At 42.3% G+C, this 71537-nt stretch overlaps 3 protein-coding genes across 7 annotated transcripts in view; 1 reads left to right on the plus strand and 2 right to left on the minus strand.

Annotated features, from left to right (window-relative positions):
• Positions 1–3430, minus strand: part of SAT1 (spermidine/spermine N1-acetyltransferase 1) — a 3638-nt gene extending 208 nt beyond the window's left edge. Inside the window, exons 1-6 of the mRNA XM_034755177.1 lie at positions 3178–3430; positions 2495–2546; positions 2323–2406; positions 901–1002; positions 773–813; positions 1–346 (exon numbers count right to left, since the gene is read on the minus strand). The exon at positions 1–346 is cut by the window's left edge and continues 208 nt beyond it. Of these exons, the coding sequence (XP_034611068.1) occupies positions 176–346; positions 773–813; positions 901–1002; positions 2323–2406; positions 2495–2546; positions 3178–3243 (516 nt within the window). The 5' untranslated portion in view covers positions 3244–3430 and the 3' untranslated portion in view covers positions 1–175. The remainder of the gene's footprint in view (positions 347–772; positions 814–900; positions 1003–2322; positions 2407–2494; positions 2547–3177) is intronic.
• A 12130-nt stretch (positions 3431–15560) lies between these two features.
• On the plus strand, positions 15561–53458 carry ACOT9 (acyl-CoA thioesterase 9). 4 transcript variants are annotated; one of them, XM_034755191.1, is made up of 16 exons: positions 15563–15851; positions 18925–19013; positions 24334–24360; positions 28887–28932; positions 32315–32485; positions 32578–32615; positions 38688–38771; positions 39891–40000; positions 42710–42783; positions 44845–44912; positions 46697–46808; positions 48640–48730; positions 49875–49960; positions 51637–51724; positions 51899–52049; positions 52355–53457. In XM_034755191.1, exons 1-16 carry the CDS (start codon positions 15838–15840, stop codon positions 52441–52443), a joined length of 1338 nt encoding a protein of 445 aa, XP_034611082.1. In that variant the 5' UTR covers positions 15563–15837; the 3' UTR covers positions 52444–53457. The 4 variants fall into 4 exon arrangements, with proteins under 4 accessions (XP_034611100.1, XP_034611092.1, XP_034611082.1 ...); XM_034755209.1 differs by lacking the exon at positions 38688–38771 and having other exon boundaries at positions 15561–15851; positions 52355–53458; XM_034755201.1 differs by lacking the exon at positions 24334–24360 and having other exon boundaries at positions 15562–15851.
• Positions 53459–66850: 13392 nt separating this feature from the next.
• Positions 66851–71537, minus strand: part of PRDX4 (peroxiredoxin 4) — a gene marked incomplete at its 5' end in the record, with an annotated part of 12132 nt that continues 7445 nt past the window's right edge. Inside the window, 3 exon segments of one of the 2 annotated variants that reach the window (XM_034755239.1) lie at positions 66851–66978; positions 67300–67346; positions 69529–69563. In XM_034755239.1, the coding sequence (XP_034611130.1) occupies positions 66975–66978; positions 67300–67346; positions 69529–69563 (86 nt within the window). 2 annotated transcript variants of the gene reach the window in all.

The raw sequence follows: 71537 nt of genomic DNA on the forward strand, positions 1-71537 counted from the left end.
GATGTTTCAAGTCCAGATGACAACAGCAACAATTATACTACAATAGCACTGGTAATGGAGCTTTGGAATTAGTGTCCATGCTATTTATTCCACTACAAACTGTACAAAAAGCAAGGCAAGACTTTATTCAGAGTATGATTCAGGGATAAGATTTGTCATTTGCTGGAATAATTCCTCACTCTTCAGTTGCCATTTTCAACAGATGCTCTTTGTCGATTTTGAAGAGCCTCCATCCTTCCTCAGTGGACAGATCAGAAGCACCTCTTCTCTTGTAGAACCTGATAGAAGGTTCATTCCATTCTGCGACTACAAAGTGCATGCTGCTACAGCGGCATTTGAGAGCAACCTACAAACATATAACCAGTATATTTATTAGGTATATAGCAATCTTATTTGTTATGTACACAAATCTATCCTTCCACTCACTGTTGATAGGCAAGAGTCCCCAGCAATATGATTTATTTTGAAGTGGACACCACTACTAAAATGTCTGCAACTGTTTTAAATATAGTTTCCCCTCCTTTGTCCCTCATCTCCTTTGTGTCTATCACAATTCTGCATCTATGAAGAATCAGACAGATACTAAGCCACTAGTTAACGGAATCTGATAAGCCTGCCGCTATATGTCCATTTATCCACTTTACTACGGCCACTGAATCACTCACTTTCAAGTTCTGTTAAAGGGTAATATTAATTCAGACAACTGACAGACAGACTTGCTTCTCTGCTGTCTTGTGCTAAAAATCTAATGGCGAAAGAAAAAACTACTTACCTGACTCAGATTCTTCAGAATTTCTGATCCAATGCCAAGTCCTAAAAAGTCAAGAAATGTTAGTTGTAATTTTTAAAAAAAGCAAATACAATAAACAATACTTTTAAAAGCTATTCATTAAAACATACCTCTGAACTCAGGCATTACAAAGAAATCTTCAAGGTACAGCAGTTTTCCAATCCATGGGTCATAAGTGAAGTAGTACATGGCAAAACCCACAATAAGATGTCCTGTAACAAAGGATTATATTACATCAGCAAAAAAACCCTTATTTTTGAAAGGCAACAAGATTAGTACATTTCAGCTTACATGCATGTAACCTAAATACCTAGGTGTTCTTTCTGTACATGCAACTATTATTTATTAACTGTTATAAGCCTGATTTAAGAATGGAAGTTTGCAATAAGCATATTGAGGTGTAGGTAAAATAGAATTCTGATAGCTTGAGATCTGTGTTGTGGAATGAAGATTATCCTTCTGGTTCCTCAAAGGCAGTGTTTACAGTTATAGCGAACAATGAACAACTAAGGCTTTCTGCTACAGACACATTATACATACCCTACTGATTTATCAGTATGTCCACTTTGGATTATAAATTGGTTTACATTTTACACGGCAGTTCAGAATATGGTGGCAGTTAACTCAATTCTGCTTTCTTAAAAATCAGAACACAACACTAATAGTAGAATCTAAAACCACACACCTTTAAAGTCTGTCTTCCAATTAATATTTCTCAAAAATTGCTCAGTGGGAAAACCAGGAGTGCTCACAGGCAGCCATTAGTTAACATAATGGCATCTCCAGCACTGCCTCAACTGTGTTCCCACTGATAAAGTAGTAGTCTGTCTCCTTTATCCTGGGCACCATAAAGATATCTACTTTGGCCAACAGCTTTCCTTGTTTGCTTGAAACAACTCTATGGCTCACCCTGTAAGAGGAGCCAACCAGTCAGTGCAGAACTGGTACCCTCTTCCAACATCATCCCACTCAGTCCTAAAACTTGAGAATTCAAATCATGTTGTTAGCCATAATGCTTTGCACATACTCATACGAAGAGAGTGCATTCAGAATTTCTGATCTACCGTGTGTTTTTGGGTAAATGCTTGGGAATAGTACTTGTCCCTGTTAGACCTTACCTCATGTATCATGATCATCTACTTTATTGTGTAACGGATCTTTTAGTTACCTCCCCGCCCATCCATGTACACGGAAGGGCCATGTACATGGCGAAGCTAGAGACTGTAACCTGAAGATTGGGGACAAATTAAAGAAAAAATGTGATTCAACAGGATTACATTAAGGTAAATTAGGGTCAAACAAGAACAACCATTTAATGAAATGGAATTACAGTACATCATATATATTATACCTGGTCTCCAGGGTCTTCAGGATGGTTGATCACTTTAGAAAAACATAATGGTTCTTCTGTTTCAAACACTTTCTTCTTACCCAAATTCACAGCTGGAGCTTTATGTATAATCAGTAGCTTTAAATAATGTTACATACACCCTGCGCATTTCTGATTTTAAAAAAGCAGCAGGATGTCTTACCTTCAGCTGTCCACTGTTCTTCTGGCACTTCTGCAACAAGACAGTGGTAGAAAGGATGCTCACCAAAGCCATCTTCAAGCAGATCTATAAGATGACAATAAGCTGATATACATTATATATTAACTATAGTAGGACTATCATCAAAACAAACTCACAGCTGCTAATTCGTTACCTTTTTCAGTCAGGACTACTTGATCCTCCATATCCTCATATTTAGCTAATTCCTGAAAAAAAAATATAGGTAAACAAATATATTTCCATGTGTAGAGAAGACATTTCTTACCCAAGTGCTGTTTATACAAAGCAGCGCTGAGAGGAAACCACTTTCCCTCTGCAGAGAGTGAAGAGCAAGCAACCCATTGCAGGTGAAGTGAACACAAACAACTTGTTTTTGCCAAGTCAGGAGGGCAAAGGTGTCCTCCACACTCCAGCAAAGAAGGGCTGGGTGCTGGGCACACAAAACCACAGGAACAGGGAGTGGGGGGGGGGGGGGAAGAGAATTTCTATCCCCTGTGGCGCAACAGGTGCAAAGGTTCTGATTACAAGAACAACAGATTCTACTCCTCCTTCCTCCCCTCCCCCAAGTCTCCCCCACCCTCCTCCCCCAGTCTCCCCTCCCCCTCACCCTCTCCCCAGTCTCCTTCCTCCTCCAGTCTCTCCCCATCTTCCCCTCCCCCACACACTCCTCTCCCCTCCCCCCAGCCTCCCCCACCTTCCTCCCCTCACACACGCCCCTCCCCTCCCCTCAGTCTCCCCCTCCTCCTTCCTCCCCTCCCCCCAGCCTCCCCCACCTTCCTCCCCTCCCCTCACACACTCCCCTCCCCTCCCCGCCTTCCCCCGCGCGCAGCCTGTTACCTTGATGAGGCGCAGCAGATCGGGGCAGTCCTCGGGCCGCGCGCTGCGGATGCGGAACGGGGCCATTTTCGGCGGCGCTTCCCCCTGCGGCCCCCCCGGCTGGCGAGTCCCCGGTACGTGAACAGGAGCAGCAGCAGCTTGTTCATTCGTGTCCCCGGCGCGGCGGCTCAGTCAGGCTCCGAGCATGGCGCGGCGGCGGCGACTACGGCCCAACTGCGCACTCCCGACTCCGCGCTGTGTGGAGGCGGCCGCTCGGGCGGCCCTCATTTATCGGCAACAGGCCCCGCCTCCTCCGTCCCCTCCGCCAATGGCCCCTCCCCCGGACAGGCCGTCAGCCAATCACAGCGCTCCCGACCCGAGCATTACCTCACTCGTCCAGAAACTGCGGGCGCGGCGCGTGCATCATGCCAGTGTGAAGCCGGAGGGCGCGGCCGGCAGCGCCCCCTGGCAGTGACACCCCAAACAACAGGGATTGCCACGGGGCGTGGGGACGCTAACTAACTGCTGCTCACCTGCATGGCACACACCCACTTTGCCCTCTTCGGGCTTAGCAGCACAGCAGGGCTACAGATCTCCCCTCTGGCACCCAAAGCATAGGCTCCTCGGCACTGCGGGAGAATCTCTGCTAGCTGCTCTTAACAGTGTTGGGTCTCTGACACATTTGAGCAAGTCTGACACCCCACCTCCCATCGAGCACAGAGCAGCAGTCCACAGACTATAGTGGCCAGTAAATTCTGCACAGTGCTCTCACTTTTATACAGCCTCATCCCACAGGACCACAAATCCCAGGGCACAATCTATGGCCTGGGCTCCACTGACAGGGAGGGAAGGGACCCCAGGGCAGGGCCGGCTCCAGCTTTTCTGCTGCCCCAAGCGCAAAAAAACCAACCAAACAAAAAAGATCGGAGGCACTTCGGCGGCAGCTCAATGGCGCCGCTTGATTCGGCGGCAGCAATTCGGCGGCAGGTCCTTCGATCCCTCTCTTCCTCTTCGGCGGCAGCTCAAAGAGGCTTTAAATCCCCAGGCCCTTTAAATCAAGATTTAAAGGGTCCCGGGCAGCGGCTGAGGTAGCGGCAGCCGGAGCCCCGGGCCCTTTAAATCACTGCCAGAGCCCCGCTGACGGAGCCCCGGAGCTGAACCCCTGGGTCTTCTAGCCGCCGCTAGCGCAGCGGAGCCCCGGACCCTTTAAATCACCACCGGCATCCCGCTGCCAGAGCCCCAGGGCAGCAGTGGTGGCCCAGGGCTCTGGTGGTGATTTAAAGGGCCCAGGGCTTCAGATGCTACGGAGAGCATCTTTAAATCACCACTGGTGCCCCAGGATTTAAAGGGCCCACAGATTTAAAGGCCCCACCCCCTTCCGGTTGAGGCCCCGCCCCCTGCGCAGGACTCCAGCATACCTGTAAGTCCTTTAAGTTACTTTCACCCCTGGGTGTCCCATGTGTCATAAAAAGGTGTGTTTTCCCCATATCCTCTCCTCAAAGTTAAGAGTACTGTTCAGGCATGAACTACAAAATAAATAAATAAAATCCTTGCAGGATCCCTTTTAAACAGTGGCACAGAAATGAATTTGGTTCAGGGAGTTTATGGCATCACTAAAACTATTTGTATTGATATAATATCCTCACCTGCACCCAAATATGTGAATTTTCCCTAAATCTGGTATGAATTTGGGTTCCTCAGAGCTAGGAGTTAATTGAACAAACTCTGTTGTTAGGATATAGATATTCAGGCCTGTCTGTAAAGGCCTATACTTTAAGAATTTACGTGTATTCTTATCACGTAGCTAGTTATAGAGGTATAAAAGAGAGAATTAAAATCACTGTCTGTGTAACGGCCTTCTCGTACTGTGACAGTCTGAGGCTCTGTTCTTAGGCTAAGTAAGGCCTTTGGCTAAACAGCAGAGGCAGCCATAAGCTGATTCCTGAACGGTCACATCCTCACATTCCAAACTAGTCACATTAAAAGAAGGTGCTATTGGGCTGTTAGGAATACAATCCTGTCCTGATATTCCTATCACCTCCAGAGAAAGGGAAGAGCCTAGAAGATGTAAAAGGAAACTTAGTGTGATAGCATCCTGTCTGGCAAGAACTCAATTATCAATAGCTGGGATGTGAAATCCTTGCTTCTGTATTGTTTTGTATGTTTATTTGCATGGTCTCTGTCTGGTTCTGTAATTGTTTCTGTCTGCTGTATAATTAGTTTTGTTAGGTGTAAACCAATTAAGGTGGTTAAATACCCATGTTACAGCATGTTAGGATTGGTTAGTTAAATTTCAGTAAAATGATTGGTTACGGTATAGCTAAGCAGAACTCAAGTTTTACTATATAGTCTGCAGTCAATCAGGAAGTGTGTGGGGGGGAATGGGAACAGGGAATGGGGGTGGGGGAATTGGAATCATGTTTCGCTAAGAGGGGGGGAATGGGAACAGGGACACGGGCAAGGCTCTGTGGTGTCAGAGCTGAGAAGGGGGACACTGAGGAAGGAAACTGGAATCATGCTTGCTGGAACTTCACCCCAATAAACATTTAATTGTTTGTGCCTTTGGACTTTGGGTATTGTTGCTCTCTGTTCATGCGAGAAGGACCAGGGAAGTGAGAGGGTGAAGGAATAAGCCCCCTAACATCTGTTTTTTCTCTTTCTTCCTAAGGGAGATTTCATGGACCCCCATTTGACCTCCTCTTTTATTCACCAAAGGCTCTGTGGTTAAAACAAACAGAATGGGGAAGAGTGAGAACACAGGGTAGTCCTTTCTCAACCCACTGTCTAAGTTGAATTGCCATGAAGGTAAATAATTTCTGAGCATCAGTGTGTATGGCTCTATAGTATTTTAATCCAATTTATGACTCTTCTCAAATCAGTAGAGTGGCATAGAGGAAAACCCTTTTGATCATATCAAAGGTCTTGTCGGGATTGGCTGCAAAGGCCTCTTTGGGTTCCTGTAGCGGAGTGGTCACCCCGCTCATGCCCTGAAGGGCTTAAAACAGCCCTGGGAGAGGGCTGGGGCGGGGAAAAAGCTAGGCTGATTGGGAGAAACCAGCCACAGGTGGGGCCACGCCCGGCCCTATAAGAGGGCTGAGGGTCAGAGACTAGAAAAAGGACATTCTCTCGCTAGCTTTTTGAGAGAGAAGGACCTGGCTGCCTGGGAGCTGAGAAGGGTGCCTAGGGTGGAGCAGTGCTGGGGGAAGGCTGAGGGAGCTGGGGAGCTCTAGCCTAGCAAAACCCCAGGCTGCAGGCCTAGTTAAGGGCCTATGAAAGGGTTCTGGGGCTGCAGAGAGGCAGCCCAGAGATAGGCAGCAGGTCCTAACCCCCCTTGCCGATGATGAGTGGTTTACAGACTGCAGTCTGCCCCAGTAAGCGGGGGCTAGATGGAGACTGGCAGTAGCCACTGAGGCAAGATGGGGATAGAGGGTTGGGGGTTCCCCTGGGAGGGGAGATCCAGAGACAGTGGGTTGCTGCTGGGGACAGAACCTTGAAGTAGAGGGGCATCGGGGTCTGGGAGGGACATGGGGGCCAGTGGCGGCTGAGCCACTGGCCTCCAGAGGGCGCTCTGGGCTGGAAAGAGCTAATTCCCGAGACGACCAGCAGAAGGTGCTGCGCTGATGAGTTGTTGCCCCGCGACAGTTCCCGTCTGACACTAGCTTTTGAATAACAGCACCGTCTTGGTATTATCAACTACATAATCTCTTCCTTTGACAGGAAATAATTATGTGATTATGAGAGTTTATAGTCTCTCTTCTAAGATTTTTATTAGCAGCTTGCAGTCACAGTTAATTAGAGTCACAGGTCTATAACTCCAACATGAAGTAGAAATTCTACCAGAATTTTAACTTAGCATTGCAGAAACACTGTTTACAGTTTGAGGAAGGTGCTCCGATAAAAAAACAACAATCATTGAGGTCCTGTCTATACTGGCAAGTTTCTGCACAGTAAAGCAGCTTTCTGTGGTGTAACTCCAGAGGTGTATGCACTGCCAAGCCAATTAGTGTGCAGAAACTGCACAGTTGCAGCACTGTAAAAAAACAGAACAAAAATCACCCTGATGAAAAGCATACAGCTTTCTGCGCCGGGGGTACGGCGCCGCAGTGCCAGTGTAGACACCCTGGTCAATTACAGCACTGTGATTGGCCTCCGGGAGGTGTCTCACAATGCCTGTCCTTGCCTCGCTGGTAATCAGTTTGAACTCTACTGCCTTGCCCTCAGGTGACCAACCATCATTCCCACCCCGTAAATTCCTTTTGGAATTTTGAAAGTCCCCTTCCTGTTTGCTCGGTGATGCGTGCAGTGGTCTCAGTGCATCTTTCCAGGTGGCAGTTAAGTATTTGATTATTTTCACAAATCACCTAGTGTGAATGCAAACAATGGGTAAAAAAAGGTTGAAAATCAACCTACAAGTGCAAACAAGGCTTCTGATATATTTTTTTTTTACCCATATTTTTGTGTGCACAACTGATGTATCTTTGGCTCCAATGAGATACTTAAATCAATGGGAATTGTCAGAGCTCAGCATCTTTCAGACACAGGTCCTTTAGCAGTTTAAATAACTTATTTGAAATGTGTACAGGAGCTTAAGGGTGGGATCCACTAAGGGACTTAGCCAGTACGCCGCTGTGTGTCATATGTCTAGAGAATCACAGGAACAAAACTGTGATCTACAAAGCCTGAGTTAGGCTCCTGTATAGTACAATGAATAGGGAGACACAGGTGCCTAAGAATGCGGTCCCCAAAAGCCAGCATGTTAGATGGGGAGCCATATGTGCTCCAGGGCTAGAACATGGAAAAAAATTAGTGGGTGCTTAGCACCCACTGGCAGCCATTCCCTCCCAGCACCTCCTGCCCGCAGGCAGCCCCACTGATCAACTTCTCCCCCTCCCTCCCAGTGCCTCCCACCCACAACAATCAGCTGTTTTGCAGTCATGCGGGAGGCTCTTGGAGGAAGGGGGAGAAGCGGGGACAGGGCATGCTCAGGGGAGGGAGCGGAACTGGGCAGGAAGGGGTGGGGCAGGGATGGGTACTTGGGAGAAAGAGTGTGAGTAAATTCTGAATGGAACCCAATCCAGCTCAGAGGTTGCCTTCTAGATTAGGCCCTGCACATGATATAGGTCAGGGGTCGGCAATCTTTCAGAAGTGGTGTGCCGAGTCTTCATTTATTCAGTCTAATTTAAGGTTTCACGTGCCAGTAATACATTTTAACATTTTTAGAAGGTCTCTTTCTATAAGTCTATAATATATAACTAAACTATTGTTGTATGTAAATTAAATAAGGTTTTTAAAATGTTTAAGAAGTTTCATTTAAAATTAAATTAAAATGCAGAGCCCCCTGGACTGGTGGCCACGACCCGGACAGTGTGAGTGCCGCTGAAAATCAGCTTGCGTGCCGCCTTTAGCACGCGTGCCATAGGTTGCCTACCCCTGATATAGGTGGTCAAACACCTGTCTTCTCCCAGTTGTGATTCACTCTGGGTCTCAATAAGCGGGAGATAGGTGTTTGGACACCTAGAGGATGGAGGCAGTGTGGATGCTCAGAGGCAGAAACTTAGGCACTGAGAAAGCTTTTATCCTGACAACTTAGGCTTTGTGTTTAGACACTACAGGGTTCAGTGGAAGTTTTGTGGCTAGTAGTGGAGCCAAAACTGGGTGCCTAAGTTTGGGGTGTAGGCACATGACTACCTTTGTGGATCCCACTGCAACTGTCTAAGCCCTGCCTGCAAATTAATTGGTGTTTTCGTGTTCTAAGATGAAGAAATATTTTTCTTAGACCCCAACCATGCTGATCACAATTATGCTCTAGCCTCCAGCAGATTTCTAAGAGTCTTTCAATACAGTAACTCCTCACTTAAAGTCATCCCGGTTAATGTTGTTTCGTTGCTGATCAATTAGGGAACATGCTCGTTTAAAGTTGCGCAGTGCACTGGATTTATAACGTTGTTTGGTAGCTGCCTGCTTTGTTCACTGCTTGCAGGAAGAGCAGCCCGTTGGAGCTACCTGGTGGGGGCTTGGAACCAGGGTGGACCGGCAGCCCCCCCATCAGCTCCCAACTCCCCTAAGTTCCCTTAACAACAATGTGTTAAACCTTGAGGGCTCAACCAAGTGCTAGTTCATCATTTAGCAGTAAGACATTTCCTGGGAAATATTCCACCCCCTTCCACCCTCTGACTCCACCACCTCAACCAAGCTTCACAATCATCATTGCTGTGTACACTATTAAATTGTTTGCTTAAAACTTATACTGTGTGTGTGTGTATGTGTGTGTGTGTGTATATATATATATAATTATATATATATAATTTCCTTGGAACCTAATCCCCCCTATTTACATTAATTCTTATGGGGAAATTGGATTAGCTTAACATCGTTTCGCTTAAAGTAGCATTTTTCAGGAACATAACTGTAACGTTAAGCAAGGAGTTACTGTAAGTTTGGAATTGAGTGTGGACAGACCATGTTTCAGTCTTCTATGGACATTATTAGTATTGTCAACCCAAAATGTTCAAAAATCTTGAGTCAGCTCCCTCCCCCCACAAATCATGAGACTATCTTAAAAATCCTGAGACTTAAAAAAAAAAAAAAAATGCTGGGTTGACTCCTGGTTTGCGCCTTCACAGTGCCTTCACCTGGTTCATGTTTTCAAGTTCTTCTCTGCAACCATGAGGGAAGATACTTTTCTTTTTTAAAAATGAAAGCTGAGATTCCCATGCAATCTCTTGGAGCTTTAAGAAGACAAAAACCCAAATTTGTGAGATTTGTGCTAAAATAACAAGAGTTGGCAATAGTGGTCAATAACTGTTTGAAAACATTTCAAACATGTTTACAGGGTCTAGTAAGGTCAGGGCCTTAGTCTAGTCAGACAGGAAGTGACTCTTCATGAGTAAGAAGGAAATAAAGAGAGAAGAAGAGTGAGAGATTAATGAAAGGAATTGCTGTTGAAATATATAAACAATTTAGTATCCCTGCTTTTACTACTTACTGAAATATATAATACCCTCTTCTCTTATAGCTTCTCATGTAATCCTGATTACATCTGTGTTAAAGCTCTAAACAAGACATATATTTATTTGATCACCTCCTCCTCCACAAAAATCCCAAGTGTCACTGATATTTTAAATGAACAATTTAAAATCATGGAATCTATGATTCTCATGACAGCATTGGCAAACATCTATCCTTATAGTTCTGATACATAAGTTTCTCAGAGTTGTTTATATTGTCTATGTAGCCATGAAAGTGAGATGGCTTTGTTTCTTTGTACTGCATCCTTAAATTTCTTAACAGTCAACCTGTGGGGGGAGATTTTTTTTCTTAGCGCTCAGTAGAGTCTGTCATTGCACCTTGTGCTCTCTCATGCAGTTTTTATCTTTGTTCATTTTCATTTGCTGTTTTCAATACATTCAGTTGGAATGATCTTTATTTTATATTTGTTTGCTCTATGTGTATGGAAAACCATAAATTTGTTAATCTTATCCACCAATGTATTGCTCCATGAACCTAGCTACAACAAATATTAATTTGTTTTTATGGATTAAAAATTTTCTCAGGAAACCTGCACTGGATTTAATAACATTGTTATAATGCTGCCAAGTGCTAGATTAAATAAAAGGGGAAAATATACTCGACAATCCACTAACATGTCTCAGTTAGACAACTGTTAATCCTCCCTAAGTATTTATCGTGGGAAAGGACCTTTGGAAAAGAATTCAAACAGAAGATTGGTGAAAACAAATATCCTTCTGTTTCCAGATGGAGTGAGGAGTGCAATTGAAGCAAACCCTGATTTTAAGTGAAATGGTGAGATTGTGGTTCAATTATACATACATGTATCTATTTCCTTCTCAAAACTCTATGGAATTAAAAAAGATTAACAAATCCCCAGTTATCAAAAGTTGCTGATATTTGTAAAACAAGCGATGAAAAACCCTGGACTCCATGATTTTCACATTAGCAATGACAAACATCCACCCATAATGATACATGGTTGCATCGTATATTCTCCTTCAGTTGTTTATAAGTCATCTGTGGCTTTGATACCCATGGATGCAATGCCACCAAATCTCTTGAGATTTTGGAGGCATGCCTCAGAAGCTGGGCCGGTGCTACCACTAGGCGAACTAGGCAGTGGCCTAGGGCGGCAAGTGGTTGGGGGCGCCCGGGCCTTCCTCAGGCATAGGCAGCTGGGTAGGCACCTGAAAATTTGGGGCACAACTGGGTCTTAGTGTCCACCCCCCTGGTTTTCCTATCCCTGTTCTGACCCTTCCTGCAGGCTCTGAGTCTTTCTGGGCAGGGGATCTAACAGTTAAAAGAAAAAAAGTCTCCAGCCTGCCAGACCTATTAGCACAACACTGAAACTGTTAAAGAGCCATTTAACAGGCATTTGCCAACCCCCAGGTATCTACTGTCAGTTTCTGAATGTACTGATAAAAACATCCGAAGAAGTGAGGTTTTTACTCACGAAAGTTTATGCCCAAATAAATCTGTTAGTCTTTAAGGTGCCACCAGACTCCTTGTTGTTTTTGATAAAAACAGTTGTGCATGACTGTAATATTTACTCAGAACATGTCAGTCTACAGGACCTTAGTTTAAAATCTGCTTTAAAAATATTTCATTAGTGAGTTGGTGAAGATTATAAAATCACATCTCTAAAAAAATCCTTGCATAGATTTTTAGATGCACAATCATCTGTAGCCTTAAATGCTTGGATGTTCAGACATATATTTTTTTAAATAAATTCTTCAAAAGACCACCCTTATCTAAAATACACATTTTAATTACTATAGAAAAAAACTTACTTCCAAAGTCTTCCTGTCCTTTCTGTCCATCCATTTCTCCGTTCATCTCTTCCCCGTTCCCCCCATTGAAGGAAGCAACAGCCCTTTGCTTCCAGATAGCTGGACATAGAGTTTCCCTTTCTTTACTTCTAACTATCTGATGAACTAGTTTTATGCAAAATCAGTACCTTAGTAAGATATAAAATCCTTTGTTATGCCTAAAATCTTTGGAAACATATTTTTTAAAGTTGGTGAAATTTCATAAACATGTGTATTGTTATGGAGATCACACACAGTAAATTAGTGTTCCCTTTTTCTAAAAGCAATGAACATTGTTATGAACACACTAAACCTCTGTGACTGATTAATTTAAAATAATGTCTGTTTCAGTGACTTAAATATGTAGTAATCTGGAACGATTACTTTATGAAGGCTTAAGAGTACATTTAAAATATAAAATCAGCTTAGAAATACTGATTAATAAAATGTAAAACAGAGAAGAGCTGCATCATGTATTCCATAATATTTAATGTTGTATTCAGTAAGACAGCTGACTCACCCTCACTACAAAGTTTTTGCAAATAAATGTCTGACAAACTTCGGAACATATCAAAAAACCTGTGACTGACATTTTTTATTCCCAAGTTTAGTGCTTTTAATTAGGTACTTTCTGCATGTGACTGTGACTCTCCGCCACCGTGAGGCGGGCTGGGCGTCTTGTTATTCTTTCTGCCTTGTCCCTCCGCCTCCACCCCCGCCGGGCTGCAATCTCAGGCTGCCGTCGGGCTTAGGCGCACCAGTTTAATAATACTACATAGGGCCTCATAAATCCTAAGGATGGCCCTGGGGGCGCCAAAAAGTGGTGCCCTAGCTTGGCAGGGAGGAGCCGCCTTCCGGAGGCATGGGAGAGCCAGAGCATAGGCTTGCAGGGGCAGCGAGCCCCAGCCATGGAGAAGCTGGTGCGGCGCAGGGGGGCAGGAGCCTTGCAAAGGCGGCAGTGCCACTAGCGGGGAGCAGCCGCGTCCCCCGCCCCTCCTGCCCAAGCTGCAGCAGATGCATGCGGGCAGAGGCCCACGTGCGCCCCCCAGGCCACACTCGGGCTCTGCGGCTCCCGGGCATGTGATCCGCCACTGGGGCACGGGGCCCTGAGCCTGCTCCAGGAGGGGCAGCGGTGGAGGCTCACACTCCCAGGAGCCGCAGAGCCTCAGCGCGGTGAGGGGGAAACTGGGGGGGAACACGGGGGCCTCTGCCCACATGCATCTGCTGCAGGAGCCCCCAGAAGGCAGCTCCTCCCCGCCGAGCTGCTGCAGCAGCCCAAACCTGGCAAAGCCAGTGAGTGGACTCGGGGTGGGGGCTGCCAGCGTGGGGTGGGGAGGGCTCACGGGAGGACTGTGCACCCTCCAGGGGAGTTCAGGGGGCGGGAGGGGAGAACCTGGTCTGGGGAGCAGCCCCTGGGCACAGCTGGCCCCTGGGCAGGGTGGCCTCTGAGGTCTATAAAAGCTCATTGAGATTTGCCCCTCAATGAACCGATGTGCGGGGGGGGGGGGGGGGGGGGCAAGGGGGAGGTTTCTCCTAGGGCGCAAAATATCCTTGCACCGGCCCTGCTCAGAAGGTTCAACAACCCTGCCTGAGTCTTAAATAAAACAAAAGGGGGGAGGTGCGCGTGGGAAACAGGCGGTTGGAAGGACAGGGCGGTTACAAATCAGCCAGAAAGAAGCAGATTGCATGGGAATTCTACCAAGAATGGCTGTGGGGACCAAGAAAAATAAACCAGATGTGAAATACCTGAACTTGAAGGCAGGGCCGGCTCCAGGGTTTTGGCCGCCCCAAGCAGCCAAACAAAACAAAACAAAAAAGCCGCGATCGCGATCTGTGGCAGCAATTTGGCGGGAGGTCCTTCGCTCCGAGCCCCTCTCCGAAGTGGCCGCCCCAAGCACCTGCTTGTTTAGCTGGTGCCTGGATCAGAAGATATGGTGCCTTTTCTGAACAGTGACCTGTTACTGCTTTCCCCGGGGTCAGATGACAAAACAAACAAAACCCCTTGATGATGTCCAAGTAAAAGAAGCCAATTTTTAGCAGAAGGCAAGAATGAATCCCCCACTCCACACACACCTGCTTGCTCCCCTCAGTTTCATTTATCCTATCTGACGCTCCATGCACCAGATGTCACTAGGTCTGCTCAGTTTAAATGACTGAGGCAAGATGCAATGCAAGCATCCACCTTAGCTATTTCTCAACAGGAAGGTTTGGCCAGCTTGAAGAAAACACAATTTACAGAGAACCCAGGACAGACGGAAGCTAATAATTGATTCAAAACACATATGGATGTGTAGCCATGCACAGGCACATACAGAATCTGCACTAACCAGTCAGGATTTCTGGCTCTCCCACCACCTCCCATTTGTCATGAGGGGCCATATGTTTTCACACTTGGCACCCAGTTCTGTATAGCTACATTGTACTCATGACTGAAGAATAGGTTCAGGGGTGGCTATTAGCCAAAAGATGGCCAGAGACGTAACCCTACGCTCTAGGCATCCTTAAACTTCCAACTGCTGGAAGGTGGGAGTGGACAACAGCAGATGGATCGCTTGATAATTGCCCTGTTCTGTTCATTCCCTCTGAAGTACATAAGAACATAAGAATGGCCATACTGGGTCAGACCAAAGGTCCATCCAGCCCAGCAGTCTGTCTGCCGACAGTGCTGGGCTGGATGGACCCTTGGTCTGACCCAGTATGGTCATTCTTATGTTCTCTCCTGCCATCCATCTCCAGCCTCTGACAAACAGAGGCTAAGGACACCATTCCTTACCCATCCTGGCCATAGGTGCCAACTCCGTGGGGAAAACTTGGTGGGTGCAGAGCACCCACCGGCAGCTCCCCGAACCGCCCCCCCCCCGCTGCAGCTCACCTCCGCCTCGTCCCCTGAGCAGGCTGTTGCATCCTATTTCTCCACGCTCCCTCCCAGCGCTTGCACCGTGAAACAGGTGTTTCGCGCAAGCCTGGGAGGGAGGGGGGAGGAATGCGGTGCGCTTGGGGAAGAGGCGGGGATTTGAGGAGGGATCCAATGCGGCAGGGAGGGGGCGGAGTAGGGGCTGGGGGGGGGCGAGCACCCACCTGTGCCAACAAAAGTTGGCGCCTGTGATCCTGGCTAATAGACATTAATGGACTTAACCTCCATGAATTTATCTAGTTCTCCTTTAAACCCTGTTATAGTCCTAGCCTTCACAAGCTCCTCAGGCAAGGAGTTCCACAGGTTAACTGTGTGCTGTGTGAAGAACTTCCTTTCATTTATTTTAAACCTGCTGCCCATTATTTTCATTTTGTGGCCCCTAGTTATTATAGTATGGGAACAAGTAAATAACTTTCCCACCTGGCACCAGCTGCTGCTACACACCATGCTAGGCTAGAGGGACCACTGGTCTATCTCAGTACGGCCCTTCCTCTGTTGCTAGCCCCAGATGAGCTCGTTAAGTGCGTGCTGAAGCACAGAGGGCGGGAGGATGCAGGGCTCACTGGAGGCAGGCTCTGTTTGTAGGGGCAGGGTTAACAGTGACACCAAGGCAGGGCACGGAGAGCTGGGGGAGGATGCAGGGGCCAGCCGGGGCAGAGCCTTCGAGGCACAGGAGAGGAGTCTGAAGGGCACGTGCAGGGAAACCGGCGGCCACCGCAGAGCTCAGCGCGCGGCAGCCAGGCACAGCGGACCAGAAGCCAGGGCACAGCGCCGGGCGGGATGGAAGGAACCATGTAGGCACGGAGGGGGTGGGGGGCAGACGGAAGGAACCATAGACAGAAAAACGGATTCGGCGGCTCTCTGCGCCGGGGGCACTGCTGCGTGTCTATGGTGCTGGAGGACTGAGTTCCCGCCGCGGGGCGGCGGTTCTCGGCGCTCGGGGGCAGGATGTTGGCGCTCAGGTGAGTGGCCGGGCCGGGGGACGAGCTGCTCCAGGGCCACAGGCCGCTGGCCCCGCCCCGGGGCTCGGCAGGGGACCGAGCGCGGCCGGTGCCCCCCGGGCAGCCATGGGCCGGGCGGAGCCGTTGTGCCGCCTGGGGAGCAGCAGCCGCTCGCTGGCCCCTGGTGCCCGTCGGGAGCCCCCGGGTTCCGCTCGGTTTGGCGGGGCACCGTCGGCCCGTTCGCGGCGCTGGCGCCGGAGTCCCCCGGAGCCCGAGGGCCGGAGGCGGGTAGCGGGGCTGCCCAGGGAGCCGCCTTTGCCTGCGCCCTGGCTCCCGCGCCCGCCTGGTGGTGCCGTGTCTGGCCCCGTGCGGGGGGCGGTCACTGGTCTCCGGTCCCCAGGGCTCGCGCCTGCCCGACGCTGCTTCACGTGAAAAAATCACAAAGTAAATCCCCCCCCCCTTGTAAGGTCCAGATGCAACATTATCGTCGGCTCCGCTGCCAGGGTGCACGGACAGGCCGTCAAAATCCCAGCCACGCACTAACGAGCTTCACTCTGTAGATGGGCACTATCCGGTTAAAATACACAGACCTGATTCTTGCACTGTGATTCGGCAGCGTTTTACAGATAACTACACAGTGTGCAAGGCAGTGACGAACCAGGCTACATAGATATTAAATTAGCTGCTTTACAAATCATTAAATAATTCAGCTTGACAAATGCATTTTTTTGCTATTAATGGCAATTGCTTTTTTTTGTTTTTGTTTTTTGCATTTCACTCATCTTAGATAATGAAAATTGAAGAGCTGTACTGTCATTTTCAGTATTTAACTTAATTTTGCAGTTCTGGACTATCATAAAGCTGTACTACTTGAGTTGAAAACACTGTAGAGGAATGTTTAAATCCAAGCAAGCTGTTTGAACTGAAATGCAAACAAACCAAAGAGGCAGATTTTGAACCCTTTTCTAGTAATGCTTGGGGCTAAATTCTGCCCTAATTCTGCCCTGTGCAACTCTATTGATGCCAATGGGCTGAGCCTGTACAGGGTCAGTGAGGCCAGAATATGGTCTTAAATGTTAAAACATTTTTTCCTCCTAAAGTACTTGCCATTGTATTTTAAAATCTTATAGGAATGTGAACTGAGTTAAGCAATAGATCACCTGGGGGCTCTGCTAATAAAAGTGTCTGTTGGAGTCAAAGACTGTGTCTGCAGTAGGGGATGTTAAAATAAAGTTTCCACCATTACCACTGCAGCAGTTCCTAGTGCAGATGAGATTTAGTGCAGTGGTCCCAACTCTTTTACGTCTTGCCCCTCCTTACCCATGTCCATGCCACCTGGGAGATTGGTTGGGAGCTGGGGCCACTGTTGTGGCCAGGGGCTGAGGATGGGGCTGCAGCCTGGCTGGGAGCCACGGGCCAAGGCTGGGCATCAACTGGGGCCAGCAGCTGGGGCAGTGGCTGGGTGCAGAGCTGCAGTCAGGACCTGGGGCCACAGCTGGGGATTGGGCTGGAAAAGAGCTGGGGGCAGAGTGGAACTGAGTGGTGCTCTCTCTGCCCCCCCCCCCCAGGGCACGCCCCACAGTTTGGGGGCCATTGTTCTAGTGTTTTTACTGTCCTGTTAGTTAAATCAGCTAGAGAGGTGCAGGGTCCATAGTGTGTGGCGATACATGATCTTTATGTAGACAGCCCTGCCCTATTATACATGCTGAAGACCTACCCGTTTTTGAGGTGAACCCTTTGGCCATTTCTGCAGGAGGTTGAGGGACAGGCAAACCCTGTTCCTTGACAGGACAATATGGGGGATTGCTGTGAGAATTTTACCAGACAGAATAAGGAGTAATGGTCTTAAGTGGCAGTGGATATTAGGGAAAACTTTTTCACTAGGAGGGTGGTGAAGCATTGGAATGGGTTACATAGGAAGGTGGTGGAATCTCCTTCCTTAGAAGTTTTTAAGGTCAGGCTTGACAAAGCCTTGGCTGGGATGATTTAGTTGGGGATTGGTCCTGCTTTGAGCAGGACGTTGGACTTGATGACCTCCTGAGGTTCCTTCCAACCCTGATATTCTCTGATTCTTTAGGGACTATCTGGCCTATTGAGATTAATATGGGGAACATGCAAATACAAATCAATAACAATGTATCTTATCAGAAAAAACAATGTTGCTTCCTTGAACAAACTATGAAACTTGAAGTCAGGACTCAAAAAAATCTAGCAACTTTGGTGCTGACTCAGTATGTAACCTTAAGGAAGTCATTTAAGCCCAGATCCTCAAAGGTGTTTAGACTCCTAACTTCAGTTGATTTCAGTGCTGAGCATCCACCTTAATGTTAAGGAACTTGCACTCTGTGAGACAGTGACCTGAAATGACATAGCTTTTTAACTAATATCAATAAGCCTCCTTTGTTTGTTTTACTTTTCCAGATTAAAACTAGTGTCTTACTGCAATAAAACAAAACCTTTATTTCAGTGAATTTTACATTTTCCCTATTAATGTTACCTTAAATGATTTAAACTCATGTTCACTTTAGTAAAAACATTAGGTACGTCCAAGAATCCCAAAATGATTTAGAAGTGTTGCTATACCTATTTTACAAATGGATAAATTGAGGCACAGAAACATTAAGGCCCAGATCCACCAAGGTATGTAGGCTCCTAACTTCAAACTGCAGTCTCCGCTGACCAAGCCCCTTTAAGGCGCCTCAGATTGGGAACCTAAACTCATGAGGCATTTCTGAAAATCTTGGCCACTGTTTATATGCTTCATTGACAACTTCTTCCAAACAACGTTATGAAAAATTCAACAGTTCTTTCTGTGGGGAAACAACATACCTGATTTGGCTTTACTTTCCCCCCCGCTCCTCAAAATATTTTTACCATACAAGTAATGCAAACTTGTCTCTTTTACTAATTCTCTGCACATGTCAATTTGCAATTTAGCCAACTCCACCTATAATATGTTTAAACTATTGCATTGCTTCTGAAAAAAAAACTTCTATGAAAATGATTAAATGAGTCTCTGAAGTAGTGTGTACCTTTCTCATTTGTTTTCACTGCAGTAATTTTGAATGATGCTTAATTCCTTTCATGTCTACAGATGGTGTACTGTAAGGAAGGCTCCTCTTCTGGCTAGGGCACTGACATCCATGACTAATGGCTTCCAGTCTCCTCCAGACATGTTTGAAGGTAATATAACTGGTTGAATTTTGGAAGATCATGTCATTAAAGGGTTTTATTCTTTCCTTTATACTGTTGGGTGAAAAGCACTGTCCTTATCAGTTACTAAGCTTAACTAGTTTAACGCTGTAATAGTAAAATGTTAGGACAATATATTACCACCTTAATCAAGCATAAAGCATAAGTAAAGTAGATAGAGCAGGATAATGTAATGATAAGTTACCTAGCCCTGGGGCATAGGTAGGCTATTTCTGGCATCTGGTCCAATCTGGTATAAGTCCTGCATTGCTCCACCTCCCGTTGTTAAACATGCATTCTTTATACCTTGTCCTGTAACATTGCATGGGCACAAATTATTTAAACTACCTAATCTGCAAACATTCCATTCTAAATATGTTTTCTAATATAGTTTTAGCAGAATAAATAAAAAAGTAACAGGTACCTCCTTAGCTATCTTTTATTTAACCATTGCTTTCATGTGTTCATTATTTCTTTCAACTGTTGTTGTATTGTTACATATCTTTTTGTTATGGCCTTGTAGTTGCTGACTAGTTCTGTCCAGTCAGTGTTTATCCTTCCTAATCTGTCTTGCTTGTATCTATCTAGAAAAAATACACATTGTCTGTTTCACTTTTCCCAGTTATCTATACAGACCAAGAATCCACTGTAGATAGGATGCAAACCAGTTTTCTGATTTCTTTACAACCTTTGAAAGCTATGTCAACAACACACAGAGAAAGCAGAAAAGTTCCCTTTTTACATTTTCTTATAACAATATCTACTTCTCTAACATTAAATACAGCATTAAATACAGTGCATTGTACTTTTCGTTCTAATACTCTCATGCAGCTTCCATTAAGGAGTGACATGGATGTATTGTAAAGAGCATATCCCTTAGTGTAGTTCATATTATTTAAGACATAGTTTCTGACAGTTTCTTTTATGTAAAATTCTTGCACATGTGTTGAACTAATGGTAAAACTGTGTGAATGCAGCATACAAGTTCAGGGTATCAGCGTGGTCCTTTTTGCCTGGAAAAGCGGAAAGCTCATGTCTGTTTTTTGGGAAGACACCTTTCCTTTTTCCCTGAGGATGCGTTCTGGATGGAGCGTAACTGGAGAATGGGGACATATGGATGGTGGGGGAGGATGGGCAAGAAGAGGACAAAGTGAGGAATATAACTGAAATATCCTCCAGAAAAACTGAGTTTTTATACATAAGAAATTATATATGAAAATCCTTTAATCTGATCAGAACCATGGATTATGAAAATTTACATCAGTATTATTTTATATTAAAATACTGTTTTTAATCAGATTTATAATAATTAAATATGAAACATGAAGCGTTAATGTTTTAATTTTTAAACGAAAGTAAATGCAAATACTAATTACAGTTAGGCAGCCCAAAAAAGAATTTGAAAAGCAACTAGCAAAAAGACACAAAAACTAACAGCAATTTTTTTTAAGTACATCAGAAGCAGGAAGCCAGTCAAACAATCAGTGGGGTCACTGGATGATTGAGATACTGAAGGAGCATTCAAGTAAGACAAGGCCATTGTGGAGAAGCTAAAGACTTCTTTGCATCTGTCTTCACTGCAAATAATATGAGGGAGATTCCCACATCCCAGCCATTCTTTTTAGATGATTTATCTGAGGAACTGTCCTAGATTGAAGTGTCAGTAGAGGAGGTTTAGGAACAAATTGATACATTAAACTGTAATAAGTCACCAGGACCAGATGGTATTCACCTAAGTTCTGAAGGAACTCTAATATGAAACTGCAGAGCTACTAACTGTGCAATGTAACCTATCTGTAAACTCAGCCTCTGTACCAGACAACTGGAGGATAGCTAATGTAATGCTCATTTTTTAAAAAAAAGTCTCAAGACGCAATCCTGGCAATTACAGGCCAGTAAGCCTAGCTCCAGTACCAGGAATATTGGTTGAAACAGTAGTAAAGAACACAATTATCAGACGCATAGATGAACACGATAAGTTGGTGAAGAGTCAACACAGTTTTTGTAAAGGGAAATCGTGCCTCCTCAATCTATTAGAATTCATTGAGGATGACAACAAGCATGTAGACAAAGGTGATCTATGGATATAGTGTATTTGGACTTTTAGAAAGCCTTTGATAAGGTCCCTTACCAAAGGCTCTTAAGCAAACTAGGCAGTCATGGGATAAGAGGGAGAGTCTTCTGATGGATCAGTAACTGGTTAAAAGATAGGAAACAAAGGTTAGGAATAAATGGTCAGTTTTCATGGTGGAGAGAGGTCAACGATCTTTACTGAGACCAGTGCTGTTCAGCATATTTCTAAATGATCTGGAAAAAGGGGTAAACAGTGAGGTGGAAAAGTTTGCAGACAATACAAAATTACTCAAAATAGTTAAGTCCAAAGCTGACTGTGAAGAGTTAAAAAGGGATCTCACAAAGCTGGGTGATTGGGCATATGTGTGATTCAAAAGCTTCTCTCTCTCACCAACAGAAGTTGTCCAATAAAAGATATTACTTCACCCACCTTGGGCAAAAAAAAATGGCAGATGAAATTCAATGTTGATAAATCCAAAGTAATGCACATTGGAAAACATAATCCCAACTATACGTACAAAATCATGGAAGATTAAGGTCGGAAGAGACCTCAGGAGGTCATCTAGTCCAACCCCCTGCTCAAAGCAGGACCAACTCCAACTACATCATCCAGGGCTTTGTCAAGCCGGGCCTTAAAAACCTCTAAGGAAGGAGATTCCACCACCTCCCTAAGTAACCCATTCCAGTGCTTCACCACCCTCCTAGAGACCTTCCCCACTGCAACTTGAGACCACTGCTCCTTGTTCTGTCATCTGCCACCACTGGGAACAGCCGAGCTCCATTCTCTTTGGAACTCCCCTTCAGGTTGTTGAAGGCTGCTATCAAATCCCCCCTCACTCTTCTTTTCTGCAGACTAAATAAGCCCAGTTCCCTCAGCCTCTCCTCATAAGTCATGTGCCCCAGCCCTCTAATAATTTCCGTTGCTCTCTGCTGGACTCTCTCCAATTTGTCCACATACTTTCTGTGAGAGGGTTCGGGGGGGGGGGGGGGGGGGAACTGGGTGCAATACTCCAGATGTGGCCTTATCAGTGCCGAATAGAGGGGAATAATCACTTCCCTCAATCTGCTGGCAATGCTCCTACTAATGCAGCCAAATATGCCGTTAGCCTTCTTGGCAACAAGGGCACACTGTTGACTCATCCAACTTCTCATCCACTGTAATCCCCAGGTCCTTTTCTGCAGAACTGCCACTAAGCCAGTCAGTCCCCAGCCTGTAGCGGTGAATGGGATTCTTCCTTCCTAAGTGCAGGACCCTGCACTTGTCCTTGTTGAACCTCATTAGATTTCTTTTGGCCCAATCCTCCAATTTGTCTAGGAGTCTTAATTAACTGTTTGACTCCAAGATCTCTTGCTTATGTGCTTGTGGCTAGTTCTCTGAAAGGATCTGCTCAATGTGCAGCGGCAGTAAAATAAAAGCTAACAATATTAGAAACCATTAGGAAAGAGATAGGTGATAAGAAAATGTCATAATGCCACTATATAAATCAATGGGATGCCCACACCTTGAACACTGTGTGCAGTTCTGGTTGCTCCATCTAAAAAAAAAGACATGTTGGAATTGGAAAAATACAGAGAAGGGCAACAAAAATGATTAAGGATTAAGCTTCCATATGAAGAGAGGTTAAAAAGACTGGGACTGTTCAATTTAGAAAAGAGACAACGAAAGGGGGATATGATAGACGTCTATAAAATCATGAATGATGTGGAGAAAGTGAATTACCCCTTCACATAACAAGAATCCAGGGTCACCCAATGAAATCAGTAGCACGTTTAAAACAAACAAAAGTAAATACGTCTTCACGTAATGCACAGTCAACTTGTGGAATTTGTTTCCAGTGGATATGGTGAAGGCCAAAAGTATAACTGGATTAAAAAAAGAATTAGATACGCTCAAGGAGGATAGATCCATCAGTGGTTATTAGCCAAGATGGTTAGGGACACAACCCCATGCTTTGGTGTTCGTAAACTTCTGACTGCTAGAAGCTGGGAGTAGACAACGGGATGGATCACTTGATACATTGCCCAGTTCTCTTCATGCCCTCTGAAGCATCTGGCACTGGCCATTGTTGGAAGACAGGATACTGGGCCAGATGGATCATTGGTCTGACCCAATATGGCCATTCTTATTTTTTAACATGTACATTAAAATAGAACAAAGGTACTGAAATGGGACACAAATAATTCCTCTGAGATTCTGCTGGTGTCTGATACTATCTAATCCTTCAGTCATTCTCTAAATAGAAACTCTCATTTGTACTAATGACTGGGTTACTTATTGTGATGTACTGAATGTTGGAGATTTGTGTTAGTAAATGAGCAAACACGTAATTGAGAGGTGGGGAGGAGGGGAAGAAAAGCAAGGATACTGCATGTGGTATTTAATGAAAATTGTACTTGGTTCATTTATTGTGATTGTAATTTTAGATTTAGCTATAATAGTACCAGCTAGTAATACAGTACAGTACATTTTTGTAAAAGCTTCTAGGGGCACTCTGTTATTGGTTATTTACTGAGAAATGGGGAGCAATTGATGGTTTGTGTATTATAACACTTACTGCTTAGTGAGGTTCTACTCTAAACCTGTAACTTTATTTGCCTGTAAAAACACCATGCAAACTTCCATTGCTACATATAAATAACTTGTCCTTCTTTCATTCCCATTCACTATATTAATCTATTTTTCCAAGCTGTCTCCTAAGTGCTGGACGCTCACCCCAACTTGTTTTTCCATACTACCGACCTCCATTCAAATCCCTTCTGTAAAAAAAAAAAGCTCACTTCTTCTGTATCCTCACAAGAGGTGAACCAAACAACCCTTTAAAGATCATCCTCCCCCACCTCCGCAACTCTCCAAAAATATACTCCATGTTATTCCTTCCTCTGACCTCCTTATTGCATACTTTCTTCCCCATTTACATCTGTTGAGGCCCTGATCTTTGGGGCTGCTCACATGTGTCAAGTTAAGCATGTGCATAAATGTTTGCAGGATCACGGTGATAGATTGTAAGCTCTTCCGGGCAGGAAGGGATATTGTCATTACTGGTGCTTAACAAAAATTAATATTAAAATTAACCATGTAACTGAATGAAGACAAGTTGCCTACAATTAGATACTAATGTGCATGTGCAAAGTGGAATTTGGAGGGGAAAAATGACCAGACAACCCGTGACTAGAAGTATACTCTTTTCCTTGTTTTATGGTGGTATTGATTATCTAACTTGTTTTTTCCACTCCACAGGACACTTACCCATACATGTGAATAATGGTGTGTGGTGGTAATCAGCATGCATTTTAATATTTACAGAACTGCTTCAAGGCTATCTTGCTACTATCTAACTTTACTTGAGGATTCATGAAAAACAAAAACTAATATTTTTCTCTGTCAACTTTCACAAGTCATCCCTGTGGTCATTAAAACTGTTAACTGTGACATGTGAATGGTTCCAATCTTATTGGTAGAAATATTGTCACAGGTCATATATACAATGTGCTGATTGATATAAAGGCATGCTAGATCACTTGCATTTTTTAAAATCTGCAGGTAATAAAATCATTTATATTTTAAGGCACAAATCCTGCAGTTCTTATACATGTAAATCTCTCATAGGCAAAATTCTTATTTATGTCAAAGTAGAGATTGCAGGATTTGGCCCCAAAAGTATAAACAGAAGTATACTCAGGAAAGCCCCTGGAATAAGTTTTTTCCAACTTAGGTGCCTGAAGTCACGCTCCAATATCCGGGAATTTAAGCAGCCTGACTTTTGAAAAGTTTTGAGTGCCTGTATCTTCCAATGAAATCAATAGAAATTGTAACCGATTAATACTCTTGAAAACTCAGGCTATTTATTTAGGTCCCTATATATGGATTTAGCAGCCTAACTTTAAGGACTCAAGTTTGAAAATCTTTGACTTGGTATTTGAAGCAATGTTGATAATTTAAAGAGATGCCACATACCAACTCTAGTCTGCTTTTGTTGAAAGACCCAAGCCAACATTTTCAAAGTTGGCTGCCTAAAGTTAGACTCCTAAAGCCTCAGATAGACATCTAAATAAAAACTTTGATTTTCAGATGTGCTGAGTACCTGCAACTCCCACTGAAATCAATAGCAAGGTCAGCTTAAAAAATGGTGGCGCAATATGGCGCTTTGTTTGGGGAATACTGCTGTGTAACTTACTTGAAACTAATGGCAAGCTTACTCTCGCTCTTAATGGAAATTAGATGTCAGTGCATCCAGTAAATACTGTTAACAGCCTCAGCCTCTGATTACCTTCACATTCTCTAGGGCAGTGTTTCTTAACCTTTTTGATTCCAGGGACCGGCTTGCTGTCTTCCTAAACTTTCTGACCTTGTCTACACTACAGGTTACTTCAGTATAACTTACGGCATTCTGGGGTGTGAATAATCCACACACCTGAGCAACGTAAATTATCCCAAACTAAGCACCGATGTAGACAGAACTATATTGGCGGGAGAGTTCTCTGTGCTGATAGAAAACTGTTTTCAGTACTCTGGTCTTCAAAGAGCCCATTTCTTGTACATTGTGCAAAAGTCTCAACATGCACTGAAACATTGGGGTTTGTTTTCCTGGCTGTCAGCTGTCTCTGAGGCTACTTTAAATTTCCATCTGTTCAAATTGGAAGAAAACTGTATCTTGATACCATCCCTTGTGGAGCCACCTCAGCTTTCACTTTCATTGCTGTTTACAATATTCTCTCTTGACCTGAGGAACTCATAGTATTTTTATTTATACTAAACAGCTTTAGTGATTTTTTTTTTTTTTTTTAAGTTAGAAAACCTTTTCTGGTTTGAGTGAATACTGTTACAGTGGAGCTGTAACAAAGAGTTTGAAATTGATGCAGCATCACTTTATTAGTACTCTATAGCAGGGATGCTCAAACTTTTGTATAGTGTGGGCCACATGGTCATATGGATTGACTCATAGCAGAGGTTCCCAAACTTTAACAACCTGTGAACCCCTTTCACTAAAATGTCAAGTCTCACGAAGCCCTCCTAAAAATGAATATTTCCAGGGATTTTCTCCTTTACCTGAGTATAAATTATAAAAAGCAGTGATCTTGGAAATATAACATTTGTTTTTATGACATGCTTATTGCACACTATTTATTATTAATTATTATTTATCATTACAGTATTTTTATTACATTATGAAAACGGCAACACTCTTCCAAGATCTCACCTTCATAGCTTGTATTGCTTAGAATAAGCCTGTTATAAGACAAGGCTCCTATATTTCGTCAAGGAGTATAAGATGTGAAACAGCATAAAGGTATTTAAGAAGCCAACTCAAAGAGTTCCTGCTACACAAGCATTCAGGTCTTGAGCAGTCCAGGCAAACAACGCACATTACAAGAAAGCTTAAACTTGTTCTTTGTAATAATTTTAAAAACAATACTAGCTGCCTATTTATTTTAAAAACAGCAAAAAATATCCACCTCCCTTTCCATTTCTTATAAGGAGTCTTGAAGTTTAAATCTCCTCAGCGTGATAGCTATGCTTGCTTTGATATGCTTAGCTCTTGGCAGTCCAGGGGCTCCGGGCCGTGCTGCCCGGAGTCCCTATGGACAGCTCTGTCCGCCATTAGGGAATTTTTTCCCAAGAACCCCCTGTAACATTTCGTGAACCCCCTCCCATTCGTGATCTCATCACATTTCTGTCACAAATAAAGCAATTGCTTTCATGGATGGTTTACTAATATTTTATACTGTTAAGGATTAGAGTGTGTAATAAAACAAAATAGTAAATCAGGTATGGAAGTTTAGGGAGCGTTATCTCTAATTGCTTGAAAGCCTGTTAAATGAAGAAGGGAGTAGATGAATAATTTACTCACTAAACAAATTCTGAAATACTGTTTGGTTTTAAATCTGTAAATTGGAATGGATTTGGTTTGCTCACATTTTAATAATATTCATTATGCACATTTTCCTTTTACATTTTGTGTAATCAAAATGAAAGTACTAAATCTTCTACCCTACAAACACTTGTGTGTTTTAAATCTGTGAATAGTTGCACAAAAGTGAATGGGACTACTTGCACATGTAAATCTTTGCAAGATTGGGGATTAAGTCATTAATAGTTTATTGCCTCATTCTCTTTACAATTAGAAATGGCTACAACTTTCTCTTCAAATCAAGATACAGAAATTCTGGGCGAAAACATTTATTTTTCTTTCAGTTTGCACGATAGTACACAAATGGTTGTAGATGCTGTGATGGTGTACATTCTAAAGCTGCTTTGCTCTAATGGATATTCGGGCAAGTTCACTGCTGGCTCCATGAGTGTAATTTAATTGAATTCAGTGGAGTAGCTCTTCTTATAAAAATAGGCCACTGATGAGGCTTAATTTAATTTAGTTAATTTTTAAGCATTTCTTTTGGTTAAGGTTTATTGGTGTAAAATTAGTCATGGAATTTTTCTTAATCCAAAATATACTTTTGATAATTGTTAATACAAATAGCTTGAGTGTTCAGTCTGGAATGTGCAAAGCAAGACTATGTGTAATGATTTTAATTTGCCTTGCATAAAAAATGTGAAGGATCAGCTGCTGTGATATCAGTGGCTGAATCTGTGTCTTGCTTTTGTTCTTTATATAACTGTTCCCTGATATGTCCTTAATTCTGTCTTCATAATTTAAAATCCTCTCTCTCTTCCTGATAAAAATCTTGATAAGGAGGCAAGGTTGCCCTGCTTGTGTAAACTGCTTCATGTCATTGTCTGTCTGAAATTTATGAACTGTTGCTGGATGAGTTCAGGCACTGAACACACCGTGCATATACCAAACTAGAACTCACAGAGTAGAGACCCTAGGTTTGAGTAGACCTAGCATCAACTTGGCAGTCCCAAATGAGAAAAGAGCAGAACCATTAATCTGCCTCTTCACCCCAAATTAAAAAAAATCTCACATCCTTGCACAGATGCTAGAACTGTTTCACTGGTGCAGGCAATGGTAGAAGTACTATTGACTGCCTGCGTGTAAGCCAGGAATAGGCAACCTTTGGCACGCGGCCCACCAGGGTGAGCACCCTGGTGGGCTGGGCCGGTTTGTTTACCTGCCGCGTCCACAGGTTCGGCTGATCGCGGCTCCCACTGGCCGCGGTTTGCCATCCCAGGCCAATGTAGGCTGCGGGAAGCGGCGGCCAGCATATCCGTTGGCCACACCGCGGCCCTGGTGTAAACCCAGCTAAGAGCTGCATTTCTACATCAAGGGAGACGAGTCCCTGCTTGCGAAAGCCAGTATACTGACCCTGCCCGCCCTTGTTTGGAAATTATTGATTAAAAAAGAGAAATTTTCCTTTTTTCCTCAGCTGCACTGTTCCTTTTGGGTTTGTCTTGTCAGTCTGTGAATTAGCCAGGATTTGTTTGTGTTTAGGCTGAAATGGCCCCATATTCTAATTCCCCAGGTTGATATTGATCTGCCACATTTTTTCAGTTATTCAAAAAGCTAACAACTTTTGTATTTGCATTAGTAAATTTTCTGAAGGCATTTTCTGTTGGTCCTTGCTGTACACAACTGGTTACAGAATCATGTTACTAAGATAAAAAGAATCCAGGTTAATTACATTATTAAACTGTGGAGAGTCTTGTTAACTCATCTCAAGATCATGATATACCTACTAAAACCAGCAGTGAATTTGGCCAACAATATCTAGTTTTCAAGCCACTGTTTGCATGACTTTGCTTGATCTTCCTGTTCTTGGGATGAAGATTGCACCTTTTAGCACCAGGCAACTTCACATTTGTCACTTGACTGATTTGCTTTGATTTTGTTTCAGTGCGAAGCAGATTGAGTGCTATAGTGGGAGCTTCTACCAACTGGAGGTACAGTGTACATGAATGTATTTTTCTTTCATTTCTGATACCCTTGAGAGAGCTCACTTTCACAGCAATGGAGGTTAACAGCATTATACAGCTAACCTGTGGGAAAACACCTGACTAACGCTGGAAGAAACAATGAAAACTGAAGGCTTTTGAATTCTGAATTAGTGGCAGCTCGTGTAGACATGCCCGAGCTAGCTTTGGGACCAGAACACCAAAGCTACAGCAGTGCATGCTTAAGTGCTGGCTTGCTGTGTAAATAATTACCCAGGGCTCTGGGCAGGCTTGTACAGCCCACTCTGAAGCACATGCCATCTCATCTTCACTGCTCTGGTACCAGACTAGCCAGATTAAGCTAGCTAAGGTATGGTTACGTGAGCTGCAATTATACCCATTGATTGCAGTGTAGCTATGCCCTAAGTTTGTTGTAATGACATTTTAGTTCATGAATCTTTTGTGGAAATCAGTGCCATTTTACATTACAAGATCCATCTATCTTGTTTGTATGTGTAGGGTTTATAGTATTTTTGAGATTATGAACACGCTCTTCTTACCCAATGAACTGCAAAACTTGAGAGACCATTTACATCAACTCTATTGTGCTGTTGTGTGTATAAAATTATTAAATATATTCATATAATCTAGATTATGGATATGATTCAACATGTCGAAGTCAATAGAAACACATTGACTTCAATGGGAGTTGGATCGGGTTTTAAGATTCTTGTATGTCTAACTCTAGGGCTGCATGTACTGGACCTTAGAACACATGCAAGATTCTCCTCTACTTAATGGCTGTTTGTATCAATTTTGCTGATGTGAAAAGTCTATACGTGGCTTTTATAATGAGTGATACAGAGGGTTGGACCATTTTGGAGGAAACCTGTTATAGTATTAGATGATTGTGCTTGATCCTATGTTTAGCTAATTCAGATACACAAGATTTCCTTTCTGCGAATGTTTGTCACCTAGCAGTTGATACATGGATGGAGTATTTGTATAATATTTTAAGAGGAGTACTGCAGCATTTAAAAATATTGATGTTTTTGAGGAATATTATTTCCTTATAATATACTATAGAGAGCATAACCCCTAATATTTACATCTATGTATATGAAAGTGTGAATTTTTCTAAAACTTTTAGGGGTGAAAGCCTGGCTTCCTTGAAGGCAATAGGAGTTTTGCCATTGACTTCAAAGGAGACTTTAATATGTCTATTAAAAGTGCAATGTAGGAATAGGGTGGAGAACAGAATATAATTGGATCTCATTGTTCAATTCCTATAGGTTTATGGACTGTTGAATTTGCACCTGTGACTATCAATTTCATTTAGATCTCTCCTTTAAAATTTTGCATCTTCCCTGAAATGTTTCACTGTTAGTCCAACCTAGAGATAAATCCACAGAAAGTAAAGAATAGAGCATCTTCACTTAGCAGTCTGGTGTATTCCGTGTCTGTACAGCTGTCTAACTTAAAATGTAGACCAAGGGTCAGCAACCTTTCAGAAGTGGTGTGCCGAATCTTTATTTATTCACTCTAATGTAAGGTTTCGCGTCATACATTTTAACGTTTTTAGAAGGTCTCTTTCTATAAGTCTAGAATATATAACTAAACTATTGTTGTATGTAAAGTAAATAAGGTTTTTAAAATGTTTAAGAAGCTTCATTCAAAATTAAATTAAAACGCAGAGCCCCCGGACTGGTGGCCAGGACCCAGGCAGTGTGAGTGCCTCTGAAAATCAGCTCACGTGCCGCAGGTTGCCTACCCCTGATGTAGACTGTTTGGAGTAAGAACTGTAACTTCTTATGTGCTCTGTGAACTCTGATATGCACTAGAGCTGGTCAAAAAATAAATAACATTTCACAATATTTTTAAAACAGTGAAAAAGTTTTTATTTCACTCAAAATATTCTGTGAAAATTTTGGTTTCTTTGATTAAACATTTTAATCCTTTTAATATTTTTGAAAACATTTCAAAATAGGTTTTGGTGAGGGGAAAAAGCTCTCTCTCTCTCTCTACCTCCCCTCCTCCCCCTTTCTTTCCACTGGAAAACAGGGGTAGAGAGAGTCCAATTGTTTTAAAAAGTGTGGGTTTTTGCATTTGAAATGGCATTTTTCAGTCAAAAAACCCCACCCCCAAACTTTTGTTATAAACTTGGGACCAACTCTGCTATGCACAATGGCGCATAGTACTGTATTATAACATGCACAAAGGATCATGCTGCACATATGTGAATGGTATAGATCCATTTTGTGGCATAGCTCCATTGTGAGAATTAAAAAAAAATAGTTTGATGTGCCTGGTCCAAGAAACAGGTTAGTGTTTTAGAGAATATCTTTAGCATTATATTTGAACTCTCGTACGTTTAACAGATTTAATACCCATTTGTTATATAGATTTAGTATTGACTTTAGAAGAGTTATAAAATATATGCTTTCTAAAGTTAGGTTGCACTTTTAAGAGGAGGGAACTTCTGAGGCTCATGTAAGGAGTGATGTTTAGAGCAAGAGTTTTACTTGCCATCTGCATCTCTGCAGGGAAGTAAGGTGGGATGAGGTGTCTCCTTATTCCCCTGTACAGGCTACTTGCCTCATGGATGACAGTGTTGTGGGGAGAGCACCCTCTGCAGGAGCAGTGTGTCTTTTTCTGCATAGATGGATTAGGGAATATCGGATAGATTTGGTTTTCACCTTCCATCAATGTTCTGGCCAGCACAGGTGAGCTGGTATGGCAGGGAAAGTAAACTGCTGTTGGCGTAGAACATTGGCAGGTTACTTTTCTCCTGGAACAAAGTGCTGGCGGGGGATAGGGAGAAGAACTGAGGAGGGAATAGCAACGGAGTCATGGTTCCCTCTCTGGTCTCCTTACTCAAGGCAGATTGTAAAGTGATAATCTAGACCTAGTAAATTTAACAGATTTTTTATGTTGGAAGAGTTGGGCTATAGTAAATGTGAGCCATAAGAATCTGTACAAAAATCATTAGGTTAAATTATGTTTCCTTAAAATAAAGTATTTGAAATCAAGTGTTCTTTAAAGCAGCGCAGGTTTTTTTTTTTTTTTTTAACAGCTTTGCATCATTCAGAATTGGACATATATTTTTATTTAATTATTTAACTCTCTTGTACAAAGTACGCTACTTTATTTGATAAAACCATCACATCCTGTTCGTTAAGAGTTTGCACGTAGTTTACTTGCTTTTAACATTTCTGATTGTGATGTATTGTATGTCTCTATTCCTCTCATGACGTGTGATCCCTGGTATAATATATACTTTTTTCTCACTGGTGCTGTTTTGTTTGTTTAAACATTGATCTACAGCATGGCATATTTTGGGGAGAGTTGCATCCTGTATTCTGCTGATGTTCTCAATTTCTTTTCTTCTCAGTGACCATGTGCAAGCAATGCATGAAAGAAAAGACCTACATATTCTATTGGCCAAACAGCAGGAAGACTTGCCACCTAGGAAAATGAGTGATAGCTACATAGAGGTTATTTTACCTCTAGGAAGTCAACCTGAATTAAGAGAAAAATATCTGAATGTACATAATAGTGTGAGGTAACAAGGCAATCATTTTATGCATGTGGAAAAATAAAAATTGCTTATCTACTGTTAACGTAGTAGTTGAATTCTCATTATTTATGTCCTAGGTTTGGAAGAATTCTTGAAGATCTTGACAGCTTAGGAGGTATGTAACTGTACCTATGTTTAATGCAAATCTACTGTTACTGTATTAGAACAAGAGATAGCAAATGTCTGTTTGAAGATGTAGCTATTGTTTGGAATGAATTACTTCAGAACAATATACAGTAAAAGCTTTGTTATCTGGCATGTTGGGAGAGTTGGGGGTGCTGGTAATTAAAAAATTCTTGTTAAATAAGAGAGAGGGAGTTTGGGTGTGGGAGGGGGTTGGGGCACGGGAGAGGATGCAGGGCGCAGGCTCTCAGAGGGAGTTTGGGTGTGGGAGGGGACTTGGGGTAGGGGGTTGGGGCCCTGGAGGGGGTGCGGAGTGCCGGATCCAGGCGGTGCTCACCTTGGGTGGCTCCCCACAAGCGGTGACATGTCCCTGCTGCTCCTAGGCATAGGCGCGGCTAGGCGGCTCTGTGCACTGCTGGTGCTGCCCCTGTAGCTCCCATTGGCTGGCCAGTGTTCAGGGTGGAGCGGAGGCAGTGCGAAGAGCTGCCTAGCTGCGTCTTTGCCTAGGAGCAGCAGGGACATGTCACCCACTCCCGTGCCCCTGCCCTGAGCCCCCTCCCTCATCCAGACTCCCTCCCAGAGCCCACGCCCCACACCCCCTCCTGCACTTCAAACCCCTTGTGGCCGTTCCTCCACCTAGGAGCAGCAGGGACATATCGCTGCTTCTGTGGAGCCATGCGGAGCCAGGTAGGGAGCCTGCTGACTCCATGCCAGCCGGGCTGTAAACCGCACTTTCAATGAAGATCAGAAATGCCGGCTTATAGAGCTTTCTGGTTGGTAAAGTGTCGGATAACACAGCTTTGATTGTAGTATAGTGATGTGTTCTGTCTGTGAGGATGTGCTACAAGCTCCAGAAGAAAAATCTAATACAGTTGAAGAGAGGAAAATGGGGTAAGGAGTAGCCAGAGGCAGAATGGTTCAGCTGCTTGCCTATGCCAAATTTAAAGAGTAGCATGCAGGTAAATGTTCCTAAAAGAGGTTTGTTTTAGATGGAATAGGAAGCTATGAAGAAAAATGCTCTTGGGAAAGGGCTGTCTGTTTTTTTTCCCCCCGCTCAGTGTCAGGAGTTGGTTGGAAGTCATCCCACGGGTTCCACAGTTTAGCCTGGTGTGTTTGAAATAACAGGAGCCACTGATGGGAATACCAGAGGGGATGAGAATCAGGAAACGATGGAATCACAGACTAAGGAGTGATCAGCCATGTCAACTGGAATAGAGACGACTTATTGGATTTGGAGCTTGCCAAGAGAATGTACGGCAGCTTCATCAGCAGAGTGCAGAGCCTTCAGACCACCATCAAATCTGGTCAGAGAGCAGTCATCTGTGATTTGTGATGCTGTCTGTCTTTGGCCGTGACCCCAAGTTGGATCCTGTTGTTGACCCCCGGTGTGCTGGCTGGTTTCATATTAACCCTGGCTTATTCAAAATTGGTTCAAAAAGGCCCATGAGTGGTGTGGCAAATCAAAGCCACGGACATGTGTCAGGTCAGTTATAAGAGACTGGTTTCTGATGTCAGCTGCAGACCATTTTTCATGCCACTTCAACATCAGAGAAATCTAGACAGGGCAAGTGGGTCTACAACAGGTTCCTTGAGAGCAAACATGCTCTTGAGTGGTCGAAGTGGTGTGTATATAGTGGTGTCTGGTTTGTCCTGATCTTCTCAACCATTCTGTCTGTAGCAGCCTGATGATGTATGCGTGGAGAAGTCATGTTGCTTAATGTAGGGAGCTGGTGTTGTCGAATCTTCCCAGTTACGATGTGCATGGTTGAGTGTAGTTATGTGTCAGCCGACTTGATGTGAGACAAATGGAGCCAGAGTGGAGCACTGTATTCTGCTGCAGAATAATAGAGGGCTAAACCAAATATCGGAGAGTTTGAGCATTTGCTCCTCTGGAAGTGCTGGCCTAGAATTTGCCTAGAAGGTTGTAATGCGTCGTCACCATAGCAGTTTTCCTCAGGTGATTAAGATATGTGACCTACTTATCGAAGGTTACTCTGAGAAAAACTGGTGGCGTTTGTGTTTCAAATGATGTCCATTGAGAAAAATATTCAATTTTTGGGCTGCTCTGGCATTGTAAAGATGGGAGCAGCAGGGAGATCTGAGATGATGAGTGTGACGGGGTCGGTCACAGAGACTCCCTTCGGACGGTCACCTGATGTGCTGAGATTACCTCTGAGCCTGTTTTCCTGCCATCTTGGGACTCCAGAACCCTCTCTTGTTGAGCCAGATACGCTAACTTGCTGCAACACTGACCCAGGGTCTGAACCACACCCACAAAGCTGCAGACTTAACTGAAAACAGCTCAGCAAGTACTCCTGTCTCCAGCATCCAGACATCCACCTCCCAAGGGGATCCAAACCCCAAATAAATCCGTTTTACTCTGTATAAAGCTTATACAGGGTAAACTCATAAATTGTCCGCCCTCTATAACCCTGATAGAGAGGTATGCACAGCTGTTTGCTCCCCCAGGTATTAATCACTTACTCTGGGTTAATTAATAAACAAAAGTGATTTTATTAAGTATAAAAAAGAGGATTTAAGTGGTTTCAAGTAATAACAGATAGAACAAAGTAAGTTACCAAGCAAAATAAAACAAAACGCACGAGTCTAAGCCTAATACATTAAGAACCTGTTTACAAGTAAATCTTATCCTCAGAGTTGTTCCAGTAAGTTCCTTTCACAGACTAGACTCCTTCCTAGTCTAGGCCCATTCCTTTCCCCTGGTACAGCCCTTGTCAGTCCGAGCTCAGGTGATAACTAGGGGATTTCTCATGACTGGTAGCCCCCTTTGTTCTGTTCCACCCCCCTTTATAGCTTTGGCACAAGGCGGGAATCCTTTGTCTCTCTCTGGGTTCCCACCCCTCCTTCTAAATGGAAAAGCACCAGGTTTAAGATGGACTCCAGTTCAGGTGACATGATCACTGTAAGACCTCCTTCATTACCTAGAAGCTGGAAGACACTACATAGGAAGGCTTGCAGGTAAACAAACCCATTCACAGTTCATTGATTCGGAAGCACCCTTAATGGCTTCCACTTAACATGTTTACATGAGTAACACAAGTTCATATCTTATTCTCCTAACTTCAGACATAGAAATAATACAGGCAAACAAATGGGATGAACACATTCAGTAGATTATAAGCTTTGTAATGATATACCTTACAAGAGACCTTTTGCATGAAGCATATTCCAGTTACATTATATTCACACTCATTAGCATATTTCCTAAAACATATGGAGTGCAACATCACAATGAGAATTAAGAAGAAGCTTTATACCTTTTCTGTTAATACAAGAACAAGAGAATACCCCAAAAAACTGAATTGCAATACATTTAAAATTGGTAACAGGAAATACTTTTTACACAATACATAATTTTTACACAATATATAATTAATCAGTGGAACTCACTGCCACTAGATGTTATTGAATACAAGAGCTTAGTAGGATTAAATAAATAATTAGTCTTTTATAGGAAGAAAATCTACAGTTACATTGGGCAGGAAATAAAATTAGAAGAGAGAGTCCCTTATGTTTCAAGGCATAAACTAACCACTAACTGCCTGGAAGTAGGAAAAAAATTCTCCCAGGGGCAGGTAATGGAGGTCCCTTTATAGGTGTTTTATACTTTCCATTGAAGTATCCTGTCCAGAAGAATGGCCAGTACCAGGATTGGATGGCTCACTGGTCTGATTTGATATGGCAGTTCCTGGGTTCTGGAGAGATTAATGAAAGAGAATAAGAGGTGTGTTTCTGAGTTGGATGCTTGAGTTATGAGGGACAGTGTGCAGGGTGGAAAAGGAAGGAGGCAGGGTACAGAAATTCATATTAAACTGGATGTTTTTCTCTCTTAAAAACAGCAGGAGGTAGAGTAATTTTGTCTGAGGAGAAAGTTGAAAAGTGGGAAGAGGGGTGTCAGTAGAAATTGTCTAGTGTGGAGAAGTAAGAGTTGTTTGGCATGGGAGTGAGACCACATATATAACAGTCCCTGAACTTTCTGTAGAGGCATTAGGTGGTGCTGAGAGCAGGAGAGGAAGTCTTTCAATCAGACTTTTCATTTACAAATCAGCATTGAAACAGTAACAAGGGACCTGGCTCTGTAGCTCAGGGCTTAGACCATTGGTCTTGTAAACCAGGGGCTGCAAGTTCAATTCTTGCTGGGGCCTGCATAGAAGTTTCTGCCTTGGACTGTCATCTCATCGCTTGTCAGCCAGAACTAACCACCACCCACTGAGGGTACTTGGGATGTAGCTCAGGTTTTAGAGCATTGCCACTTGAATAAATGGCCCAGGGATGCTGTGGAATCTCAGTCATTGGAAATTGTTAAGAGCAGGTTAGACAAACATCTGTCAGGGGTGGTCTAGATCAGGGGTCGGCAGCCTTTCAGAAGTGATGTGACAAGTCTTCATTTATTCACTCTAATTTGAGGATTCGCGTGCCAGTAATATATTTTAACGTTTTTAGAAAGTCTCTTTCTATAAGTCTCTATAATATATAACTAAACTATTGTTGTATGTGAAGTAAATAAGGTTTTTTAAATGTTTAAGAAGCTTCATTTAAAATTAAATTAAAATGCAGAGCTGCCAGGACCCGGGCAGTGTGAGTGCCACTGAAAATCAGCTTGCGTGTCGCCTTTGGCATGTGTGGCATAGGTTGCCTCCCCCTGGTCTAGATAATACTTAGTCTGCCATGAGTGCAGGGGACTGGACTAGATGACCTCTTGAGGTCCCTTTCAGTCCTTTGATTCTATGGTTTTCTTACTGCTTTTGTGCAGGATCATTCACATCCAGCCTTTAAAGACACTGAGATTCTAATCTTTTGCTTTGCTGCTAAAAGAGGTGGTTTGTTGCTGATAGAAGTGTGGGAACATATTTGCACTCAAAGGGGGAGGGATAGCTCAGTGGTTTGAGCATTGGCCTGCTAAACCCAGGGTTGTGAGTTCAGTCCTTGAGGGGGCCACTTAGGGATCTGGGGCAAAATCAGTACTTGGTCCTGCTAGTGAAGGCAGGGGACTGGACTCAATGACCTTTCAAGGTCCCTTCCAGTTCTAGGAGATAGGATATCTCCATTATTACTCAAAATAATACCACAAATCCCACAGTTGTCTATCTGTTCTGCCCAGCGTGTAAAGGTTTTGGTTCATGAAGGTCATATACCCAATTAGGAAATATTCATAGCTGTGGGAACCAATTTTCATGTGAAGGTGTAATGTTTTGAAACCATGCCATTCGTCGTCAGATGAATGAGCATCACTAATGTTTTGATGGCCTTGAGCAGTTCAGAACAGAAAGCTGTCTGAAAGCTTAGTTCTAGTGAGAGTCTTGAGTTGAGTTAGACTAATTTCAGTACGTTACCTTGCTGTTTTTGAGGTTGGATGGGTTGTGGGTTCTGAGGGGGGCAGTCTGGGGGTGGATGGGGGTGGGAGCCAGGGTGTTTGGGGAGGCACAGCCTTCCGTCCCTGGCCCTCCATACAGTTGCGCAACCCCGATGTGGCCCTCGGGCCAAAAAGTTTGCCCACTCCTGCTATACAGCAAAAAATGGTGTGTTCTTAACTTGTGTTAACTATCTCAGGTTACAGTAGGAGTGAAGACATGGCAACTTGGCATTTAACTTGGGTTAGGAGCTTGAATTAAAGCCTATAGGAGAGCCTGGGGATGAACTCAAGCTGTTAACCTGAGTTACTGCTATTTTAACTAACCTGTGTTAAGAACAAACTTTTTTTATTTGCAGTATATGCATACCCTCAGTTACAAAAATCTCCATCATGTCAAAACAGTATAAACACTTAAAATGATCCAGTGCAATGTGAAATTGATCTAAGGAGTGGGTATACTTGAATGATCATACCAAATTATCTTGCTCTGGGTGAATAAAGTTTTGTAAGCAGATTAAATTACTTTAGTCATTAACCCTCCAGGATGTAGTCTTGTTTGTCCTCAGTTTTGTTTGAACTGTACATGTGCCCTACATTTTGTATCACAATGACTACATTGTGAAGCTTGTTCCACTCTTTAAAATCCCTTTTAAAATATATGGAGAACAGATAACTTTGATCTCTCCACAGTTCTCATTTGTTACACTCACACGAAACATGAAGCTTCTCAGAGATCTCCTTTGTCAATAGTTACAGCTCTGGTGGATAAAATTGGTAAGTGGTCATTTGATCAACTGAAAAATGGTGGTCTGTTCTATGAACACTTAGTAATTAACTGCTTATCTCCAGCAGAAACTGATTTCTTCCTCCTTTGTTTATGTGAAATTGTTTGGTGTTAATTCTGATATGTTCTCCTTAGATACTATTCTGCCTTTTCTGATGCCTTTCCTTCTAAAAAGTGAATATTTCATCTTTCTGTATTCAGTTTGGCATCAATCAAGTCAGTCTTCTAGATATTGACAGGCCAGTGTTGCTCCTCTTCCAAGAAAGAGGCTTATAGCAGTGTCACTCAGCTTTGATTTTGTACAGTACGTAACCAAGCACACTAATGGTACTTAAAAAATAATAACTTAGCTTTTATATAGCACTTTTTATCTGTAGATCTCAAAGTGCTTTTCAAAGGATGTCCATATCATTATCCTCCTTGTACAGATGGGGAAACTCAGGGACAGAGAGGTGAAGTGACTTGCCCAGAGTCACCCAGCAGCCTAATAGCAGAGCCGGAAATAGAGCGGAGTTCTTCCCTTTTCACTATGTATATATAATCTATTAAACCATTTTAAAAAAAGATTAATTGATTAACTCTAATTGTCAATTATGATGACCTGCTGCCATCTTGTGACACCAACAGTGTGTATGTGAGTCCATTGCTGATGATTCTAAACTAGAACTAATCTTGATTTAATACCAGAATAAATTTGCTGTATGAACAGGAAACACTGTCGCCCTCATTCTTTACCACATCAGAGCTCATTTTGGGTTTGTCTGCAGGGAGCCAGTTTATAGGGATACAGGGAAAGACCCTTACACCAGTGGAGGATGGTGTGTAGTGGAACTTTACTGTAGCCTGTCATGCTGTTTCCTTCTGTGTGCTGCTTCTTCCCCTTATGCTGGTGTTAGGAGGGGTGGCTGGTATAGAAGCTGGTTGAGCTTCTTCCACCAGCAGAGAGTTGCCCTGCACTGGGTGCAATACTGACTGGCCATCTCTAGCTATTTTATGGCCACTTTGTGCTGGATACTCAGTGTGAAGTGGCCTAGGAGAATCCATACCCTTGCTTTTTAAATACTAAACTTCAGTTATCTTGCTCTAACACATTGTCATGTGTATTCTAGATTTGTGCAAGAAGGTCATATACCCAGATTGTGATATCAAATTCACTGGAAATGTTTCTTGGGTTGGGAAGACCTCAATGGAAGTGAAGATGCACATGCTTCAGGCTGGGGTCAGTGACTTCTATTTCTTCTATAGCAGAAAACTCTCTTCATTTCTCCCAAAATACCTTGGACACCTCAGAAGGAATTATGAGTGATAACATTAGAAACCTAAATTACACTGAGGGTATCATCTGTTTTAGAAGGGCTACCAACCCCTGTGCTTCAGGAACTAAATGACTACTGATGCCTTTGGTAGTCTAAGTCTAAGATTAAGAATATACTTCCCTGTTTTCTCCTTTCCAAAGCATAGTTGTTTATGGTAGGTGTTTTATATCTTCCACTGAAGTACCTGGTACTGTTGGAGATAGGATGGACCATTGGTCTAATGCAACATGGCAGTCCATAAGCCCTTCTTTTCTCCTCCAACAAAGGTGTCCTCCCTGCTTTTTGGAAATGTTTTCTTCTTTATTTTAACATCAAAAGATACCCAGATTAGAATGCCAGAGTTTAGAATTGATATTGAAATGGGATATCATAGAAATTTAAGGCTGAAAGGGACTTCATGAGGTCATCTAGTCCAGCCCCCTGCATTGGGGCAGGACCAAGTAAACCTAGACCATCCCAGACAGGTGTTTGTCTAACCTGTTCTTAAAAACCTCCAATGATGGGAATTCCACAACCTCCCTTAGAAGCCTATTCCAGAGCTTAACTATCCTTATAGTTAGAAAGTTATCCCCGAGATCTAACCTAAATCTTGCTTCAGATTAAGCCCATTACATCTTGTCCTACCTTCAGTGGACATGGAGAACAATTGATCACCGTCCTCTTTGTAACAGCCCAGGAAGGGAGAGTAGTTATTTAGGTTAAGGGCCAATGCTGGCACAAGAACAAAGGGATATAAGCTAGCCATCAATTAGTTTAGTCTTGAAATTAGATGGTTTCTAACTATTAGAGGAGTGATGTTCTGGAACAGCTTTCCAAGGGGAGTAGTGGGGGCAAAAATCCTAACTTGTTTTAAGACTAAGATTGGTAGGTTTATGGAGGGGATGGTATGATGAGATTGCCTACAATGGCCTATGGCCTGTCTGCTGCTACTATTAGCAAATATCTCCAGAGTCCGGAGATGGGACTCTGGAGGGGGAGAGCTCTGAGTTACTACAGAGAATTCTTTCCCAGGTGTCTGGCCAGTGGATCTTGCCCACGTGCTCAGGGTTTAATAGCTCACCATATTTAGGGTCAGGAGGAATTTTTCCCCAGGTCAGACTGTTTTTTTTTGTTTTGTATCCTCTGCAGTGTTGGGCAGGGATCAGCTGCTGGTTTGAACTAGCAGAAATGGTGGATTCTATTTAACTTGAAGTCTTTAAATCAAGATTTAAGGACTTCAGTAACTCAGCCAGAGGTTATGGGCATACCTCAGTAATGGGTGGGTGTGGTTGTGGCCTGCAGTGTGCAGGAGGAGAACTGGATGATTCTGATGGTGCCCTCTGGCCTTGAAGCCTCTGAGTCTATGTGGGTGACAGCCCTTAGCACATTTGAAAACCTTTATCAGGTCCCACCCCCCGTCTTCTTTTCTGAAGATTAAACATGCCCAGTTTTCTAACCGTTCCTCAGAGGTCAGGTTTTGTAAACCTTATCGTTTTTATTGCTCTGCTAGTCTCTCCACATCTTTCTTAAAGTGTGGTGCCCAAAACTGGATACAGTAGTCCAGCTGAGGCCTCACAGTGCCAAGTAGAGCAGTACAGTTACCGCCCATATTTTATATATGACACTCCAATTAATACACCCCAGAATGATATTAGCCTTTTTTGTAAATGCATCACAATGTTGACTTGTATTAATTTTGTGATACATTACAACCCCCCTGTCCCCCAGATCCTTTTCAGCAGCACCACTGCCTGGCCAGTTATTCCCCTTTTTGTAGCTGTAATTTAATTTTTTTCTTCTTCCTAAATGTAGTACTTTGCACTTGCCTTTACTGAATGCCATCTTGTTGATTTCAGACCAATTTTCCAAGGTATTGTGTTGATATGTTCTAGTGTGTAAAATAACTTGACTTTTTAGCATTGTAAGACAGATAATTCATGAATGTCACTGGAAACAGTGTTGAAATAAGATATTTTAATTGGAGTACAGTTGATCTACAAAAAATATACCTGGCTAAATAATGGAAAAAATATTTATTAGTAGCCATTTAGTGAAAAGCTGCCAATGAATATGATGTATTATTCACAATTAATTATTTGTCCAGCTCCATTACAAAATACTAATGTGGCAATTGAATTGTTCAAAATACATCCTACACGTCAGAAAAACAAATATAAAAACCCAGTTTTGATCCAGTTTATCTCTTAAAACTAATGGCTGTACTGTGCAACTGTTAGTGGATAAGGGATTATCTGTTACTAAATGTGTCATTCCTCTCTGTGCTGGCATTAGGTAGCCAAGTCTGCAGTGATGATGGATTGTTGTCGTGGTATTTTTCCATGGGGTTGTTTGGGAATGGAAGTGGGAACTAATTGGTAACTAGAGTTGTTGCCATTTTTTATACTAATTGTATAACTTGTATCATTGCTAAATAGTTGCATGGCAGTTCTGCTGAAATAGAATATTATGCTGAGCACTTCTCGTGTCTTAGGTCCATCGCAAGAGAACTGGAAAGGGGTGAAATGTGAAAGCAAACAACATCTTAATTGCATTATTAGTATGAACTGCGTGGCCTGTTAAACAATGTCACTTTTTTGTAGAGATTAAAACTGGATTTGTTTGTCCTGTTTTAGTTACATGATGGTACTTACAGCCCTGTGTTAGATGCAACCTTTGTCATGGTGGCCCGTGATCCAGAAAACAAGAGGTAATTTATCTGTGTGGGACACTAGGAATACCAGATTGTTGTTGTTGGAAAGTGGCAAATGCTCTAACTTTTACATGTGCTTCAGTTATAAGTAAATCATATACTTGCCCCCCCCCCTTTTTTTTTTGGTTAGGAAATAGGCAGTATATTTTCAGGTTCTTTTTGGGAGAGCTTGAGGGAGAGGAGGTCTACAGTTAGCTTCTCAGAACTGTATAGAGTACTGTTAGTAGTTTTCAAACTATAATTGGTATTTGACCCATTTCTAGAAATGGTGTTTCCCTGAATTTAAACAATAGACCTGATTAAAACACGCCAGAAGGAAAATTCATCTGGAACCCACCAGGAATCTACTGTAACCATGAGAATTAATTGGTCCCTGTATCAAGGGAGGGAAGGGCTGATCCTCAACTTGTAAATGGTCACTCACGAATATAATTTTAATACCATACTGAAAATTCTGGGAGTTCCTTAGAGGACTCTGTCAACCCAAACTTGTGTAACTAATAACTAGGACTGTTAATGATTTTGAAGGAATTTCAAAATTCTAATTTACATTTCCCCATCTTGCCGGTTTTACTTCCCACATATTATTTTGCTTGGTCATTTAAAACAAACAAACTGATCTTTTCTCTTTTGGCCTGTAGGGCAGTAGCATTGCTGTGGGAGGTTTAACCAAAACTTCTACTTCTTCCCTGTTTAATTTGCAATTTTCAAAAATCTTAAATCTTTCTATTCAGAATAGGTCTAACAACTTCTTGTGTGCGTAATAATAGAAAAATATTTTTGTGATTTAAAATAATTCGGTGTCCTTGACATAGTAATATGGTCACATGTTTATTTTTTCAAGTTTATAATGCCTCTATCCTAGGTACTTAAATGGGTCCTGTGGCTGTAGTATCTGAGTACCTTACAGGCTTTAATGTATTTATCCTCACAACACCCATGTGTGGTAGGAAGTGCTATTATTCCCATTTTACAGACAGGAAAGTGATGTACAGAGAGAGTAAGTGACTTTACTGAGATCAGAGAGGATGGCTGTGGTAGAGTAGGAATTGGCCATGGGCAACCTAGGTTCTAGGCTAGTTCTCCAGTCAGTGTACCATCCTTCCTAACTTCATATCTGGGTAACTATTCCAAAAAATAAAACATACAAAATAATATAAAAAGACCATTTCAGCCCAGCTCCGTCCTCTGTAGTCAGAGAACAGAAAGAGAAAACCTGGACTTTGCAGCATGCTTGGAAAGTTAGCAAATCTGGGGAACAGAGAGAAGCTGCCTCAGCAGTGTAGCATGATGCAAACATAGCATATATGTATCTTTTTGTATCCAGTCTGAACATAATGTAACAATTTAAGAACAGAAGTAACTTCTCCAAATTATGGAGAGGGAGGGCTCCTAAGAGTAAACAGTCATCTTGCTTTGTAAAAGATTCATATGTTAATTTGATCTATATAATTAGGCATTGTAGATTTGTGCAGCACAATAAACAAATGAATTGGACTGTAGGCAGCTTCTAATGTTCTTATTTGGTAAGCTGTATGTGTGGTAAACAGCTTTTGGTTGCTGATAAGGCCACTGCTGAAATGAATAGATTACGGCAGACGGCTTGCTACAGGTTTTTTCAAGTTCTTTCATTTTATTATTTTAGACAACTATTTAGACAAATTTAGACATTATTTTAGACAATCCTAGATCACAGCTTGAATTTACTGTACTTCTGAATGGTTTCAGTCTGCAGTAATCTCTTATATGAAAATTTGGTCATCATTTAACTTTTAAGAAGTATAAATGCTGTGAGGACTCATTTTTAATTCTACTAGAGAACTGTTAACAAAGTCTGAGATCTGCTGAGCAATAAAGCCAATGGGTGACCTTCCGGTGTCACCAGCCATCCTATGAAATGTATTTATTTCTTTAGATGTCATCTTATCTGGGATAAAGCTATGTCTTTCTCTCTTAGATTGTATGTGGATGAAGGAATGTCTATTGATCTTTCCCCTGTGTATTTACATGACAATTTTTTCTAAAGCATATCGCTTTAAAAATAATTCATATCCATAGGTCAGCATTTGTTAATCCATTAATTCCTGAGGGCCCAGAGGAGGAAGAAATCTTCAGGAAAGGAGAATGTATGTAATACTTCATGTATACTTTATGGTAGTGGAAAACTGTATAGATTCATTGCAGTGACCGAGAGAGTGCAAAGTTCAGAAATTCTACTAGCAAGAGTTGCTCTTAATTTATTTAAGATCAAATTTACTTCCACCTCACATACCTGCTAGTACCTCAAGATTAGTCCAAACCATGAATTTTGAATCTGGATTTTGAAACATTTTCCCCCTCACTTTACCTCAGATACAAGGTTTTGTTTTAGACCATATCTAGTTGTATCAATTTTAATACGCTATTGTAGTACATCAGAAATACTGAATAACTAAACTGAGAGTAAGGAAACTGTAGATATGTTAATTAAATAAATCATACTTCCTGAACTGCTGCATCTTGTCTTGTGTTCATATTTGGACTGTGGCACACTGAGGGCTATACTATCTAAATTGAATCACATAATATCTTACCAATTAAAGCCCCTATTCAGGACAACATTTAAGCACATGCTTAACATTAAGTTTGCACGTAAATCTCAGTGATTTCAATTTTCGGTGCTTTAATCTTTGGATGACCAATTTGACACTTTAAAGGGGCCTGATTTTCAACAACTGGGTGCTCATCACCTTCTGAAAATAGAGCTCTTTCAGGTATCTCAACTTGGGCACCCAAAACCGTAGGCAACCAAAATGACTAGCTTTTGGACTGTTCCTTTATATCCTAAGTATATTTCACTGCACAAGACATAAAATAGAGAGGAAGTCATTGTTAGCTTTCTGTATGTGCATGGTAAATCTTTGGGGTTTGTGGCAGCATGTACTGTGTATGACTGATTTTTTTCTTTTTCTTACTCACCCTTGGTGACTTTTTTATTTCATTAAAGTTTGCTTCACAAATACCTTGTTTTAGAGGAGTTCAAAACTGCTCTGAGTTAAAATAGCCAACTAAGTTAAAATCTGAAAATTGTGGGCTGCCATAACTGGTTTCATCATAACTCATGTCCTCATAAATTTGGTTCTTTGTACCATATACACAGTAACCACACAAGTTTGTGGGGAAATCCAAATGCATGAGCAGCTAATTAACTGAACCACAGAAATGCTATTGAAAGAGATATGAGGGGTGGGTTGCAGTATCAGGACCCTTTGAACTTGTCACGATAAAGCCAACTTTAAAAAAAAAGTATAAGGTACAGATCCTTGCGAAAGCCTCGTTACATTATGTTTTTTAAAGTCCCCTGTTTTGTTTATTTTTGAAGGTGTACAAAAATAAAATACCAGAAGACTCTTAAAAGCTCCTTTTCCCCAAAAGTTCTACACTATCTTTAGTAAATAATTAAATTATATACTGCCAATGATACAAAAAGTAGAAATGTGTCACACACTATTCAGTTCCTTTGCATTTTTTAGTATGAATCAATCTGTAGTGGTTAAATGAATATCCTAGTATGTGAATAATGGGTCTGCGGTACATTGCTGTGTTTATAAGACCAACAAATTCTGTTGGCAAACCAGCTAAGTGACCATTTCAAAATAAAGCACTTAAATAAAATGTATGGGTGAAATCCTAGCCCCAGTGAAGTCAGTTACAAAACTTCCATTGACTTCAGTGGAGCAGATTACACCCTATATTTTTTCTTTAATGCAGACAAATATTAAAATCAAATTTCTAAGTCTGACTGTGAATACAAAAATCACTCACTCTGGTGATGAATTTTAAAATGGAGAGGAGTTGACCCCTTTGTAAACCAATTTAAAACCAAGTGATGTTCTGCAATCTTTGTGCTCAATGAATTTTTTTTCTTTAGTGAACAAGATAAGGAGGGTTGATTTCAGCACAGCATCCTTACTGAAAATGGCTCCCACTGCAGAAGAAAGAACCATTGTTCATAACATATTCCTTAATACACTGGACACAAGGCAAGTAGGGGAAGAACTAATAACTTGCAAGAAGGGACGGTAATGTGGCAGTTGAATGCTCAGTTGTAAGGGTTGAAGGAATGCAGATACTTTTTGCTTCCCTATCCCATCACTTAAACACTTGGATGCTGTCTCCTGTACCTGGGATACAGGCACAAAGCACCATCAATGTGCTGGTATACCACATATGTTCCCGAATGGAATTTTGTGCCATCCAAGAAAGCTAATGCTATGCAGCAGCTGCAATCAAGAATAAAACAACAAGGTTAGAGTAGATGGCTTCTGAGAAAGCAGCATAGAATAATCTTAAGAAAAGGATTAGTCATGCTTAACCACAAGAAGGAATTTAACCCCCTATGGGGCTCTTGGAGCTATTGCAGTGGCATTGCAGTCTTGTGCCTTAATAACTGTCTAGACTTCTAAAGGGAAGAGGTGTTCCTTGGCTATAATAATATTTTTCACCTGCTGATCCAAGAGTGTTGGAAACATAAATTCTGGCACCCTGTGAGACTTACTACTTAGCATAATGATTTTACAGATTATGAGGGGGCTGGGAAAGAGAGATACAGAGATATTATGATTTCTAGACAAGAAAACCAGAATGAAAGATTTAAAAAAATGCGATGGGGGCAAATAATCTGAAAAGAATTAGAAAAGATTAAGAAGTGAAGGGATGATAATAGAGGGAAAAGAAAGCTGAAAATATAATTCTTGTACAATTAGTAATATTTTTAATCTGAAGTGAAACGAGACTCTGGAAAGACAGCAGGAAACTCAAAGTAAGATACAGAAAGTGAAGTGAGAGAGAGGAGGAAAGGGAAGGACAAAAAAGGGTAAGGAAAACATTTTATTAGCATTTGTATTTTTAGGTTGTTTTTTTTTAAATCCCTCTATCTGCATGATATCTTTAAGCTTTCTGAAGGAGTAGCTGCAGAGTTAGACACGTGCACTCACACAGAGACAGTCTTGAACTAACTTTATTAATACAAAGCAGGAATAACAGTACACAAGAAAATTCTGTAATGTCTAAAGAAATAACATTAGAGGAGCTCTTATTTATTCCAATATCTTAAAATTAGTTTTTAACATGGTTGAAATTTTCAAGACTACATAGTGGATTTAGACACATCTTCCATTTAAAATTAGCAGATGTATGTGTAAATCCCCTAGACAAATTTGCAAATCTTAAATTATGTATCTTGATTAATTCATCTGACATTTTGCATCTTCTTATACCCTAATACAGTGGTTTTCAACCTTTTTTCATTTGAAGACCCCTAAAAATGTTGAGTGTAGGTGCGGACCCCTTTGGAAATCTTATAGTCTGCAGATCCCCAGGGGTCCACGGACCACAGGTTGAAAACTGCTGCCCTAATAAAAAGGGGAAGGACTTGCTTAGGGAGTGTAGAATGAATTTTTATGGTTGGCTGAGGTTTTTTGCTAGTTAAATTTTTCAGGTCAGGATACTTGAGAGGTTTTTATGGTCTTATGAGCAATGGTTCCCCCATAAGCACATGCATAAACATTTTGAGCATCAGAGCCTAACTTTACTCATGTGAACAGTCCCACTGAAATGATCCACTTAAAGTTAAATATGAGCATACATGTTTGAAGGACTATGGCCTTAGACTAGACACTTGCATTAATCAAGTTGTGGTTTTCGAGGTCTGTCTGAAACAGCATATGTTTCTTCCATTTTTTCCATTTGAATCCTGGCTTGCTTGGTGTGCGTACGCACACAAGTGGTTTTTTTATTTTTGCGGTTGTACCTTGTTGAGCACTGTTAAAGCTGGATATTGAGTGTATTGCCTAAACCCCCTTATTTCTACAGGACTGTAAGTTTTCGGAGTCGTGTGCTACCACCCAATTCAGTATGGATGGAAGATGCAAAACTTAAGGGCTTGGAGATCTGCCATCCACAGGTATTTGAAGGAATACTAATGTGTTACCAAAGTCATAATGAATGAGTTATGAATCATCTTTAAGGTTGGCGGATCTAAGACATTTAACTTGGGCTTTTTTGTTTTTTACTCTGACGTTTAAATATAGTTCTAAATGTAAGACTTTTAGCATTTCTTTTTATTTATCAGAAGAGATATCTTATGTAAAGAAATTCCTCCAGACACCTGAGAACAATGGGTGTTGCTCAAGAGACAGTATCCATCAGTGTTAGTCTTAGGGTTGCCCCCCATCCAGTTTTCACCCAGACAGTCTGGGTTTCGGCTTGTGTATCTGGGTGCCATTTAACAAGCCCTGACGTCTGTTTTTTTTTTTTTTTTTTTTAATCTGGGGGGGAAGAGGCAGAGCAGGAGGCGGGGCCTCGAGGGTCTGATTACCAGCCATTAGAAAGGTGGGAACCCTAGTTGTCTAATTTGAGAGCACAAGATTTTGACTGAACAGTTCATATTGTTTTAACAGCTTTTGTCTGCCACGAATAAGATTCTTTTAAAATTAGCATTTGAATATATCAACTAGGGTCACAGATTTGTACAATGCAAACCCTAAAGTTACAAAGGTTTACCTTTAGGGCTCAGCAAATGTACAATTCCAGTAGTACAAATACAAAAGTGAAAACACCTGACAGATTCTTCAGTGTGTGTTTAAGATGGGCTGACCACAATTTTATTTATTTATTTTTTTAAAAAATTTTCATAGAATCAGAGAATATCAGGATTTGAAGGGACCTCAGGAGGTCATCTAGTCCAAGCCCCTGCTCAAAGCAGGACCAATCCCCAACTATTTTTTTTGTCCCAGACCCCTAAATGGCCCCATCAAGGATTGAACTCACAATCCTGGGTTTAGCAGGCCAATGCTCAAACCACTGAGCTATCCCTCCCCCCAATCCATTTTGTTTTGGATGAGTTGAGCTCTTAAGAAATAAGCACGCTGAATCATTTAGACTTCTATATATGTTTTAATTGTGCTGTACAGCTGCCAAATACTCATTATAGGAGCTATGTATAATCCCATAAACAAGAATACAAATGAACCTGACAGGCTTTACCAGTGTGTTGTGTGAGTACATGCATATTGTTGTCACTTTGCTGTTTGTGTTTCTAAATGCAGGAGCGAAACATTTTCAATAGAATCTTTGGGGGGTTTCTCATGAGGAAAGCATTTGAGCTGGGATGGGCTACTGCCTGCAGCTATGGGTGAGTTTCAGGTTTTCAGTATTTGTGTATTCCAGAATATTTTGTGTGTTTATTAATGGGATGGGGGAACTGACCTACAAAATAACAGTTCAGCAGTCAATGGAAAATATGTATAGTTGGGATAGAAAAGGGTTTGATGTTTGAGTGGCTATTCCAACAGCAGGGCACATCAGCTGTAACTTTAGCCTAATCTGGGTCAGAACAGACTTTTCATTAAAATAACTCTAAATTTGCATACCAGACTCTTGAAGCTCAGATTTTACAATCAGTTTCTGGGAAAATATGTAACTGATATAATTTTGTTTTATTTATAAAGTGCCTTTCTGTGCTACTATCACTAACTCTTGGAGATACACACACTAGCTAAAAATGTCAAATATGGGTTCTTGTAGGTATTACATCTTGTAACATCTGTGATTTGATGAATGGTTTATGAACTTTACCTTATTGCCACTTACTCTTAGAAACCTGACTAGGTCCCTGATCCTGCAAACACTTACAAACCTGTCCAACTTTAAGCACATGAGTAGCCCCACTGAAGTCTGTGGGACTACACATATACTGAAAGTTAAGTGCGTGTGTAAGCTTTTGCAGGAGTGAGGCCTGAGTGAAGAGGACTAGACAAACCAAAAGTGGCAGAAAATTGTGTTTTGACGCTAGTACAGTGGTTCTCAAACTTTTTTTTTTTTCCATGGACCACTTGAAAATTGCTGAGGGTCTCGGTGGACCACTTAGATCTTTCCAAATGTTGTTTGTACCATTAGCTAACTATTGTAAAGCCCTTTGGAGAAAAGCACTATATAAAAAAACTTTAATAATTAACATTTTTTTGTTCTACAAATAAAAGCACACAACTAGCATTTTAATATCAGTAATCTTGCCTTTTAATGCGATGGATGTGCCCTCTCTCCCCCACCGCAGGAGCCCCCGAGCTGGGGCTGGGAAGAAGGGGAGGTCTCTCCCTCTCCCACCCCTCTCCCCCGCCATGGCAGCCCCTGAGTTGGGGCTGGGAAGGAGGGGGGGCTCCCCCGCCGCAGCAGCCACCAAGCTGGGCTGGGAAGGAGGAGGGTATCCTCCTCCCCCCCCAGCAGCCACAGAGCTGAGGCTGGGAAGGATGGCCATCTCTCCCTGGCAGCCACAGTCCTGGTCTGGGGAAAGTCGCCTCTTTCTCTGGCTGCCGCAGCCCTGCACATCCCAAATTCCCCCCACCCCCTCTTCTCACCCCACTGCCTCCTCCCACCTACCCCCTGCATGGCTCCACTGATTAGGTGGGTGGCCCTTCATTTTCTTGTGTGCGGTTGCCCAGGCGCGCACCTTAGAGGGAACTATCCGTGGACCACCTGAATGGAGCTCGCGGATCACTGGTGGTCCACAGACCATAGTTTGAGAACCTCCACTCTAGAACATAATGTTGCTATAGTATGTGGTGTAGTAGAAGAGGATGGGAGCCAGTACTGTGGCAGGAGTACATGTATCACCTCTGTGCTGGCATTCCCTCAGGATATTTGTTTTCTTCTTGGCACCCTGGCAGTATTCTTTAGCAATTCTTACTGTTTTTTATATTTATGTGGCTCAGTTTCAGATAAATTTTGCATTAAAGATAATTGAAATTGTTTTAACTTGTGCAGAGACAAGTAGCTGCTCTTGAATACTAAGTGCCTTTTTTTTCTCTACAGAGGTTCCAGACCTTATGTAGTAGCTGTAGATGATATCATGTTTCAAAGACCAGTTGAGATTGGATCCCTATTACTGCTTTCTGCACAGGTAGGAGTTGGTCTCTTTTCAAATAGCCATAAAGCTTATTCAGCTTGATGTCTTCATTATCAATCATTGGCAATGAACAATGAGTTATGAAAGTGGAATTAACTCTTCTTCCGTCTTGTCCCCTTTCTTTGGTGTAAATGATAAAATAATAACTGTGTCCACTGTTCTGTCTAGGTTTGTTATACAGAAGAAAACTATATCCAGATTAGAGTACACAGTGAGGTTTATGATTCAGATACCAGAGAGCACAAGACAACCAACGTCTTCCATTTCACTTTTATGTCAGAAAGAGAGGTACCACAGATTGTCCCAAAAACATATGGTGGTAAGTGGCAATTTTAATGCATATCATTAAAACTTTGTTCTTGGAAGGGAAAGACCTATTTTCTGTCTGCTGGTGGAGCATGCTTAATTTTTAATAGACAACTACTACTAGTAGAGTAATACAAAAAATGTCCCTTCATGCTAAACTGTATTTATTCTATACCCTGCCATAATGCAAATGTATTTCATATTGCTTCTCAAACTTGGTCTTCTGTGTAGTGCCCAGTACACTCCAGAGGCTGTGTTTTTAAAGTGACCCTTTTTTAAAAATACTCTTATCTCTTTTCTTTCTTCCTGTCATTTCAGAGTCCATGTTGTATTTAGATGGGAAGCGGCACTTCAGTGCCACCACGAAAGAAACCGGAGAAGTGGAGAAAACTATTGCAGCACCGTAGCAAATTGTTAGCTTTGGAGAAACCTCTGTCAAAGATTGCTAGCTTCCTATGCACAGTGTATCAGTAATGGTATTCCTGCTCTTTAATGCAGTGTGGTCATCAGTGTAGGCATATTGGAAAGTGGTCTGTTTTTGTACAAAAAGACAATTATTTAGCACTATTTATACAACTAGTTGTAGGCTGACTGTGATATTGTACAGCTTTCCCCTCTACTCTCCCTTTAGAGCTTCCACAGTTAAGATGCATAGCTTCTTAAAATTCTGCTCTGACAGGCTGTTCATGTTAGCATAGAGGGATGAAAACTATAGTCCAGAAAACTTTAAAGGGATACTACCATAGAGAAGTCTCAGTTTTGTCACCATTCCCATCTCTTCTCTCCTACACACACTTGTGCTTCTCATTATGGTCCCGATACAGGAAAGCTATCATCTCTCTAAAATGATGGCTGCTGATGTTGATATCCTGTTTGATCATTTGTGTGCAAATCTGACCCAGGGTCCTGTGTAAGTTAAAGTCAGCCTCCTGTTGGTTCTTGGGAACAGGTGCATCTGGGCAGAAGAAGGACAGTGTGATGTGCACATCTGTTTTATGTAAACATAATCTTTGCAATCGTGTGTATTTGTCTGCTGATGGGATCTCACAAGGTTGCTGCAGTCCTTGTTTGAAGGATTGATGACGTGTGTTTCTTACTTCTTTTGAGGACAAACTAATTTTTACAATGAATGAATTGGCTAAATGTGAAGTTTACAGATATCTGTATGTGGGAGATCCCACCAATACTGTATACTCCTTTTTGAATTCTTTTATATAAGTGGTTCAGTGAAAAAAAGACGACTAGGGCAAATTCCTGAGAGAATTATTCCCGAAAGCCTTTAGGCTAAATATAGTACAGATGCTATTGGCAGAGTGCTGTGTACGTGTAGAGGGGAATATCAGGGTTGGAAGGGACCTCAGGAGGTCATCTAGTCCAACCCCCTGCTCAAAGCAGGACCAATACCCAACTAAATCATCCCAGCTGGGGCTTTGTCAAGCCTGACCTTAAAAAACTTCTAAGGAAGGAAATTCCACCACCTCCCTAGGTAACACATTCCGTTGAACCTGATGATCTAGCCAGCTTTCTATCCACCTTATAGTCCATTCATTCAGACCATACTTCTTTAACTTGCCAGCAAAAACACTGTGAAAGACCGTATCAAAGTCAAGGAATAACATGTCCACTGCTTTCCCCTCATCCATAGAGCTAGTTATCTCGTCATAAAAGGCAATTAGGTTAGTCAGGCATGACTTGCCCTTGGTGAATCCATGCTGATTATTCCTGATCACTTTCCTCTCCTCTAAGTGCTTCAGAATTGATTCCTTGAGGACCTGCTCCATGATTTTTTCAGGGACTGAGGTAAGGCTGACTGGCCTGTAGTTCCCCGAATCCTCCTCCTTCCCTTTTTAATAATTGGCACTACATTAACCTTGCAGAAGTCAGGGCCCAGTGACCCTGTTGAGCAGCTTAAGGCCAGGTCCTGAGGTGGAAAGATAGCAGTGTTCTCAGACTCAGAATGATTCCAACCAGATGAGAGAGTATTGCTTGAAGAAAGAATCCTCAACTGGACTATAGACTGTTTATTGTTGGTACTAAGGTGGGCAATAATGAAGCACTACACCAAAGGGTTATTTTATATGTATGACATGCAAAGCAGAGCTCCATTGTAGAGGGACTCTGACACCAGCTGAAGTCTCCAAGAAATAATAGAAACTCTATAAAATGGACTACAAAGGGAAGCCCTAGAGCTGGTCTACACTAGTGGGGGGGATCGATCCAAGATACGCAACTTCAGCTATGCGAATAGCGTAGTTGAAGTATCTTGGATCGAATTACCTGGGGTCCAGACGGCGCGGGATCGACGGCTGTGGCTCCCCCGTCGATTGCGCTACCGCTGCTCGCTCTGGTGGAGTTCTGGAGTCGACGGTGAATGCATTCGGGGATCGATATAGCGCGTCTTAATGAGACGCGCTATACCGATCCCTGATAAATTGATTGCTACCCGCCACACCCTTAGATCTGGTTGAGAACAACGGTGGGATAGGTGTGGAGGAAGATGGAACAATCTCCACTTAAGTACCTTAGAAAAACCTGTATTGCAGCAAAAGAAGAAAAGGGACAATTCATGTGGAAGCATGCAGCCTAGAAACTGACATATACATTACACCCTTGACAAGACATTGTGAGGAAGATCAGAAGGAACAGAGGCAAAACACAGACAGCCCATCCAGTCAGTAAAAGGCAATTACTGAAACGGAGCCACCAAAGAGTAATATAGATAATAGATGTAATATTAGATTTTTTTATTAGTACTATGCAATACCAATAAAGCACATATTAAATAGATTAAGAACTGACTAACTGATGGGTCTCAAAAAGAAGTTGTCAGTGGTGAATCATTACCAGGTTTTCTGGTGGGATTCTGCAGGGCTCAGTACTAGGCCTGATGCTTTTCAATGTTTTCATCAATGATGCAGAAGTAAATATAAAATCACTGCTGATAAAATGTGTGGCTGCTACAAAGGTTGGAAGAGAGGTAATTAATGAGGATAGGGCAGTCATACAAAGCAGTCTTGATCACTTTGTAAGCTGGACCTATTCAAACAAATGCATTTTAACACAGACAAATGCAAGGTTATACATGTAGGAACAAGGAATGCAGGCCATACCTGCAGAATGGGGGCCTGTATCCTGGAAAGTAGTGTCTGAAAAATATTTAGGGCTCATAGTGGACAAGCAATTCAACATGAAATCCCAATGTGATGTAGCAAAAAGGGCTAATAGGATCCATGGGTGTATACACAGGGAAGTAGTGAGTACAGTAGGGAGGTGATTTTACCTCTGTATACAGCAGTAGTGAGACTCATTCTGGAATTCTATGACCAGTTTTGAAAAATTGGAAAAGTGCAGAGAAGAGCTACAAAAATTATTTTGAAAACTGAAAAGCATGCCTTACAGAGAGAGACTTAAATAGCTTAATTTGTTTAGCTTATCAAAAAGATTGAGATGACTTGATTACAATGTATGAGGAAGAAAATACTGGGTACTAAAGAGCTTTTTAATCTAGTGGAGAAATGCACAAGAACCAATGGCTGAAAGTTATACTCAGAAATTCAAATTAGAAAAAAGGCACTGATTTTTAAGAGTGAGGGTTATTAACCATTGGAACAATCTACCAAGGGAGGTGGTGGATTCTTCATCTCTTGATGTCTTCAAATCCATAGCGGATGCCTTTCTGAAAGATGTTTTAGCCAAACAAGTTATTGTGCTCAATATAGGGTTAACTGGGTGAAATTCTTTGGCCTATGTTATCCAGCAGGTCAGACTAGATGATCTAATGGTACCAGCTGGCCTTAAAAATCAACAAGTCTAAAATCTTATCCCAAAGCGATTTTAGTGTGCAGCAAGCTGGAGTGTAAATTTACGTCACCATGTGGAGAAGCCATTAGAAGAAGCAAGTAATCTTGGTCTCTGACTCAGCAATCAAAAAGGGAATACGTTGATAGAACTAAGCACTATAGTAGGATCTTATTTGAGGATAAAAACATTTGAGAAATTCAGAATCCTGGTGGACTCTTCCACTTGTAGTAAAGTCAGGCCATTGTTTTTAAAAGGAATTTAGTATAGCTCATTCCCATTAATATTAAAAGGAAACAAAATTCAACTGTACAGTGTTACTGTGACATTCCCAAGTTCTCCAATCTGGGGTGCCTTTCACACTGCTTTGCTGTGGAAACAACCACTCCTGGTTTGTTCACACACAGCCTCTAGCATGCAAAATCACTCGCAGCTGAATTATATGAGTGCTCTAGCCAGTCGCTCCTGAATTATATTGGAGAGTGACATCAGCAAATTCTCAGTTTTAGACTTGTCCCCAGAAATGTGCATCTTGTACTGCCCAGCTCTTTCCTTCTGTGCAGTACAAGCTCATAGAAAATCTGTCATTTTATTAATAGAAAGTGATATGCACAAACTCTGTGATCTCAAATGAAATTCCCTAATACTTCAACCCAAGCACACTGGTTTATTAACTACAGAAAGACCGATCAGTAGCCCCCTACTTCTTACACTTTAACATTGGCACAGTAATCCTGTCTGTTTCTTGCATAACAGTTATGAGTTAGAGTGGCTACCTAGTCCTGTCCCCATTCTTTTTTTTTTAGCAGCAACTGTATATACATAAAGCATCATATTTTCCAACTTCACCTTTAGCGTAATTTTTTAAAACAAAAAATGGAAAACTGCCCTCAGTAGCTATGGCCAAAGTCCAGAAAGCCAACCTAGCAAATGCAGAATAGAATAGAATGGAATGTGTAAGTGTGGAAGCCCTTTGTGTTTATAAAATTCCTGATGACTTGGACTTAGAGATGTACCCCAATCAGAGTAATGATAGACATGTATGAATAACTATCTGTATACTGTAATTAACAAATAAACCAATGGATATACATTATTTGTGTGTCTGGTTATTTCAGTTTTGTCAGTTAGGAAGTGTAGGGTGTCTCCAGACTGCTCATGTTGAACATATTAGTGGGGTAGCATGTACTCAAGAGTTCATCTGTGATATGTATTTCCATCTCTGACTCTGGGCCAGCTGAAGCTTATCTGCTTAGAAGAAATTTGTTACAATTTGCATGTCATGTTAAGGTGCATGTTTATATACGAGCACACATGAGATCAAATTGTATGGAGTTAAACAAATCCAGTGTATAATGTTGTAAAAGATATATTTGATGTTGCAGGAATGGAATTTTGCATTAGTTAAAAATGTTAAACATTTTGTATAATAAAAATAATGTATCCCAACTAAATGACCAAAATATAGCCCTCACCCCTACTTTAAAATGACTACCAATACCAGACAGGCCTAATGATAGTAATAGCAAATATACTGCTAATCGTTCTTGGGGGAACAACTTACTGTAATCATTAGTGTATTGTTCAATAAAATGAATTCAGATTGACAGGAACTTTCATTTTTTAAAAGCTACTGTGTACTTCCTGCTATCATTCTTCTCTTAATTGCAGCATTACAATCCTTCATTTGTCTGTATTTCATTTCCTTTGGTAGAAGCTATGTTCAATAAGAGCTACTGTATAGTACAGTGTAGTGAGGCAGAGTGGCCTCCCTCTGGACTGGATAGTGAGAGACCACTCCCCTCCCTCTGATGGGCAGAGCCAAATGTACCCCATCCCCTGGCTGGAAGTACCAGGACAGGAGAGGAAATATAAGAGGAGCGCTCTGGAGCTCAGTTGGTGTTGGGCCACTAGAGGGAGCAGATATCTTTCTGGGAGCTGCAATCCCCACAGGATCCCAGACTGACAGCTGAGCTGACCAGCACCCTACAAACAAAGAGGCAGAGGACACCGAGGAATGACTGAAGCGGCCACTTTCCAACTGCGAGGTGGCAAGACATAGCCCCTGCTTGATGGAGCGACACACACTAAGTGAGGTAGGAAATAGCCCAGGGGAACCAGACTTCAGTCCAGTTGCGCTGCTGGGAAGCGAGGTAGTGTGTTTCGGTGGCTTTCCTGCTGACCCCATGGTGCGACCATATTCCATTAATAGGGCCCTGGGCTGGGACCCAGTGGAGTAGTGTGGGCCAGGGTCCCCCTGCTGCCAACCCCACCCCTGGGGCGGTGCCCTACTCACCTGAAGCCAGAAGGCCTTGCTATAGACTTGTATTGCTGTCTGCCCTAGCCAGGAGGCTTGGGCTAAAGACTGCTCATGGCTCTGCCCCACCCAGAGGGCCAGAGCCATAGACTGTTTGCTGTCAGTCCTAGTCAGGAGGCTCTGGATTAATGATTACTTATTGCTCTGCCCTACCCAGGGGTCAGAGCCCAGATTGTTAACTGTTGTGTTCCCTGCCAGCAGGTTGAGAGCCGTAGGCTGCTGATTACTTGGCCCCAATCAGTGGGGCATGAGCCCGACTACTGTTGCCTGGCACAGTGAGGTGGCATGGCCTCCCTCCCCCACCAGATAGCAAGGGACCACTACATACAAACTTTTTATTTTTTTATGGCTTTGCTTTAAGGTAGTTGACTTTCTAAAGGCTCTTGTGATGGATATTAAGGTAGCTAGTGTGACAAAGTTCCTCCTCTATCTTGGTGGTTCCTGCACTTATTGGCAGATTTTTTTGCCTCAGAGATTCACCATGGGGGTTTGGGAACAGCCCAGAGACCTTCCCCTCTGGAAGAACCCACAGTCCAGGTCAATTGGGAGGTTTGGGGGGGAACCCAGGCCGGCCCTCTACTCTGGAGTCCAGCCCAGGGCCCTGTGGACTGCAGCTGTCTATAGTGCCTCCTGTAACCACTGCATGACAGCTACAACTCCCTGGGCTACTTCCCCATGGCCTCCTCCAAACATCTTCCTTAGTCTCACCACAGGACCTTTCTCCTGGTGTCTGATCACACTTGTGCTCCTCAGTCCTCCAGTAGCACACCCTCTCAATCTCAGCTCCTCACACTCACACCATAAACTGAAGTGAGCTCCTTTTAAAACCCAGGTGCCTTGATTAGCCTGCCTTAATTGATTCTAGCAGCTTCTTCCTAATTGGCTCCAGGTGTCTTAATTAGCCTGCCTGCCTTAACTGGTTCTAGCAGGTTCCTGATTACTCTAGTGCAGCCCCTGCTCTAGTCACTCAGGGAACAGAAAACTACTCATCCAGTGACCAGTATATTTGCCCTCTACCAGACTCCTGCACCCCACTGGTCTGGGTCTGTCACACTAGTCACAGGTGAGTGGTAGGTGGTGTGAAGTTACACCCCATATTTGTAATAGAAATATGGTTATGCATATGGCATAACTAAGATATATTTTATGCAAGATGGCCCATGTAAGGTATCATTGGAAAGACTGATTTACAGAATGTGATTATCCTATTTGTATACATATATAATTTCTGTATTTAAAGTTAGGAATATTGACTATGTAACAATTAAAACTGGGTCTGTATTTGTGAGACACTCACCAGACAACCGGCCATCACAGCCTTGATAGGCCATTAGGAAGAAACAATAAGACTGTGAAGATACTAATCTCTCTCCTTCCTGAGAAGCATCTGGGGATGTAGCTGTGACACTGCCAAATCAGGTGATAAGATCAAAATACCATTTTGGACACTGCTGGTACCTTTCCTCTGTAGGGAGATGGGGATCAAACAAAGGTTTCCTGCCTTAGGTAAAGCCTTTTTAAGGCTGGGGAGGTGGTTAATCTTGACTCTCCTCCATTGCCTACCCAAGAAGAAGGACTGCTGAAAGTACCTGAAGAGGCAAAGGAACTAACCTGAGAAGAAAGGCAGGGGTGAATCCAGACTGAGATGGGTCCAGTTTGTGAGAAGAAATAACTGGAACTCTAAGCTACAGAAACTCTGCAACTTGCCTAAAATAACATTTAGGGTGAGAAATTACTTCTTGAAACCAGTCTCTTTAAGATCTTAAGCTTAGTATGTGTGTTTTGTTTTAGTTGCTCAGTAATCTGCTTTGTTCTGTTTGCTATCCTTTATAGTCACTTAAAATCTGCCTTTTATAGTTAATAAATTTGTTTTGTTTATTATTAAACCCAGTTTGTGCAATTTGTAACAGTGTGGGGCAAGAAGTTGTCCATATTTCTCTTCACATTGAGGGAGAAGGTGAATTTTTATGAGCTTGCGCTGTGCAGATTTTTCTATACAGTGCAAGACAATATACCTTTGGGTCTGTACTCCAAGGGAGGTGGGCACCTGAGTGCTGGGGTAAGTCTTCCCAGAGCTGATCTCCGTGTCTGTCTTTCTGCAACTGGGTGTGGCCCTGCCTGTGTGTATGCCAGAGGAGGCTTAAGAGCCTGGCTCAGCAAGACAGGGTAAAAGGGGCCCAGGTGGGCTCAGTGACATCCCAGTATATCAGGGAGCACCTTAAAGTGGGGCAACCCATCACAGGTGGCATTTTGTCATGGATTAAAAATTAGTTGAGAGAACAAAACTAAGAATAAATATTAAGTTTTCATGACAGGAGTTTACTAATGAGGTGTCTTAAGGCTCTGCACTAGGAGGAGCTATTTAATGATTCAGTGAAGTTGCAAAATTTGTGGATAACACGTTTGCTTTAGTTAGCTCAAAATTGAGCAAATAACTTAAGATTTACCCAGCACCAGGGAAATGGGCAACACAATTATAGATGAAATTCGCTAATGGCAAGGTAATGCTTCTGGGGAGAAACAATTTGAACTACTTGTACACATTAGCGGAATGCATAGTAGTGGAAGTGCTGTGTGTCTGTCAAGTTTATGGTGCTTTTGACTTAGAGATGTGCTCCAATCAGATGTTACTTCAAAGTAACTATGAAGGTTGGGTCAGCGGTGAGGACATTAGCTTGTGACTTGGAAGACCTGGCTTAAAGACCTTGCTGTGCCACAGTCCTCCACGCACTGCCCCCACCCCTAGCACTGGCTCTGCACTCCCATAGGCCAGGAATCGCAGCCAATGGAAACTGGGGCAGTGCCGGCGGGCGAGAACTGCGCAGAGCTGCTTGCGCACCTCCACCTAGGAGCCGGACCTGGCCGCTTCCGGGGCGCAGCACAGTGACAAAACATGTAGGCACTAGTCTGCCTTAGCCGGGCAGCACTGACGACAGTACTTTTAACGGCCCGGTCGGCGGTGCTGACCAGAGCCGCTGTGACCCAGTGCCTTACATTCCGTGACCCAGCACTGGGTCGCGACCCCACACTTTGAAAACCACCGCTGTAGATCTACTATGTCCCTCTGTGGGTGGGGGCACCCTCCTAACCGCCTGCTCCAGCCCTGAGCCCCCCCAAACCCAGAGCCCCCTCTTACACCCCAAAACCCTCATCCCTGGCCCCCAACCCTCTGCCCTAGCCCTGAGCCCCTCCCACACCCCAAACCCCTCCTCCCCAGCGCCATTGGGTTGCGGGCATCAACAATTTTCTTCAACTGGGTTGCCAGAAAAAAAAGCTTGAAAACCACTGCTCTACAGAGCCAGCCACCCCATGCGGTATGACACATTGGCAAAAGAGGACTAAAGGGGCACTGGGTCCCTTCCAGCACTGCACTGGCAGGCAGGACAGGGCACAAGCTGGCCCCTTGTGTGTAATCTCAGATATTAAATCCACCCAGTGTGAGTTTGTTCTAACAGGCAGCCTAGAAACTAGGTTTGTTCTATTAATTTTAAAATCTCAGGAAAGTGGAGCTCATGTCCCAGTACAACTGATTGGCAATGAGCTGAAGATTGAACTGTTTTTGAGACCATCAGTCCAGAACAGATAATATGCATGAGTAGCACCACCTGCTGGTGTGCTGGACTCAGCTTTATCAGACTTAAACTCAAAAGACCCATAGTTAGTTTGTGTCCATCTACTGACTTCCATCTAAGGGCATAGCTGCTTCATGAAGTTAGGTATAATCTCTTTTACGGATGGGGAAAATTGAGGCAAAAGGAGGTAAAAGTACCTTGATCCAGAGCATAATGAGAGTCAGAGGTATAGTGAAGAATCTTCTTGTCCTGCTTCAGGTCCCATACTCTGACCACTAGCAATACCAACTATCTGCTTTCTTAGGATTTGTAACATGCACACACACTCACTCTTTTTCTCTCTCGCTCTTTTTGAAACCATATTTTAAATGACACCCATTTATGCTAATGCATTTTTCAGCTTTGGCCTCCAGACTACCTCAGTACCTACAATTCCTTTCTTGAAGCGGGACAAAGCAGTTTGATTACATCAGGAAGTGCATAGGCTATCCCACTGGATGCAGTTGGGTGGAATAGAGAAGTACTGCAACAAAAAGATACCACACCATATGGAGGGGCAACATGAGCCTTGATCATGCTTTTGCATACCAGATCTGATATTCTTTGAATGTGAAGAGGTAGAAAGTGAAGATAAAATTTAGACTAGTCACCTTACCACAGTGTGGAACAGAAGGCAGAGAATCCCATTGCTTGTGGGCTTTTGAAGTGAAAGAGATGCTTCCTCTGGCCAATATCTCATTAAAGAAGTCTGAGAATATGTTAATAGTAAATATGCTGAAAATGGGGCATTGACGTTATTTGCAAATGTGAAATGAAGTGGCAAATTTCATCTAAAAAAATAGTTTTGGGGACTGAGGTACTATTCACAAAAGTGAGAGGCCTCCCTTGCACCATTTAGAGTACCCACCTGGGAGACTCTGGTTCAATTCCCCCGCTGCATGGGGGAAAGAGAGTTTTTTGAACTGGGTCCTCTCATAGGGTAGGAGCACACCCTCACAACTCACCTATGGCATCATTTGCTCTGTTTGCTTTGCTGACTAGTTAGTTAGTTATACAAATTGGAACAGCTTCAAAATGAGAGACTGAGACAGCCCTACCCAAGCCTCTCCTGTAGTCTATGGGTTAGGGTAGTCTTGTGGGAGGTAGGGGACTGAGATTCAAATCCCTGTGCCAAAGGCTATTTTACTATGGATACACAATGGAACAGCACCAACAGGTGAGGCTAAAAGTGCCTTATATTTCAAATAGGCCAGTGGCTGGGGTACTTTCTTGTGAGGGATCCAAGTTCAAATCTCTCTTCCACAGTGGGGAAGATAGAGAGTGAAACTGGGTCTCCCACTTGGCTCGTGAGACCCCATAAGCACTGCACTAAAGGTCCAAAAGGAGCCTGCTCCTCCCACTTTGTGACTCTTTAAAAATACTTGGCAACAAAATGTTTTAGGTCAAATGAAATGTTTTGTTCAATCTGAAACTGACTCTTTCGATTTGCCAAAAATGTTTCGTCGTTTTAAAATTTAGTTCAACTGCTAAGTTTTATTTTCAAAATTTCAAAACTGCCAGTGAACTGTAAAAAATCAATTATTTGCTCAGTTCCAGAAGGAAGAGGTTACAACCATCTATTTCCCAAGAGTACATAGGCACGGCCCAACACAAAACACTCTCTAAACTGCTTTTGTCTGTATGATTCTGCCCAAGACAAATACTACTGCTAGATTCTGTATGATGGGATTCTGTATTATTCCACTAATTTAATTCTGCTGCAAGAGCTCATAAAATTGCTAAGCACTGTGCAGTGTTGCATGAAGGACACAACTATCTCAAGCATCTTGTGGACTGCCACCAAATCTAAGATTCTTTCGTAGATACCTTGCCACCCCACATTTCAGTTGCAAATCAGTATTTTATTGGGATGCCGAGGTATTAGCGGATCCGGAAGACAACACTTCAGAGGTAGACACATTAGCTCAGGTTGGGGTATCACACTTATTTTCTGCGTTCAGTTATCAGTTTCTGTTCTTGTGCGCTCAACCTAGTCTCCACCATTCCCCAGTCAATCCTTCCCAGGAGAAGGAAGGGAAACTGCCCTTCGTTGCTTGCATCCACTTGTAAGGCTATTAAAGTATACCAAGTGTTACAAGTCCAACTCTCACCCCATTAGTTATCCACCAGTGCACACCACCCTAAGGTGCTTTGAAAACAGCTATGATGAGAGGAGTGGTTTCACAGATAGAGGCCACCTATTGCCTAGGGTCTGAAAACGAAGCATCAAGTGGATTGGGTTAAGGGCATTCTAATTTTTGCTGGAGCTAGCTCCGTAAGTTCATCCAAGCTACAACTGGCACAGCTGAGGAAGGGCTGGCGCACAGATGACTTTCCATTCCCTCAACAGTGCTTCTATATCCTGGGAAATTTCCCAAAATCTGGGTATTTGTGAGTAAAATGTTTTGAATGAAAATTCCCAATTTCCAAAGTTAAGTTTGGGGAAATTTCCCAGGATATAGAAGCCCTGTAAAAAACTTTATCTGGGAATTTTTCACCAGATTTGGGAAAGTTTTAGCGCTAGGTTGGGAAAAGTTGGTATCACGATATAGCAGCACTGTCCAGGACCCTCAACCCTAATCCTGTGAGCAGCCCTATGGCTTCAAGACTCCTTCAACCCTAATGATGCACCCAATGCTTGTTTCAGCCTCTTCCAGTCTTTGCAGCAATCTTTAGCTACCCTCTCTACCTAGCTGTCTGAGCCCTGAATCGTTTCTTCATGTACCATTGTTTTCCCATAAGCACTTCTCTCCCAGTTTTCAAACATGCCTTTCTGGGGCTGGCCCTTTAAATTTGGCAGAGCCAACCATCTCCAGGTCTAAAACTGCCATTTTCCAAGTGACTTCTCCTTGCAGTATCTACTTTGACTCTATCCAGTAAGTACTTAATTTGTAATGGAAGAGATGCTGGGGCTTAAGCAATTTTTTTTTACATTCATAACATATGCAGATAGCCCAAGGGCAATGAATTGCCAAGCCTGGAGGTGCTGGGTCTCAGCCCTAGCACAAATTAAGCTTTGAGTACTTTCTGTTTTGGTCTCCGTTCTCGTTCCTGACCTGTAATGCTTTCACTGCCTGGCCTCTTATGTTGCCATCATTTTATTATTTCTTCAGTGTCTTCTACACCCTGACCTGCTGGTGCAGGACAGGGGCTTGTCACTTGACTTTGTCTGAAGCTACTTGGGTTAGTGAGTGGCTGGAAGCTGAAATGCATTCAATATGTTGATGACAACCAACCCTGCATCTCTGTCATGTTTCATTTGGCTGGGGCAGTGTCAGGAGAGCTTTGGGGTCTGACTGTGGTCTCAGTTCGATGTAACAGAGCGTTAAGAGTTGGGAGAAGCCAACAGAAGAGTTGCAGAACTTATACTGATATAAACATATCTTCTGAGGGAAGCCACTATTTTGTAATACATGATCACAAGTTAGATCCATTTTGAATTCTGTGCTGCTGGTGGATGCCAGGAGTTGCCATGGTCAACAGCACATTTTTTCATTTTGGGCTGATGAAAAGTGTGACCTTTTTCCTCTGATGTAACCCTGATCAGTGTCAGGCACGCCTTTGTTGTTTAGTTTGTTTTGTTGTAATGTGCTCTACAGCGACTGCCCACACAGAGCATATGGAAGCTGGAAACATAGAAAAGGTTGTGGTCTCTTTATAAAGAGAGGCTTCAGACTGGGAATACATCACATGGTGCTCCAGCATCTGCAATGGCTAACTAATAAATAATAGATACTGGCAGATAAAACAAATCCTCTGCAAACAAAACCTTACTAGTTCTCAATCCAATTTCTCCCCAGACATCTGGCAGATAGCCTTTGCCTATGGCACAAGGCTCAACGGCTCTGAGACATTGTGTGTGTGCGAGTTTCTCCCTCTCTGCAATTCAGCTGCATTTGATGTCAGCAATGTGCTGGAGCTCCTTTGTTATAAATGAGGGGGCTGCCGCAAGACAGTCTCAGCTTTTGAATTCCCTCCCTTGTCTTGTACACCATATCTCGGCACTGTTGGCATTTGGCCATGGCACAAGGCTCCTCTTCTTTCCCAGACATCTGGGGGAGAAACTGAGTTGAGGATTGGAGAAGTTTTGTTTGCTGCGGGGTTGTTTTACCTGCCAGTGTGTATTTATTTATATTGCAATAGCACCCCGAGGCTTTGCAAAGGATGGAGTCCCTATTGTACTAGGTGCTACACGAATACCTGTTCACTGCCCAGAAAAGTTCACCCCATCTAAGAAATTCTCACTGGTGAGAACAATCTATTGTACAGTTTGGTGAAATTAAATTCCATCCGGATGTCCGGGGCCTGGGATGCTGCCTCATCATCATTCTGAATATATGAAAAAATCAAATTCTAACCCGACACTGTATAAGAATAAGCAGCTTCAGTGGCAATGTAGAAAGTCACTTTTTACTCTTTCAAGGATCACATACGATTTTCAGGAAGAGAGGTGGACACTATTCATAATATCAGACGCTGTTTTGCTGACTGCATACAATGCTTTGTGTTTTTTGTTGGTTCATGCATGACCTTATGTTAAAGAGATCAAAGTGGGGGAAGAGCACCCAGGCATAGGATGTGTATTTAGGAGGAATTTCAAGTTCTGGTGATGATCAAGCATGTTTCAGAGGTGATGTTTTTGTCTCTTGTGGGAAGAAATGTGTGCACATGAACCCCAAAGACTCTAAAATTCCCCTGTTCTAAATTACAAGCTATGAAAACAGTTTTAGAGGAACAGGAAAAAGATTCAAGTCACAGTGTGAAAGTAGGATCATCCCCAGACTATTGGAATTTTAAATACACTAGAATCTTCCTTTTATATTAGCATGTACCCCAGAAGTTTTAAGTGTTTAAAAAAAATTAAACAGATAAAACTAGATCCTTTGCTAATACAAAGTGGTGTAGCTCCATTGATTTCAGTTGAACTACGCTGACTTATACTTGCTGAGAATCTGGTTCTTAACGTTCGACTGAAGAAAAACTAAAATGTTTTCTTCTCTTTCTGCTACTGGTAGTCTCTGCACAGTGAATACCTGTATTTTGCAAAAGCAACTACAGTTGGTAGCCACTATAAATCAGCCAAATGCATGGAAATAACAAAATTAATGTAATTTTATTGACCATTGAAGTTGCATGTGACTTGTGTAGCGCAGTAGAAGCAAGTTTCAGTTTAGTTTATCAAAATACTTCAGTTTTCCAGCTGGATCTGGGATTATCTGTGTGAGAAAGAAAGTGAAAGTGTTGGTCTAAAAACAAAAGGAACAAAATATTATCTACCTCATATTCTGGCATTAATGGTCATACACTACATTTAGAAATTACCTTTCACGTGTTCAGATCTAAGATTACTGCTTATCTCTAATGAACACTAAACAGTGAAGGGCAGTAGGGGTGGAGGAGGAGGAAGTGGAGTTCAAGAAAGAACCAGAATCTGCCTTGCTGAAAGAATGTACTCCAGTCTGATTTTCCCCATAAGTGAACTTGGAATTATTTCCATAAATTAACATCTGTACTCAAGTGCCTCAGAGTTTACTTACAGCTCTTGTCTTGGCCACCACGCTCTCATGGCATCTTCAGGTTTGATCTAATTAAATCAAACCCATTTAGAAGGCATGGCTACAGATGTTAATGTATTCTGAAGAGTGTTTTGCAGAACTATTCTGCTGTTTAAGTGCACTACAGCTTTTGCACAGAAAGTAAAGAGAACATCTTCCTTGTATTTACGTCAGTGCTATACATTTTTTGCGGCCTGATATTCTCAGCAATGAGTCAGTTGTCAGCCACAGGTGTACAGAAACAGCAGCTGCTATAAAGTAGTAATCTATTACTGCTATCAACTGGTCTCCCTTTTATTAAGTGTATTCATAGGCTTGACCCTTCTAAGAACGGGAAATCACTCACTTGTCAGCTGCTAATGGACAGATTATTCAGTTTAGCCAAGGTAGTGGAATGCATGATTTCCAATGCCATACATATGCCATCCTATAACCCACTTGCACCATAAAAATCTAAAGAGCCAGTTTTCCCCACTAAGACAAATCTCAACTAGCCCATGAATATAATGCCCAGCATCTGCTTGTTTCGCACTGTAATGCAGAGGTCTGCTGCTCTGCAGCAAAGCTAGCCACTTAAATGTTGCCAGTTGCAACTTTTACTAAAAAGCAACAGAGTCCTGTGGCACCTTTAAGACTAACAGATGTATTGGAGCATAAGCTTTCATGGGTGAATACCCACTTCGTCAGACGCATGAACTTTTGACGTCAAAAGTCAAACTTTTACTAGAGGCGCTACAGACACTCTGGCTCTCTGCATGCACTGTTTGAGATCTTGTATGTAGATACAATTTAGGGACTGTCTTTTAATGTGTGTCAGTACAGTGACTAGCACAATGGGACCTTGATCTTGGCTGGAAACTCCAGAAGCTACTAGAATACAGTTTATTAATAATGCTGTATCAGTTTATATCACTAGCATCCTATTGACGTTCTGAAAATGTTATTGTTTATAAATAAGCCCATTGTCTATATGAACGAACACATTTCATGGCCCTGCCAAAATGTGGTATTTGATGCTGTCATGTATTACCAACTCAAGGAAAGGTGCAGAGACCACTTCAATTTTTTGCTGCTACTGAAACCTTATAGAATTTCTTTCAAGGCACCTTTTATTTATTTTCATTTTAATTTTTTTTACATAATGCTGTCTGTGCCAACAGCTGAAACAAGCAGCAGAAGAAAAAAGGGCAGCTTCCAATAAATGCCAATGATGTAATATTGTAGCTGGCAGCCTTCCGTAACCCAGTTTCTTAGGTCATGTCTACATGTACACCGTTGTAGTGGCGCTGCTGGTACCAGCATGTCTGGTGAAGATGCTCTATGCCGACGGGAAAGAGCTCTCCCATCGGAATAATAAACCACCCCGTGAACGGCATACCCTCTCCCGCCGACAAAGTGCTGCGCTGACGAGTGCTTATGTCGCTCTAGGGGATGGCTTATTCACACACGAGTGATGTATGTTATGCCAACATAAGATGTGTGTGTAGACATAGCCTTAGAAAAATATTTTCGTTGTTCCATTGGGGCCCGATTCAACACCCACTGAATTCAGTTGCTTCAGTGGGCACTGAAGTGGGCCCTTGCTCTTTGGCTCATAATCATGTTAGTATGAAGAAACAAAAGAAGAGATACCGTGCTGCAAAATGCATTCCATTTTACAATTCTAACCGTGATAGTGTGCTTTGCCAGATTGTGGGCAATTAATCAATGGCCTGAGAAGTGAGATTATTTATACTGAGGAACTGCTTAGGAACCCCAATCAAGGATCAAGTCTCCATTGTGCTAGGCACTGTACAGATAAGACAGAGAAGATAGCCCCTTCCTCAGAGAGCTTCCAACTCTCTTTTGACCTGCGTTGCAGGATAGGAAGGAAATTCTCCCTCAACTCAACTCTCTGGTGCTTGAGGTTTTGATCATACATTGGAAAGTTGAGGGAGAAGGAAACTCCTGCTATGAAGAAATTAACTTATTTCCTGCATGAAAAATGCAATACTGCAAACATGATATACTGTAATAAATCAGTCAATCAAATTCCAATGATAACAGATTAAGAACTTATAAAAATATCACAATGCACAGGGCCTGATATTGTGCTTCCATTCAAGTTAATGAGAATTTTGCTTTCTCCTTCAATGGAGATAGGATTGGGTCCCTAATTTTATTTAATCATGCAAAATAATTAATGTATGCTGAATATAAATACGGACTTACTGTCTCACTGCCAGGTTTCCAACCAGCAGGGCAAACTGAAAAAAAAAAAAAAGGAAAAATGGAAGTTGACCTTGTAGAAAAGAAATTATTTTTCTAATTTACTTGGTTTTCTAACCATTCTCATAAAAAACTAATCTTTGAATTTTAAGTAATATAGCAAGAAGGTACTATTTGTAAATATCTGCAAATATGTAACATGCTTATTCATCAGACAGTATCCCTAAAACATTCATATTGATACTATTTTCAGGGCAGATTGGATTGTTCCATTCGCCAAAAATGGGAAATCCTTGCTTGGCTGGGTATATGTTGGTTCTGATTTTCAGTTTTCAGTCTATTAGTCAATTTACTGTCAAAGTAATAGTACCTCCCATTCTGAAGATGAATCCCCATTCCATGAGGACATATGGTGCCAAGATAAGAGCAGCAATTCCATCAGGTGGAAATGGAGACAGGTACAACTTTTTTTAAAACTAATACCAGGAGGCAAGTATTACAGTAACAATGAATAAAAACTAAAGTTCTCTCTCTAGAATGTGAGTGTTTTGTTTGATATCCTGCTTAGGATGTAAAAGGATTAGAATGATAAAAATAAATATTTACCATTCTTGCAATTGCTCAGTTGTTCATGTACAACCTAGGTGAGACCATGGAGCTGACCCTGCAACTGCATATGGGTGGGCAGACCTTGTGCCCAGGCAGAGTTTCATTGGTTTCGATGAGGCTTTGCAAAGGCTCAAGGATCTGCCTGCACAGCTGGGATTCCACAACTGGAGCACAGGCATTTTATCCCCTGCAGACAGTGCTGCCAGCTGAAATGTGGTGAACATAATAAAAACCTTGGAGGATTCTTCTTCCTAGCCTTTGCACTGAGTCCAATGAAATAGATATGCATTGCCACAGAAATCCAGCAAAACCCAACAGGATTCCACGTGCTTCGCAGGGAGAATCCAGTACTGCGTAAGCTGAGACACAGCTTTATTTGAAGCTGAACAAAAAGGACTTTATCTCCTTAATCAAAACGCTCATTGCCTTTAAGTATCTTTTCAATTCTGAATTGCAAAATAGAGCTGTTTATACAGATGTTACATTACATGTTAACATGTTTCAAACTGCACTACATTAAAGCACGCTAGGGAACCTGGCGCGCGCACCCTCAGGATCTATGCAGACCAGTTGATGTGCCACACATTAGTGTGCTTCAGAAAGCACACCCCTATAGTGTGCATCACCGCATTGTGTAGACAACCTTAGAATGAATTGCAGCTGTGTCACTTTCCATAGGTTTGCTTTTGAACACCAACACTTTAAATTAAGAGCAGGAAGATTAGCCAGCTGAACATATACATGTGTTAATAATTAAAATTGAACAGCTTATTATGGGTCAAATCCTAAACTGGTGTAACTTGGCACAGCCCCCTGAAGTCCAGGTAAAAAGCTGAAGTCAATGGAGCTATGCCAGTTTACACCATCTAAGAATCATTTACTTTAAGAGAAGAGAGAGGAATTTGCAGTCTCCATTACATTGGGCACCGAACCCAATCTCATTTTGGGAGATGCCTTCCACTGCCTCAAAGTACTGTATCTATTTTGTCTTAGGACACCAGCCTCCTCTCTCCCTCTCCCTCCCACAAAGCCCCCCCAAATTAAGATTACACTGGCAGTGCCTCTTGGATCAATTGCAGCTCGTCTAAATTTATTAAAATACTGAGCCTGATTCTTCGCTGCTACATACCTTGCCCAGTCATTTATGCTTATGAGTGGAAAATGGGTGTAAATGCTACTGTTTTGATTTGGTAGTATTACAACCACTTTGCATTCACTTGGGACAGTACACTAGGTGCAAGGCAGGGGAGAATCAGGTCCACTGAATCTTGAATGAGGGGAACAGAAAACTTTGCTCAGTAACAACCATGAAGCTATCAAATGTTGCAGTATGCCTTGCTTCCTAACAGCTAAAAATATACCTTCCAACTAAGTAAGACCTCAGTATAATTCCCATTGCCAAA

This window comes from Trachemys scripta, chromosome 1, assembly GCF_013100865.1.
Source record: "Trachemys scripta elegans isolate TJP31775 chromosome 1, CAS_Tse_1.0, whole genome shotgun sequence".
Classification (NCBI taxonomy): Eukaryota; Metazoa; Chordata; order Testudines; family Emydidae; genus Trachemys; species Trachemys scripta.

Coding starts and splice junctions, on each gene's coding strand:
- ACOT9 (XM_034755191.1), top strand. Junction 19,014..24,333: donor TCCTCCAGACATGTTTGAAG/GTAATATAACTG, acceptor TCCACTCCACAG/GACACTTACCCATACATGTG. Junction 44,913..46,696: donor AATCTTCAGGAAAGGAGAAT/GTATGTAATACT, acceptor TTTTTTCTTTAG/TGAACAAGATAAGGAGGGTT.